General features: G+C 34.9%; 6 protein-coding genes and 1 long non-coding RNA gene across 10 annotated transcripts in view; 3 read left to right on the forward strand and 4 right to left on the reverse strand.

Moving 5' to 3' along the window:
- Positions 1-5,369: 5,369 nt before the first annotated feature.
- Positions 5,370-17,087, forward strand: LOC121251702 (NAC domain-containing protein 82-like). Of its 3 annotated transcripts, XM_041151027.1 has the most exons (6): positions 5,385-5,530; positions 5,953-6,194; positions 6,308-6,582; positions 7,787-8,086; positions 8,165-8,431; positions 8,586-8,941. In XM_041151027.1, the coding sequence occupies exons 2-6, from the start codon at positions 6,035-6,037 to the stop codon at positions 8,736-8,738; spliced, it is 1,155 nt and encodes a 384-aa protein (XP_041006961.1). In that variant the 5' UTR covers positions 5,385-5,530; positions 5,953-6,034; the 3' UTR covers positions 8,739-8,941. The 3 variants fall into 3 exon arrangements, with proteins under 3 accessions (XP_041006959.1, XP_041006961.1, XP_041006960.1); XM_041151025.1 differs by lacking the exons at positions 7,787-8,086; positions 8,165-8,431; positions 8,586-8,941 and adding exons at positions 15,694-16,479; positions 16,682-17,087 and having other exon boundaries at positions 5,370-5,530; XM_041151026.1 differs by lacking the exons at positions 5,385-5,530; positions 5,953-6,194; positions 6,308-6,582; ... (1 more) ...; positions 8,165-8,431; positions 8,586-8,941 and adding exons at positions 12,223-12,614; positions 12,721-12,995; positions 15,694-16,479; positions 16,682-17,087.
- A 1,367-nt stretch (positions 17,088-18,454) lies between these two features.
- Positions 18,455-24,284, reverse strand: LOC121253132 (2-oxoisovalerate dehydrogenase subunit alpha 2, mitochondrial-like). 2 transcript variants are annotated; one of them, XM_041153064.1, is made up of 9 exons: positions 23,689-24,284; positions 21,411-21,551; positions 21,129-21,311; positions 20,836-20,993; positions 20,536-20,635; positions 20,089-20,200; positions 19,846-19,985; positions 19,556-19,741; positions 18,455-18,809 (listed from the first exon to the last, which is right to left on the reverse strand). In XM_041153064.1, exons 1-9 carry the CDS (start codon positions 23,950-23,952, stop codon positions 18,642-18,644), a joined length of 1,452 nt encoding a protein of 483 aa, XP_041008998.1. In that variant the 5' UTR covers positions 23,953-24,284; the 3' UTR covers positions 18,455-18,641. The 2 variants fall into 2 exon arrangements, with proteins under 2 accessions (XP_041008998.1, XP_041008999.1); XM_041153065.1 differs by having other exon boundaries at positions 21,411-21,548; positions 23,689-24,282.
- Positions 24,285-25,536: 1,252 nt separating this feature from the next.
- On the reverse strand, positions 25,537-28,655 carry LOC121252893 (cation/H(+) antiporter 15-like). The gene is made up of 3 exons (XM_041152723.1): positions 28,106-28,655; positions 26,959-27,954; positions 25,537-26,875 (listed from the first exon to the last, which is right to left on the reverse strand). The coding sequence occupies exons 1-3, from the start codon at positions 28,322-28,324 to the stop codon at positions 25,598-25,600; spliced, it is 2,493 nt and encodes an 830-aa protein (XP_041008657.1). The 5' UTR covers positions 28,325-28,655; the 3' UTR covers positions 25,537-25,597.
- A 3,341-nt stretch (positions 28,656-31,996) lies between these two features.
- LOC121251666 (actin-7) lies at positions 31,997-35,116 on the reverse strand. Its single transcript, XM_041150981.1, has 5 exons — positions 34,918-35,116; positions 33,802-33,872; positions 33,327-33,720; positions 32,623-33,236; positions 31,997-32,538 (listed from the first exon to the last, which is right to left on the reverse strand). Exons 2-5 carry the CDS (start codon positions 33,859-33,861, stop codon positions 32,473-32,475), a joined length of 1,134 nt encoding a protein of 377 aa, XP_041006915.1. The 5' UTR covers positions 33,862-33,872; positions 34,918-35,116; the 3' UTR covers positions 31,997-32,472.
- Positions 35,117-44,354: 9,238 nt separating this feature from the next.
- LOC121251854 (RING-H2 finger protein ATL78-like) lies at positions 44,355-45,361 on the reverse strand. The gene has a single exon (XM_041151246.1). It carries the CDS (start codon positions 45,207-45,209, stop codon positions 44,511-44,513), a length of 699 nt encoding a protein of 232 aa, XP_041007180.1. The 5' UTR covers positions 45,210-45,361; the 3' UTR covers positions 44,355-44,510.
- A 16,571-nt stretch (positions 45,362-61,932) lies between these two features.
- On the forward strand, positions 61,933-63,041 carry LOC121251856. Its single transcript, XR_005938130.1, has 2 exons — positions 61,933-62,638; positions 62,742-63,041. It is a non-coding gene; the product is annotated as an uncharacterized LOC121251856 (long non-coding RNA).
- Positions 63,042-68,300: 5,259 nt separating this feature from the next.
- LOC121251855 (UPF0235 protein C15orf40 homolog) overlaps positions 68,301-71,152 on the forward strand; it is a 3,205-nt gene continuing 353 nt past the window's right edge. The window contains 5 exon segments of the mRNA XM_041151247.1: positions 68,301-68,356; positions 68,555-68,704; positions 68,707-68,818; positions 68,947-69,035; positions 71,014-71,152. The exon segment at positions 71,014-71,152 is cut by the window's right edge and continues 353 nt beyond it. Of these exon segments, the coding sequence (XP_041007181.1) occupies positions 68,639-68,704; positions 68,707-68,818; positions 68,947-69,035; positions 71,014-71,152 (406 nt within the window). The 5' untranslated portion in view covers positions 68,301-68,356; positions 68,555-68,638.

Genomic DNA, 71,152 nt, shown 5'->3' on the forward strand with positions numbered 1-71,152 from the left:
TTGTAACTTTTTGATCAATTGGGGTTTGTAATCATATATCAGCTTGCTTAAGTGAAGGAGAACAAGATATATAGGTATATCACACGGGCAAGTTGCAAGCAGTTCTTTTGTTAACTCCACAAGTATGAGATGAGTAATATTGCCCTTATTGGGTACATTGGTAGGTCCTCACAAGGTGACAATGTTTTCTCTACTCTGATGAACGATACATATCAACTTCTTGGTGTGGAAGCAAAAGATATATAGTTACCCTATAGAAGTATTTGCAAGATTATTTCACAAACATGTTGAAAAAGTTGAAGATATCAAGGCACAGTCCAAGAAAACTCACATATACTTATGAATGAAGCAATGTTTTAAATTCCGTTATGGTGATCATTCCGGTCTAAGTATTGGAACAGAACATTTCGGTATCGGTGCGTTCCTGTGTACCGTTTCGGGATTAACTATATATATTATATACATATTTATATGTACATATAAACTAACAACTAATAGAATAAATACATGTATATTTAAGTGTATATCATGTATGTGTGTATATATATGGAAGAATTGACTATTTATAAAATGAATATACATTGAAAAAATCACAAACTTGAGTTGAGATACAAAAAATAAAGGAAAAAAATAGAGAAATTATTAAAAATAATTATATTTAAAAAAAAAGAGAATGATAAGACATATTTAAAGTTACAAAAAAACAAAATTATATAAATATCTTTTATATTAAGAATTAATTAAAATCATCTAGATTTAAAATTTACAAAAATTCTATCCAATCATAAGAAAATTACAAAACTACTATTAAAACAGTCCGAAACGAAATAGGGCCTGAAATATCAATTTTGGGCAGAATGGTTGGAATTTGATCGGAATGGCCAAAATGAGCTAGAATTTGGAGTAAAACGGAACGAAGAAGTATAGTATACTGGACATTACATTGAAACAAAAAATTCCAATAAGAGCGGAACAGAATTTAAAACTATGGAATGAAGACCATTTTGTAATTGTAAATGACGGCATGTATTTATTTTACAAGGTTGATACGTGATAACTTTCCTTTTCCTCAGTGCCATTCATTCCCCTTCCCCCCCCCCCCCTCCAAAAAAAACTAAAACTCAAGGCAAGAATCGAGTGAGGTCTATTGTTAAAAAATTAATTTTTTTTTAATTAAGTGCCATACAATTTTTTGAAAAAGAGTGTGGTCTACTATTAAAATATTAATTTCTTTATGTTTACTCATTTTTTTAAAAAATATTACATAGTATTTACGCATTCCACGACTGTAAATATCGTTTCACAACTCGATGCAGTTCTTTTTAACTCATTCGTGTATAAGTTAAATAGTTGAAATTGCAATACAACTCATGCAAAAAAAAAAAAAATGATTAGGATATATATGTATATATATATATATATATATATATATATATACACACTCCCATTTTATATTTAAGAACAATTAAATTTAAAAATTTTGAAATAAGGTCGGGTTGAAAAAACCATTTTTCCCGTCATAAAGTTCAGGTTGGAAACTCAGCCACGTATGCTAAAATGCATATTCGGGATTGTGGCATTTTCGGATCGGGACGGGAAAATGAATTTCGGGTCGGGTGACCATTCTTATTTTGTTTATTTTTAAGAATTTAGATTAATGGCCTCAAATTTATTGTTTAAAATCTACGATTAATCTATAGTCATCATTGTTTCTAATATTCTTTTTTTTTTTTTTAAAAAAAAAAAACTATGATCATAATTTACATTTATTTTTATGGTAGCAAACACACGAGCCGAAATTTATAAATTTGTTAGTTCATTTAAAGAATGTAAATGGAAAGGAAAAAAAAAAAAAAAAAAATCTTATGGTACTTTTCACTATCAGATGAATTAATTCTCACAACCCGATTTGATTTGATTGCTAAATCATCAATTATCCTATAAGAATTGGAATTAGATTGATATAATTGTAATAGTTAAAAGATTTGTATCCCAAGAATATGCTAAGATCTGTCTGGATTAAGAAACCATAATCTCAAAATAATAATTATATTAAAAAATAATATTTTAATAATATTTTTTTTAATTTTTAACTTTTATCTAAAATTATCTTATCTCATTATTTAAACTGGCTAAATTATTGGCCTTTGCTAAGTCAAGGAAGAAGAAAACCAAATGTCAAAAACAGGTGAAAACGAAAATGATTAGCCAATTGATAGCCACGGGAATGTTCGAGGCATTCCCAACCTCCACAAGAGAATTCACATTCCAGACAATCGACGATTCCCTCTCACTCCTTTCTTACATATATCCCTCTTGGCTATGCTAACAGAATAACAAACTAGTCCCTACGTGGTCTAATGAAAGTAAAGAAAGAAAATACAATTAACTCAAATAAAAGCAACAAATAAAGGCTCAAGCTCCAGACACTTAGATTGTATTTATACGTTGAGTTGAATTTAGTTCTTTATAAATAGTAATGAGTTGAGTAGTAGATAAAATTATGTGAGACCTATTTAAACTGAGTTTAATGTGTGTTTAGATGTTAAAATAAATTTAATACTTTTTATGAAAAATTGAAAAAGGTTGTGGGTCCCACGTATAAAGATGTTTTAAGTTAAAAAAAGTTATAGATCCCATGTGTAAAAAGGTTTTGAGTTGGGATAAGTTTAGTAATTTGAGAGTTGAGTATTTAAATATTAGACTCAACTTAAAATTAGATTGAACTCAACTGAGCTCAACTGAGTTTGAAAACTTATTTGCCTTCAATTCTTCCAAACGTGTGTTTCCTTTTAATTCCTCATGACATCGTAATTTGAATTGGGGATAATTCCTGTAGTTTCTTCCTTGACCCTTGGTTGATACACGTGTTCTCACAGGGACTCATAACAGAATATCTTACAATTTATAAACCCTAAATTTAAGTATTATTATATGTATTTATAGTATTCCAACAGTAGTGTGCACGAGGCCTTGACATGCTTCTACCTAGGGTTGAGTATCGACTTTTCGGAGTCGATAGTCAATAAATCCGATTCTAATTCTGACTTAATCGAAGTTCGAATTTGAACTTCAACTTTAATTTACCCAGAATCTGACTCCGACTCTGACTCTATTAAAACAAAGTCAGATTTTAGTTTTTTTTTTCATGAATTTTTAGCTCACATTTTTAAACTTGCGTTGGGTTTTTGCCAAGTTTTAAACAAAACTTTACATATTACTGGATCATTTTTTTTTTGTGAGCTTCAAGTTTCAAGTTAATAAAAACATTACAAAAAGAAACAAATTTTAGATATGTCAAAAACAAAAAAAATATAACTAAAAATATTTCATATTGTATGCAAACTTGGAAAATCAAAAAATAAATAAATATAAAGTAGACCCTTTTGACTATCTTTTATATATTATCCCTCAGATTAGAGTTTTACTTCCAAATCAACTAAAAACAATAAAAGGATTGCTCAACCGTCTAATTACATGTTATTATACTACAATATTACATGTTATTAATTTATTATACTAGACTATTACATGTTATTATAATATACTATTACCAATTTTTCTAGTTACATGTTATAATAATATACTATTACCCAATTTTTCTAGTTACATGTTAGACTATTGCATATTACTCACGGTTAGCTAGTCAGGTGTATTATTTATATTAGTTTTGCTATACAACCTCCACCACACTCCATACTCCATATCTTTTTAAATTTTTTAATATATTTTTAAAATTTTTTTTTGAGTTTATTCTTTTTAAATTATTTCAAATTTTCTATTCATTACTCATATAATAAATATTTTATAAAAGAAAAAAATAATAAAAATTTAAAAAAATATAAAGTGTGAAAAGGTTGTGAAGATTTATTCTATTTATATATTTGAATGTGTATGATAATAATACTATGATGTTTATATATACTTGACTATTAGGCTACTTATATTATAGTATAAGTATATTATTATATAATAATTAATACATACTAGTATAGTATTGAATTTAACTATATAAGTTATAGACTTTATATATGAGTATATATAATTAAATTTTTTTTTGTCAATAAATAAGAATTATTAAAATAGACAAAATCAAGTACACGAGACATATACAAGAACAACACCTATGCATGGAGTCAGAGGTATAAAGTCAGATTCAGATGTCGGTGTGGAGTCAAAGGCTAAAATAGGAGTCGAAGGTTAGAGTCGGTAAGAAAACAACTCCAACTTTTGGATACAAAAAGTCTCATCAACTCATTTAATCTAATCATTAGTATTTTTCCAAATGGGTAGGGTGTTCCTAATGCAAATTGCATTTTTTTTTTTTTTTTTTTGCTTTTTGTTTCAAACATTTTTTAAACACGCTTAAACATTAAAAAAAAAACACCAATCCAATAGTAACTTCCTTAACCATGAAGGTCCGGTTTGTATTCAAAACTCAACCCAATTTATCTCATTTCATTATTATAATTTTCGTAAATTCTCACACAAAATATAATAAACAATTCAACTTTTTCAAATATATAAATAATAAAAATATTAAAAAATAATATTCTAACAATATTTTATTAACTCATTTAAAACCATATCAACTCATCTTTGAATACAAACGGAGCCGACGAAAAAATATTAAAAAATAAAATAAAATACATGAGCGGTTAAATTGAAAGGTCAAACTCAAGGAATATAGTATAATTTTTCTTCTTAAATTTTTACACTAAATATAATAAATAATTTAATTTTTTTAAATTTTAAAATAATAATAATATTAAAAAATAATATTTTATTTAATTTTTAACTTTTATCTTAATTCATTATCTTAAATCACCGTTTAAAGTTCAAAGCCCTCGGAAGTCCAACTCCATGAAGAAAAGTAGAAAAGTAGAAAAGAAAAAAACAAAGAGAATTCCGACTCCAACAGTGCACAATAAATCAGATTGTCAAATTTTGGAGACGCGCTTTAATTTGGATATGGAGTTTAACGTTGGGTTTGGACTTTAAATTGAATTGAATTGAGTTGAGTTGAGTTGAGTTGAGATAATAAAATATTATTAAAATATTATTTTTTAATATTATTATTATTTTAAAATTTAAAAAAATTAAATTATTTATTATATTTTATATTAAAATTTAAAAAAATTATAATAATAAATTAAAATAAGTCAAGGTGAGTTGAGTAATTAAACAAGCCATGAGATAGATTAGAATGTGAATTAAAATTTGAATAAAATATTATTTAAATATTATATTTTAATAATATTAATATTTAAAAATTTTAAAAAATTAAATTATTTATTATATTTTATATAAAAAATTTTAAAAAAAATTAATAATGAGATAAATAAAATTAAACACTTCACTGTTCAAACAACCTCCTCAATCTTTCCGAGCAAGATTCCCTCAGCATTTATTTATAAACCCTCTCAATCCCTCAGATTGCGCCATTGCGGTTCTCACTCTCTCTCTCTCTTGCTATCGACTCTCTCTCTCCACTCTCCTCTTTCGGCTCCTCGCCTCTCCCTCGCTTCAGGTGTGGTCTCTAGGGTTTCTCACTCTCTTTGAGCTGCTCAAATTTTTGTTGTTGCCATCGGGGTTTTGGTTTCCCTGTTTGCCATTAGCTCATGATTTCATCTTATTTCCTATGCTAGGGTTTTTATGCGTTTCTAACTTTTCCTCTTTTTTCCCGGGCTTATTATATTTGTTAATTGGTTTACAATCTGGGAAAAAACTGCTTTACTTTTTTGGGGGTGAATTATCGGTAATTTGGCCACTGTTTTACTTGTCAAATTTATATGCCTATGTGTGTCAAGCTTGATGCTTTCATTGTGATTTTCTCATAGATGCACGGCCTCGTTAACTACTTGCCCAATCCGATTAGTTGGCTGCTTTATGTTCTTATTTGGTCTGTGGTGTTTTTTTGTCGAGTTCCGTGCCTAATGATGTTGATAGCAGGGTATCACTCGCACCAAATGTCTATTGATCTCAACGAGAAACATTTGACAAATTTTCGGTGTGATTTTGGTTTCAAGAATCGATGGGGAAAACATCGCGGCTGCCTCCTGGCTTTCGATTTCATCCAACTGATGTTGAGCTAGTTATGTACTATCTAAAGAAGAAAGTAATGCGGAAAAGATTCTGCTCTGAACCCATTGCAGAGATTGATATATACAAGTTTGCCCCGTGGGATCTTCCTGGTACGTGGAAAGTGTTATATACATGCTTTTTTTTTTTCACGATTAGCGTATTGTGCTTTCTGTGTGTTTCTACTAAAGGGTTTTTTTTTTTTTTTTTCCTTTCCATCCATCAGAAAGGTCAAGTTCGAGAAGTGGTGATCTGAAATGGTACTTCTTTTGTCCGGTGGAGAGAAAATACTTAAATGGGGCCAGAATGAATCGTGCTACTGAATTTGGGTACTGGAAAACCACTGGAAAGGACCGGCCTGTTCATTACAGTGAAGAGTTGGTGGGTTTGATAAGAACTTTGATTTTTCATCAAGGAAAGGCACCGGGAGGGCAACGAACGAATTGGGTTTTGCATGAGTACAGACTGGAAGGGAAATATCTGATTAATAATGGAGTTCAGGTAATGTCTGGTTATTTATCAATCTTTGTATCATACTCGTTCGTAGGATCGAAAGTTTTGCTTTGCTGTAATATATGTGCGCGTGTGTATGTATGCATAAGCTGATTGGAATTATTAGTTCTTTTCTCTTGCTACTGGAGATTCAGCGATCTTAGCTCATGTGCCCGTGTAATGCACGTGCATTTCAGAGGCCTTCTTAAGCTGGCCGTCATTTATATGTTTAGGCTTGGTGCAGAGCCATATAGGTTTCCAAAAATGAAGTTATTTACGTCCCATCCTAACGGCCAATTATCTAGCTGCACTTCTGGGACTTTTCCCAGTTCAGCATGTTCTGAAGAAACTCAAATGGTTTTTCTATATTTATGGAAGATTCTGTCCTACTTGGCTGTTTTAGGCATGTTTCCGTTTTCTGAAACTTCATTTTTTGTTTGGTCAGTGTGGTAGTAATAGCATTACAAATGATAAACGTGTTGTCATTATTGGTTTAGGATGCTGCAGATATGATCAGCACAGTTCCCCCCCCCCCCCCAAAAAAAAAAAAAAAAAAAAAAAGAAAAAGATATATTTGTGGTAACGTAGTGTTTTTTCTATGCATCCAGGCCGTATATTGTGAATGCTTGTCTCTCAAAGCACAGCCACTTGACAACCATAATCTCTTCTTAAAGGTTTACTGTTGATTGAATTTTATGTTATGCTGACACAGCATAATGTTGATATGCATTTACTGCCTCCATCTTTTATTATCTGTCAATCGTTCTATTTTGCAGATGTTCCATTTTTCCATCTGCTAAAATGAATCCATACAAGTATGTGACCTTACCTAATTGTGCCTAAAAAGTTGCGTCCTTCAAAATTTGGGAACAATATAAATTTATTTATTTTTTTTACTTATCCAAAGAATTATACTATTCAAGACAAAAATCAATAATTTCTTACCTTTTTCCCATCTGAAAAATGGAAAAAAAAAAAAAAAAGAGAAGAAAATGACAGAGAAATAATCCCCGTCTGTTTAAATGTTTACCAAGGTGGACAAATAGAATGAGGCAGAGGAGAGTAATTTATAGTAGTTATGTTTTGATTATATTTTTGCTCAAATTCTATATGTCATTTCTAGTTCTTTTCCTGCGTATATTATAACTAATACACTTGATCCTTATATGGTGGCTATATTTGAATTCATTCTCGTGGTGATTTTGTCTTGCAGAACACACACGTGCTTTGTATGATTTTTCAGAAAGATGGCCCAGGCCCAAGAAACGGTGCCCAATATGGAGCACCATTTAAGGAGCAAGATTGGAATGATGATGAGGAAAACTGTGTAGAAGCTGGCCCTTCTGTTTGTTTGTCTACCTTAACATCTGTACTGCCTGGGAACTGTAGCAGTTCAGTTATGGCTATCAACTCTGCTTTGGGTGGCACAGTTGCTGAGTCATGTTTATCTGAAACCATGCGATCTGACTCTGAGAGGCTTCCAGCCACCTGCACTAATAACATTGTTTCAAAGGAATTACCGCAAGCTTTGGATGATTGGGATATTCTTTCAGCTGTGCTTGCTAGTGATGATGATAACATTCTTTCAAAGGAGTTACCGCAAGCTTTGGGTGATGGGGATATTCTGCCAGCCGTGCTCGCTAATGATGGTGATAATATTCTTTCAAAGGAGTTACCGCAAGCTTTGGATGATGGGGATATTCTTCCAGCTGTGCTTGCTAATGATGGTGATAATATTCTTTCAAAGGAGTTACCGCAAGCTTTGGGTGATGCGGATATTCTTCCCACTGTGCTTGCTAATGATGATGATAATGTTCTTTCAGTATTTGCTTCCTTTATGGAAGATGACAAAAATAAGGTGTGTAGCAGCCTTTGCCAATTTTTTATTGTGTTAGTGATGGTGGGACTTATAGGTGTTACTTATTCTTTAATGGTCATTATTCATTTCTGACTTACCTGGAAGTTTGTATCTGTACTTCAATTTTCTGAATGTTTTTCTTGCTCTTTTGCAGAATCTCAGTCATGGACTGAATCAAGCTGCTCATTATTTGGATATGGATATTTACAAAGACTTGGAAGATCTGGAAACTAGTTTTCCTGGGCACCTTGGTATAGATATGAATGATCTCGAGCTGCCGCTGGATGCTTTTCCCAGACTCCCATAATAGCATTCTGTCGGTAAAATTACTGTACAGAAGCGAGTGGTTGTATTGTTCCAATTTTCTTCTACTGTGAAATTTATTAAGATGCAACTTATTATGTACCGTGATTGTATGATGTTTCCTTTCATTTGGGTTGCTGTAAGCTAAGCAAGCTCTGCCAGCTTGTATGGCCTTAGATTGTGCTTTATTAAATGAAATTTTGGTCATCTTTTCTAATCTTGCTTGCGAATTCCTGGCGTGCGTTTGTGTATATTACCTGGAATCAATTCTATGAAGTTATGAAGAGAATATGTTGAAGTAGAAGCAGCCGTGCATAAAATTTGAAAGACACCATCCTGATTTGGATGGTTCGGACCCGAAAGGTCCGCATATAGCTATAGATGGTATCCTTGTTGAGAATTATATACGTTTGGAATGGCTCGATTGTTTTCTGAGATGATATAAGTTGAGTTGAGATTAAAATTAAAAAGTTGAATAAAATATTGTTAGAATATATTTTTTAATATTATTTTTATTTTAGAATTTGAAAAAGTTGAATTGTTTATTTTATTTTGTGTGAAGATTTGAGAAAGTTATAATGATGAGGTGAGATGAGATAAGATGAGATGTTTCCTGAAAACAAACGTAAATCCTTTTATCATCATCAAACCAGCTCTTCGCTATTATTTCCATATTTTTTGTTGGATTGTTTTTCAAAATTATAATTTCCAACCTTTTAGGTTGAACATCGTAGCTTATTCCAGAATGCAAGTGAATATGCATTCTCTTGCCTTGTCGTTTTCTTTTTATTAGATAGTAATTCTTACACTTGGTTTTATAAATCCAAACAGAAAATTTTTATTTTTGATTTTCATAATACTCATCCGTAACTTCTCATGTGAAACAAGTGTTTCTTTTTTCCAGTAGACATCATTTGAACAACGAAGTTGGTAGAAGTAACTTATTTTGAAAAAATACAAGAAAATAAAAGCGATAGTGAAAGTGTAAATAAATTTATAACCCTTGAAATTTTTTCTTGAAGTATAATAATTTATACCTGTGTTTTCACACTGTTTTTTAGCTCTGACTCAGCTAATTCACTGCGCCACCAATCTAAAAGAAAATATGATTAGAAAACAGAGTATGTTTGCACACTATGATGACACTCCCGTTAGGATATTTGTTCCAGAAGTTGGTTGGTAGATAGGAAAATTGCAAGCATCTGAATTGTGCACATATAATCTCTATTTATAGATTGGCAAAGTACAATACCATTGACAAGGGATACAATCAAACGATTCTCTTGACACTTCCTCGACCAACACTCCACGGGAAATCATTACCTTGGAGAGGATGAAAACCCAATAGGTACACCGGTTGGTGAGTGATTACACCCCTCAAATCTACCCGACCATTTTGGTCAATCAGTCATTCATCCTAAGTGTTTATACAACCATGTCTTGACATATTACGTATTGTGTAACAATTTTAATACGACTTTGTCTCATATGTAGCACTCAAATTATATAGTTTCTTCTTTATTTTAAGAATTTTAGATTAACGGAGTTAAATTTATTGTTTAAGATCTCCAGTCTCCTCTTTCGGCTCCTTGCCTCTCCCTCGCTTCAAGTGTGATCTCTAGAGTTTCCCACTCTCTCAGAACGTTTTCTATTATTTTCTTTTGGTTTCATTGGGGTTTTAGAGCTTCTGTTTTATTGTTTTCTCTTGGGGTTTTTGGTTTCCCTGTTCGACATTAGCTCGTGATTCCATCTTATTGTTTTCTCCGGATTTCCATATTCTCATTTTTTTCGAGCTTATTGGATTTGTTAATTGGTTTAGAATCAGGTTTTTTTAACCAACATAGGAAAAAACTGCTTTCTTTTATTTTATTTTATTTTTTTGTTGAGAGTTGTATTATCTGAAATTTGGCCATTGTTTTACTTCTCAAGTTTATATGGTTGTGTGTCAAGCTTGATGGATTCATTGTCATTTTCTCAAAGATACAAGGCCTCGTTAACTCTGCTCTTAGAGAATTAGTATTGGCTTCATCAAAATTATCTTTAAAATTTGATAAAAAGTACATACTTTTCATAAATTCAAAACCTCTCTGACTATAACCCTACATTTGATTAGTCAAGATAATAATATAATATTATTTTTTTAATCATAATATTTTTATTTTTTTTCATATTTTGTAATTACACTAACTATATGTTAATTAATAATAATATTTTTTCTTTAACATATTTCAAAACTAAACACAAAAATGAAAGTAAAGTGAAAGGGTGTTCGGAGGAAGTGAAAATCGTGAGAAATGAAAATTGAAAAACAAAGTAATTGAGGTAATTTTTACAATAAAATATTACTTTTGAAGATGAATAATACATATTCAAATTTGAAGATATACTTAAAATTGTTGTAACTCAAAGTTCAAGTTTTTACTTTTTGAAGAAGTCAATGTAGATCATTTTATCTATATTTCTTCAAATATTGAAAGTGCATTGGCTTTTGAAGAAGCTAAACTCAATGCCAATGCCAATGTTACGTGCAAAGATTTGAAAATCCAACTTTGACTTTAATTCCGCATCGTCGAAATCAAAGCTCCAATAAAATAGAATTAGAATTTGTTTTTTTTTTTTTCTTTTTTCTAAGTCGGAGTTGGACTCGAAGTTGGACTCGATGTTGCTTTCTAACTGACCCTGCCCTGCTTCGACTTTGACTTTGCCTTTAACCTTCAACTATGATTGTGTACATAAGTTAAAAAAATGTATATTATTTATATATTGATCTTATATATACTCATATAAAAAGTCTATAGTTTATATAGTTAAATTTAATACTATACTAATATATGTTATTTATTATAAATAGACTAAAAGCTTATTACATGTAAATATCATAGTATTACTACCATCATAATGAAATAAGTTAGACACTGGTATTTTTAAGTTTAGTATAATATGTTACTAACGTGTAATTACTATAATATAATAACATGTAATTAGGCACTAAAAATAAGTCTAATATAGAAATAAGTTAGATACTATTATAATAAAATGTAATACAATAATATAATAATATGTATTAGATATTATACGCCTAGTATAGAATAAAATAGGAACTAGCATACAAATAAGTCTAGTATATAAGTTAATAATACATAATTACTATAATATAGTAAGATATAATTAAACACTAATGAATTAGTAAGTTTTAATAATCAATACTAACAATTAAATTTAGTGTTAAAAAAATTATAAAAACCATAAAAAATGAGATTAAAATTAATTTTAGGGTTTAAAAAAATAGGATTTGGTTTAGGATTTAGGAAAAAAAAGGGTTTAGAAGCCCAAAACAGCAGTAGCCCAGTCCAAAACAGGGTTCAGGGCAAAATACGGCGTCGTCTGATCAATATAACGCCCAACCCAACCAAAATTAAGTAAAATGGTTTTTTAGAGGAGGAAACGGCACCGTTTAGTATTTAGGGTTAACCCCCTCCTAGGTCGACTTCACAGTCTCACTCTCCGACCCGTGCCTTCTCTCCTCTCTCTCTCTCTTCTCCCGGCGCCGTTTTGTAGTTAGGGTTTGTAATACCCTCCCACCGTGACCTCACTAAGTCTCACACTCAGACCCGTTCCGCCCGCCGTGCAGCGGTCCCTCTACTCGTTCTAAGCACCTAGAATTTCCCCTGCCCCTCGCCGTCGATTCTTTCTCCCCTCTCGGTATTTTTTCAAGAATCGATGCGGAAAACATCGCGGCTGCCTCCTGGCTTTCGATTTCATCCAACTGATGTTGAGCTAGTTATGTACTATCTTAAGAAGAAAGTAATGAGGAAAAGATTCTGTTCTGAACCCATTACAGAGATTGATATATACAAGTTTGCCCCGTGGGATCTTCCGGGTACGTGGAAAGTGTTATATACAGGCGTTTGTTTTCACGATTAGCGTCTTGTGAATTCTGTGTGTTTCTACTAAAGTTTTTTTTTTTTTTTTTTCCCATCCACCAGAAAGGTCAAGTTCGAGAAGTGGTGATCTGAAATGGTACTTCTTTTGTCCGGTGGAGAGAAAATACTTAAATGGGGCCAGAATGAATCGTGCTACTGAATTTGGGTACTGGAAAACCACTGGAAAGGACCGGCCTGTTCATTACAGTGAAGAGTTGGTGGGTTTGATAAAAACTTTGATTTTTCATCTAGGAAAGGCACCGAGAGGGCAACGAACGAATTGGGTTATGCACGAGTACAGACTGGAAGAGAAATATCTGGCTAATAATGGGGTTCAGGTAATGGCTGGTTATTTATCAATCATGGTATCATACTCGTTCGTAGGATCGAAAGCTTTGCTTTGTTGTAATATATGTGTGCGCGCGCGCGTGCGCGTGTATGCATGCATAACCTAATTGGAATTATTAGTTCTTTTCTCTAGGTACTGGAGATTCAGCAGTCTCAGCTCATGTGCATGCGTAATGCACGTGCATTTCAAAGGCCTTCTTAACCTGGCCCTGTCATTGATATGTTTAGGCTTGGCGCAGAGCCACGTAGCTTTGCAAAATAAAGTTGTTTACGTCCCATCCCAACGGCCAATTATCTAGCTGCATTTATTGGACTTCTCCTTGTTTAGCATGTTCTGAAGAAACTCAATTTTTTTTTCTGTATTTATGGAAGATTCTGCTCTACTTGGCTGTTTTAGGCATGTTTCTGAAATTGGTGATCACCATTTTTTTTGTTAGGGCTAATACTTGTCAGTTTAATGTAAAGTTGTGAGGTTCATTTTTAATTAAAATCTACCTTTCAACATCACTCGGGTTCCGAGTGAAAGGTCAGGGGACTCTCGTATTAGTCCGGCCATGACTGATTTTTCTGATCTAATTTTTGACTTGGATTTGGTCGATTTACCTTTGGCAGGGGGAAATTTTACTTGGTCGAATGGGAGGCATGGGCTAGGTTGGAAAGATTTATTGTCTCTTCCTCTTGGGAGGTACACTTTCTTGACCTAGGTCAGAAACGCCTTCCAAGGTTAAGTTCTGATTATCTTCCCATCTTATTGGATTGTGGGGGTCTTCATGTGGGGTGGAGATGCTTTAAATTTGAGAATATGTGGTTAAAAGTTTAGGGATTTGTGGACAAGATGAGATCCTGGTGGTCCTCATATCAGTTGACGGGTACTCCTAGCTTTGTTTTAGCTGGGAAAATTAAAGCTTTGAAAAAAGATCTGAAAATATGGAATGGGGAAGTCCTTGGGAACATTGTTGATAAGAGGAAATCCCTCTTTGAGGAACTTCATTGTTTTGAGGAAAAAGAGGATGCGGGCCCTCTCGGTTGATGAAATGGAAAGAAAAAATGTTGTTGCGATTGAGCTGGAAAAAATTATACTTATGGAAGAGATTTCTTGGCGACTCAGGCCCTTTGGTTGAAGGAAGGGGATAGGTGCACCAAATTCTTTCATAGAGGTGCTTCACTGGGATGGTATCACTGTTCTGACATTAAGGATCACATTGTTCATTTTTTATGAAAAGCTTCTTACAGAACAATATCTTTGAAGAACCAAAGGTTGATGGGTTGGTTTTTGATTTGATCAATCAGTTTACTGCGGCTAGGTTGGAGAGAATGTTTGAAGAGGAGGAGGTGTTTAATGTGATGAGAGGGATGGACAAAGACAAAGCCCGGGACCAGATGGCTTTCCCTTGGCTTTTTTTCAGGCTTGTTAGGACATTGGCTGATAATTTGGGTTTTAAGGTATCTTCTTTGCCAATGAAGTATCTTAGTCTTCCCTTGGGGGCACCTTATAAATCCAAGGCATCGTGGGATGGGGTTATCAGAGGGATGGACAAAGACAAAGCCCGGGACCAGATGGCTTTCCCTTGGCTTTTTTTCAGGCTTGTTAGGACATTCGCTGATAATTTGGGTTTTAAGGTATCTTCTTTGCCAATGAAGTATCTTATAAATCCAAGGCATTGTGGGATGGGGTTATCGAAAAGATCAAATGTGGATTGACTGGTTGGAAAAGGATTTATTTGTCTAAAGGGGAAGAAACACCTTAATCTAGGGCACTTTATCTAACCTCCCAACTTATCTTCTTTCTTTATTTCCATTGCTTGCAGGAGTGGCTAATAGAATGGAAAAGATCTTTCTCGCTTTCTTGTGGGATGATTTGGAGGATGAGAAAAAAATTACATTTGCTTAAATGGGACAGGATTTGTATTTCCTTATCTTTATGGAGGTTTGGGGGTTAGAAAGCTGAGAACTTTTAATAAAGCACTTTTAGGGAGGTTATGGCGGTACCATCAAGAAAGGGATGCCCTTTGGAGGACAGTTATTGATGTCAAATTTGTGAGCATTTGTAGCAACAGTGTTTGTTCTCTGCATCCAGTCTATATATTGTGAATGCTTTTCTCTCAAGCACAACCACTTGACAACCATAATCTCTTAAAGGTTTGTTGTTGATTGAATTTTATGTTATGCTGACACAGCATAATGTTGATATGCATTTACTGCCTCCATCTTTTATTCTCTGTCAATCATTCTATTTTGTAGATGTTCCATTTTTCCATGTGCTAAAATGAATCCATACAAGTATGTGACCTTACCTAATTGTGCCTAAAAAGTTGCATCCTTCAACATTTGGGAACAATAGAAGTGTTATTTTTATCATTTTTATCATTTATCCAAAGAATTATACTGTTCAAGAGAAAAATCAATAATTTCTTACCCTTGTCCCATCTGAAAATGGAAGAAAAAGAGAAGAAAATGGCAGAGAAATAATTCCTGTCTGTTTGAAAGTTTACCAAGGTAGACAAATAGAGTCAGGCAGGGGAGAGTAATATATAGTAGTTATGTTTTGATTATATTATTGCACTTGTGCTTTTGGTCACATTCTATGTCATTTCTAGTTCTTTTCCTACATATATGTATAACTAATACACTTAGTCCTTATATGGTGGCTATATTTGAATTCATTCTCGTGGTGACTTTGTCTTGCAGAACACACACGTGCTTTGTATGATTTTTCAGAAGGATGGCCCAGGCCCAAGAAACGGTGCCCAATATGGAGCACCATTTAAGGAGCAAGATTGGAATGATGACGAGGAAAACTGTGTAGAAGCTGGCCCTTCTGTTTGTTTGTCTACCCAAACACGTGTGCTGCCTGGGAACTGTAGCAGTTCAGTTCTGGCTGTCAATTCTGCTTTGTGTGGCACGGTTTCTGAGTCATGTTTATCTGAAACCATGCAATCTGACTGTGAGAGGCTTCCAGCCACCTGCACTAATGACATTGTTTCAAAGGAGTTACCGCAAGCTTTGGGTGATGGGGATATGCTCCCAGCTGTGCTTGCTAATGATGATGATAATATTCTTTCAGTATTTGCTTCCTTTATGGAAGATGCCACTTTGATCTCAAATGAAGATAACAAAAATGAAGATGATTGGTATGATGATGAGGAAAACTGTGTAGAAGCTGGCCCTTCCGTTCGTTTGTCTACCCCAACATGTGTGCTGCCCGGTAACTGTAGCAGTTCAGTTATGGCTGTCAACTCTGCTTTGGCTGGCACGGTTTCTGAGTCATGTTTATCTGAAACTATGCGATCTGACTGTGAGAGGCTTCCAGCCGCCTGCACTAATGACATTGTTTCAAAGGAGTTACTGCAAGCATTTGGTGATGGGGATATTCTTCCAGCTGTGCTTGTTAATGATGATGATAATGTTCTTTCAGTATTTGCTTCCTTTATGGAAGATGGCACTGTGATCTCAAATGAAAATGACAAAGATAAGGTGTGTAGCCGTGCCAATTTCGTATTTTGTTAGTGATGGTGGGACTTATAGGTGTAACTTATTCTTTAATGGTACTTATCAAAAAAAAAAAAAAAAAACTTATTCTTTAATGGTCATTATTCAATTCAGACTTACCTGGAAGTTTGTTTCTGTACTTAAATTTTCTGAATGTTTTTCTTGATCCCTCTACTCTCTTTTGCAGAATCTCAGTCATGGAGTGAACCATGAAGCTGCACATTATTTTGATATTTACAAAGACTTGGAAGATCTGGGAAACACAGCTAGCCTGAGTAAAAATGAATACAATTTCTATAATGGTCAGCAAGCTATTTTCTCTCCGGACCTTCGAATAGGTATAATCGATCTCGATCCGCCGCTGGATGCGTTTCCGGACTCCCACAATAGCATTCTTTCGCTAAAATTACTGTACAGAAGCGGGCGGTTGTATTGATCCAATTTTCTTATACTGTGAAATTTGTTAAGGTGCAACTTGTTATGTACCGTGATTGTATCAATTCATTTGGGTTGCTGCAACCTAAGCAAGCGCTGCCAGCTTGTATGGCCTTAGATTATGCTTTGTAAAATGAAGTTTTGCTCATCTTTTCTAATCTGACTTGCGAATTCCTGGCGTGCGTTTGTGTATATTACCCTGGAATCAATTCTATGAAGTTGTGAGAGAAATATGCCTTATACCGGGAGTTGAAGTAGAAGCAGCCGTGCATAAAATTGAAAGAAGGTATAGACGCGATCTTGAGTTGGATGGTTCGGACTCTTCCTTTTTGGTTCAAGGAGCAAAGATTTAAGGTTTCATTTACTACACACCAGTTCAAAATAATTTTAGATACAGTCATGTCTTGTGCGACACTTGCATTCTGATTATAAATATAATTTTTCCAAAGGTTAATAAATGTAGTCGGCTTGTAAAGAATGGAGTTACTTCTTTAGCTCTCCCCTTCAATCACAGGAGAGTGAAATTTAATGCCACCTTGAATCCACTCGACCGTGTAAGCTGTAATTCTTCTTTGATTATTATTCCCAGAACGATTAAAAAGAAGAAAAAAAAAAACCCTCCCAAGTAGGGGTGAAAATGGTCCGGTCCAGTCCGGCGAGGACCAAATTCATTTTTCCGGACCGGACCGGACCAGCTATCGGTCCAGCCTAATTTTTTTTTTTTATTTTTTTAATAAAAAAATTATTTAAAATACTAAATTAAATTAAATGACTTATTAATGTGGATTATGTAACAAACTCAATAAAAAATATTTTATATGGTCAATGATAATAAATTAAATGAAAATTATATTACTAATTTATATAATTACTATATAATTAACTAATTGATATTATATATTAGTTAATTCATAGAATATTAACAAGTGTTAATAACATATTTAAAATTTTATATTGTTAACAGTGATAGGTTAGATGAAGATATATAAAAAATAATGTTAATTTATAGAATATTAACAAGTATTAATAATACATTTAAAATTTTATGTTGTTAATTGTACAATTATTATATATATATTTTTTTCATTCGATCCGAGTCCGGAAAAACCCTGGATCGTGAACCGGACCGAAACTTTTCGGTCCTCTAAAATGTAGATTGGACCGAACTGGTCTAAGTCTCGGTCCGGTCCGGTTCGGACCAAAACAGTCAATCCGGTCGGTCCGACCAAGCCGTTTATCACTCCTACTCCCAAGTCCATATTGAAGAGCTGCTCTGAAAGTGGAAAGGTCCTCATACAGCTATAGATGTCATCCTTGTTGACAATTGTATACATTTGGAATCTAAACCCTTTTATCATCATCGCACCAGCTCTTCGCTATTATTTCTCTATTGGGGTTTCAAGGTGGTGAACTTTCTAGTTTAACTAGAATAAATCACGTATCATTATTTCATCAATGTCAACAGTAACGTTTGTGTTAGCTGGAATTTGAGAATAGAAATAGACGCACAACGAAACATATACACTAAGGCAAGGACCAGTGCGGGTTTTGCTTCATTAGATGAAGGGCCAAATGCATATTTAAAGTTAAATGGCAGCAAACCATCCCATATACTTTCACTACCTTTCCTGTAATAGAATAGAAGATGCAAGAAACAAGTCCAAGCTTTCATGAATGAATTTAGCAGCATATCTGTGCATATTTCGATTAATCTAAATAGGAACATCTTGTGGGTAATCCTGTGGGTGTCGTCTGATGGTCTCTCTCAACAGTTTCTCCTGCTCACTAAGATTTGAAGGGGGGACATCATACACGTCTGTGAAAAGCTCGGCGAGTGGAGATTTCTCTACTTTTTCTGCCTCTTGAATTGCCTGCAATAGCTGTTGGAGAAGTGTCATGGGTTAGACATTTGCAACAAATGTATTATTGAATTTAACACTGGGCGTGAATCTAAAAGAAAAATCACAGGAGTGGTTTCCAAAGAGCTGCTAACTGTAGTGGCATCTTTGTTGCAGATTGTGACTCTAATGGCCTATGAACTACGCATTTTGCAGCTTTTAAAGATTGGATTGTGGTATGTCATACAATGTGTGCATTATTTAGTCTATTTCCTAAAATACATAAATGTTAATTGTGCCCTGAACTTACCGACATATAGCTATTAGCCTATAAATCATCAAGTTTTTTCAATCTAGTGACAAAGGAATACATATCATAAAGTTTTTTTTTTTTTTTTTATTATTTGTTGGTTTGTTTTTCAAAGTTAGAGTGCAGAGACTACAGGAAAGACTTTTCTTCCAACCTTTTATGTTCAACATCTTAGTTTCTTTCAGGATGGAAGTGAATGTGCCTTCTCTTTGCCTTGTCGTTTTCTTTTTATTAGGTGGTAATTCTTACACTTGGTTTTATAAATCCAAATAGAAAACTTTTGTTTTGATCTTCAGAATGCTCATACATAACTTCTCATATGAAACTAGTGTTTTCTTTCTTCCAGTAGGCACCATTTGAACAATGAAGTTGGTAGAAGTAACTTGTTTGAAAAAGCACAAGAAAATAAAAGCCATAATGAAAGTGTAAATAAATTTATGACCCTTGAAATTTTTCTTTTAAGTACAGTAATTTATACCTGTGTTTTCACACTGTTTCTTAGCTCTGACTCGGCTTCACTGCACCACCAACCATTGCTCTCAATCCATTTTCTAAATCTAGCTACAGGATCTCGAGCCGATCTCCACCATTCAATCTCATCAACTGGGCGGTACTTGGTGGAATCATCAGAAGTGGAGTGATGCCCCACACGATATGTAAGAGCCTGTCAACAAAAAGATGGTGTTGAACATCAGAATGTGAGATATGTAGGTTTAACGCTAAACCTTTTAGTGGCCCAATGAACTGACAAGTACAGGCTTAATTGACCTCAATCAAGATTGGTCTTTGTTCACTGATTGCCATTTCACGCGCAGCGTGAACTGAACTATAAATTGCTAGAGCATCATTACCATCCACTCGAATACTTCGAATCCCATAACCACGGCCTTTAACAACAACACCATCACCTGCCAGTTAAAAAATAGCATGAACAGATTAGAATGTGGACTTAAAAAAGATGCAGTAACAGGAATTTTAAGTGCAAGAAAGAACAATGATAGGGAAGAGTACTTCGAAACTGATCTGTAGTAGGGGTACTAATAGCCCAGCCATTGTTCCGACAAAAAAATATAACCGGGACCTCCCTAACCGCCGCAAGATTCAGAGCAGCATGGAAATCTCCCTAAAATTATTAGGTGTAGAGAAAACAAACAACCAAAAGCCGCAGTCAGTGAACTCAGTGTCTCCCGGACTGCTAGACAGGTAATGAAAATGTAATCATTAAGTTTTTCATTGTCTTGGGTAAGGGTGTCTGTTCTATTAATTATGTATAATGAAGATGAGGAAAAAATATTGAAATCATACTACCTAGTTTAAGGTGTCAATAACTGTCTTGGCGTCCTAAGAGTGGTGCAATAAAGGAAATGGGTTACAGTATAGACAACTACAGTGAAAAGAACTACCAGACACATTCAATAACTTCATTTTTTTATGCTGCAAGAAATAGCCTCTGTTCACCTCACTGGTGCCGCCGTCACCAAAGTAAGTAATTACGCATGCATTTCTTCTGTCCATCTTCAATGAATATGCAGCACCCACTGCATGGGGAAGTTGTGTACTGCAAAACAGGTAGGAATTATGTGGCTCTCATTTTCAACAGATGATCAGAAGCAGAGATACATGGTTTGATGGGCCATGGCAAACAAAACTTTCTTAAATTTATGGTTTGAACCTTTAGATCTGAGCTTAATTGTACACAGGGTATATTGTTGCTCTCCCTACATGAGAAAACAACAATATAAACAGTTTATAACTTACGCAATTGTTGCTGCCACAGTGAAGTAATTATGCTTGTTAGACCCATAATGGATAGGCATCTGCCTCCCTTTTCCATTATCAGCTTTGTTTCCAAAACACTGGTTTGCAAATTCCTTCAGAGTGAAACCACGCCACAATAGGACCCCAGGTTCCCTATACTGCAGAGCACAAGAAATTTTATTCTTGCAACATTCTCAGTATCACTCATGTCCAGGGGAATCTAAATCCTACGAATATGTACTGCTTAGAGGAATAGTAAAGCAAGTACACATGTCTATGTGTGTGCCTGTAACCTGAGGGAAGACAAGGTCATCAATGGTAAGAGCTGCTGCTGATGCAATGTTAATGGCCTCTTCTCCAATTGTAGTGGCGTAAAATGAAATTCTTCCTTGCCGTTGTGCCTCATAGAAAAAAGCATCCATGGTTTGCAGAGTAACCATGTCACTGTACATTTTTATAGCCATTTCCTCACTGACCTATTCGCCATAAGAGAGGTTTGTGTTGGATTTATTTTGAGAAGATTAGTACAAAGAGAATGACTTCATTTGAGAGGGGAAAGAATAAAGGAGGAATACTTTCTTAAATTTGCTGCAGAGAATCAGCTGCCCATCATCGTCAAGGACCCGGTAACAGTGTGCCCGCTCAACAGGGGATTCAGATATGAACCTCATCTCAGAAGTGAATGCAACCTTTCCTCCCGGGAAATCTAAGATCTGCTGAGAAAGGGATATTCAATAAATGCAGATACAAGAAGACGCAAATTCATGAAACGCAGACAAAACAAAGTGTGTAGATTAGACTAAGACGATGAAAGAAAAACTGAAGACAATTAAGATAAAAAAAAAATGCATGATTTGATATGCTGTATCAGACATCCAATGGTACTTTGGAAGCAACTTCAAGAAAACTTCTGCTGGCCTGCTGAGGGTCTTGTTAAGTCTGTTCTAAGGTTAACCTTCTTTGATAGAATATCGTGACCCATATTCAGCATTACTAATTTCCACAGATTGACTTCAAACGAAAAGGAAGTGGAAAAGCTTGCTTACTAATCATTCCACCAATGGTCACGAGAAAATTATATGGCAAATCTTTGCATGACCTCCCTTCAAATGTTATAGAAATCAGAGAGGTTAGTAGAAGTCATTCTTTTTCCATGTAGCTTCCAAAAAGACTGATAGGTTTGAATAATAAAACCATCTCAACCCATCTCATCTCAACATTACAATTTTCACAAATTCTCACATAAAATACAATAAATAATTCAACTATTTCAAATCCCAAAACAATAATAATATTAAAAAAAAATTCTAACAATATTTTATACAACTTTCAACTTTCATCTAAAACCATCTCATCTCATCTCACTATCCAAACCCCAGCTTAATGTTATATGCTCACGAAACATTATTAATGCATTTTTATCATGACAATGGCACAAGTTAGTAAATATGAAAGTTTTCATTTTCATAAATCACTCCTAATTTTAACGAATGATTTAATAGTGACCATAATAATGGTATGTTATTTCAATATAAATGAACATTCAGCTTGTACTCATCATAAAACTGCTTTCTTGAACACTGAGATGTGATTTGAAATTGACCAAGTAGAAATGAAGTTGGGTGAATGAACATTATTTGCAATATGGTATTCCTCCGCCAGAAGTGAGAGCATCTAATAAAATTGGAGAATCCTCTTCCTAAAAAACCATGAATAAACATTATCTTTCTGTAATATTTACATCTCCTGCATACTTAGCGATACAAGGGGCAAACCACAAACAAAACACCAAACAATAACAAATAACTGTCATTTCGGGGAAGATGCAGAAAGCAAACATCTCTCAACTCTCCTAGGAAAATCTAAGGCCATCCACACAAGTTTTTCCTAACATGATATTTAATTACATTGCACCAAGTTGATCAAGGAGGGCTATTTTTTCCATTTTGATCGAATGGGAGGAAACTAAAACTAAGAACTGAACATGCGTTATTTACCTTTTTTCTTATTTATCAGATTAAATACAGAAATCCCTTTCAAGGGAACAGAGCTTATAGTGATAGGATGCACCCCAAGGATGTGCACCTCAAAGGACTCATCGTTGTTGATATTCTAAACTTCAAGTTTTTACTCCAATAAGCTCTTTTCTCTTATCTCTACATTCTGTATTTCGGGCACATGATCGACTTATTAGTAATCTGCAATTAAGCCACACTTAGTACACAGCAGAGAAAATTTTATTTGTGAATAAATTAATATATATATATATATATATATATAAAAGATTCTCAAAATGTTGCACTAATTTAGTTTCAAATTATTTAACATAACCCGTTAATGTTGTGTCCCTACAACTCATGAGATATACCCAAGGCAACTTTCCTATCCAAAGAATAAAAGGACAAGATATCCTTCTGGGCAACAAACTACTGCTGAGCTTTTGAATATGTTATTCGTACCAAAACACAATTAAACTTCCTTTTCAATTCCTTACTTCGGAGATAAAGTTTAAAAAAGGAAACTTTAGATGAAACTTATGAAATAATAAGCAGAAGCATGGAAGAGAATCAAAATGTAAACCTCAATATCTGCTCGCCAATTTGCACTTGCTACTAGTTCCACATGAAGCACATTAAAATTAATCAAACTATGAGAAAAGCATCGAAAACTTTTTTTACAAGTAAAAAAAGCATAAAAAACTCAATCATTTGAGCACGATCGAACAGACAATGCAAAATACAATCAAATATTACATAAATAAAGGACTGGTTCTGAGCATATCAGAGTTCAGACCAAAAAACGTAATATATCTAAATTTAAAAAATGGAATTAAAGTTCACATTCAGCGCGTACCTGATAATGATCAACGTCATCAGGAGAATTGAACTGTTTTTCGGTTTTGACTGATTCGAAACGGCGAGAGGAGTAAAGCGTTGCTTTATCACAGAAATTTGCATCTGGGTCTCTGACATTTTGAGTTCTCAGAGAAGAAAATGGAGGTTCACGATGATGGGTTAAAGAACTCCAGCAAGAACATTGGCTGATCATGCTCAACAAACCTACTTTAGATTGGAGACAATTGATAATGGCTCTCGATGTTCTCAGACAGACGGCCATTACGGAAAGGCTGAGGGCTCAAGGAGATTGAAAGTTTCAAGATGAAAAAAAAAAAATTGAAGTGAAAATGGAGAGCGAAAGAAACTGAGAGCCTTTTGTCTGTTATGATGTTTGTGGGTGGTAAAGGAATCCTACATAGATTCGAAGGCCGAACCGAAGTGTAAATGGAGAGAGAGAAACATAAAGAGTTGGTGCGGATTATTGAAAAGTACTGTACTATCTGCGAGCATCAATTTTCTAACGCCGAAGCAAGAGACAGGAGAGGCCAGATCCATGCTGCACCAAATATTTTAGAATATTTAAGCATAATTATCGTTCCATAAAGAATTACTGAACCAAGGAATCACAGATCTCGAAAGCAGATAGAAGCACAGTAGGCATGGGAAATTGTATACGATAAGTCCGTTTGAATACCCAAATCATAAATCTTTTGGGATCCCAATTTGGGTTCCGAATTTGTGTTTCGAGAAGGTTTTTTTCTTTTTAATAATTAAGAAAACATTTTTAATGATATTGTAAATTTTTTATTTTTAAAAAATATCTAGATGATTAAAAAAATATATAAAAAAAGAAAAGAAAAATAAAAAAACTAGTTTTGCCTTTTCGGTAGGTTCTCGGGCAACCTCTCTCGAGGATGTAGCAGTACTCTTGTATTTGATATCTACACTCATAATCAGTATAATTTTTTTAAATTTTTTATATAAAATATCATAAATAATTTAATTTTTTAAAATTTTAAAATAATAATAATATTTTAATAACATTTTATTTAATTTTTAATTTTAATATAAAATTATATCATTTTATCTTACTATTCACTATTCAAACGGAAGCTAATACTACTTAAGAGTCAAAGTTGGTGCATTCATTTTTTTAAAAATGATATTTTAATGTGTGAAATTTATACCTTTTAAAACTGTAAATATCATTTCTCAAATTATAATATTAAAATTTAAATCTAAAAAGAATACATATCATATTAGGATTTGATTTCTCGAATTTAAATTTATAAATTTTTATTTTATGAATTAGATATTGTCACGTCAATATATACTCACAGACCTATAATTAGAATTTTTGTTTTATTTATGCAATATTTACGATTAACTTTTTTTGGGTAAGTACGTTTACAATTAAATCTTCTAACTTTATTCTAAGATTAAATTAATGTGTCTCTCTAGTTTGCTTTTTAGATAAATTTTGGCTTTTTTTCTTTTTTTTTTTTTTTTTTATAAACTTAAGGAGACTAAATAGATAAATGACCAAATCACTCAACCAAAGTTTTAAGGATAAAAATGCTAACATTACACATTTTAAAAGATGCCCATTAAAAAAAAGAAGAACATTTTTAAATGTTTATCTCTATTGTACATATAATGTTTCAATATGTGCTAACTTGGTTACATATAGTATTTTTATCTACTAAACTTAACTACACTTTGCATAGATTTATGACTAATTAAACGGAAGCATGAACCCAAAATCTAATGTTGATTCATGCTTGAAAAAAAAAAAAAAAAAAAAAAAAAAAAACCAAAAAGTTGTACTCCAAGTTGTGATTCTCCTCCCCTTTTTTCTCCTGGATTTTTTTTCTAGCTAGGAGTTATTGATCAGGCACCAAATGCAGCTTCTGACCGGCAAGTGTCTATGGGCTAATATCATAACCACGTTGCTGCCGATTCATGTGCAGGATGTTGTTGAATTGCTGATTCTGCTGACCTCCGCTATCAGGCGTCCCAAGCGCCTCCCCTTGCGGCCCCATCCCAATATACTGTTGCACTACCAATACTGATACAGTGGCTGCGAAGTCTGCTGAAGCAAGCAAATCCCCTATTGCACCCAGTTCCGGGCATTCACTCCAGTCGGTTAACCCCGCCGTGAGGGGCGATACCATTCCTTGTCCTCTCCCAACTATGAACAGATCATGCGCGTTGTCCATCGACCTTATCAGCGCCACAGTCTCCTCCCCATTGTTCACCACTTTCTCTATGTAGACAATGGATTCATCATTCATGTTTTTCATCCTGAAATCGTTTATAAGCTCTTCGTCTTGTTTCTTCTCTCTTTCATCCTCGGTTTCCACTGTTAACATCCCAGGGTCATTGAAACCAATCCCAATTAGTTCATTTGCATCCTCGCTAGGAATGAACCGCATTACTGTCAGGTTAATTCCCGGATGCTCGGACATCCTCCATGCATAGGACAGTGCTTCTCTGTCATCTGGTCCGCCAAAGAACAGCACAGCTATTTGGTGAGAGACCTGGTTTGCAGACAAGCGTGCGGAGCCGTTCAGGCCTCTGTCAACGAGAACCCCAACGGAGCAAGGCGCATTTGCTAGCACATTCTGGTTCACCATTCGAAAGGCGGGATTTGTTGTTTCCATTCCGCCGTCAACGGTTTGTTGTTTATGGAAAGGGATGATTATGAAGGCGACTCGTTTATCTTCTGCCAAATGACAAATGTCCTCGTGCATGGTGGAGTAAGGGGAAATGGCTGTGAGGGGTTGAACAGAGACACAACCAGCATGCTGCTCATAGTTCTCGAATGCATGAATGATGTGGTCGGACTGAGCTTGGGTCCTGTTGAGTGCTGGTCGTCCAGATTTCCGGGAGTTATGTACTATTAGCATGGCAGATGCGCGGCCAGTGAGCTCGACCAAGTGGAGAACGTAGATGCATATGGGGGATCTCTTGGTGGGGTGAGAGGCTTCGAGGAGATTGATGATTGTTGGGACATTTCGTGGGGTGTGGATGCACGTTAGCACTCGTAATTCTGCATCTGTCTTCGACTTCTGGATTGTACGCCGCTTGTATGGTATGAACCTCCTTGCCGGCTTATAAATTATTGTTACAATGGGAGTGATGACTCCTGTCATGATCACTGCCACGATCACCATGATTGCAAATGCCTGATCATCTAACACCTGCATGTATTTGTGTTTTCAGCAATCATGCGCTTAAATATTAGAGAATAATAAAGCTATTTAATTACAAGCCTCTTCATTACCTCCTGATCTTTGCCAACATTGAGGACAATCATTTCGACAAGGCCTTTTGTGTTCATGAGCAAACCAAGAGTAATGCCTTCACGCATGGGCATCTGGTAGAACGCCGAAACAACGAGAGTTCCAGCAATTTTTCCAAGACAGGCAAGAGCAATGACGAGTACTAGCAACCCCCAGGTGGATACTGTCTTTATGGACGATATATCAGTCTTCAGCCCGCTAATGGCAAAGAAGAGAGGGAGCAAAAGTCCCGAAACAAAGTCCTCAAGCTTTTCTATGAGAGCAGTTCCTAGCGGTCCGTTTGGAATAACCAAGCCAAACACGAAAGCTCCGAAAACAGAATGTGTTCCGATGGCATCTGTAATGAAGCCGGAGATCATTACCCCCGTCAAAATCAAACATATGTAAAAGTCACTGAAGTTTTCTCCATCTGGGGTTCTCCGAATTATCCACGAGACTGCAGGACGGACAAGAAAAACGCAGAACGCAACGAACGCCCCGCTTGAAAGTATAACCCAGAGCGAAGCCATAGTAGTAGATCGGTTCTCGGCCAAGGCAATTGCTAAAGCTAAGAGAATCCAAGCACACATGTCATTAACAAGAGCAGAAGACAAGGCAATCCGGCCAATCTCGGTGTTTATGAGTTTGAGCTCTGCAAGAACTCGAGCCAGCACCGGGAATGCGGTGACAGAGAGGGTAACCCCAAGGAAGAGGATGAAAGTGCCTTGCGACATACCTTCATCTTTTTGGTTCAGAATGAAGGAGAAGGCAATGCCAAGAAAGAAAGGCAAAATCATACCAGCAACAGCAATAGCCAAGGCCTTTCTTCCTGTGCGCCGGAGTACTGTCATATCCATCTCTACTCCTACCAGGAAAAGAAAATAAAGGAGACCCACATTCGCCATTGTCTCCAGCACCATCACGCTTCTGAGGGGAAATATTGTGCTGGCAAATTGGGAGCTCCTACCAAGCACAGACGGGCCCAATATCACTCCTCCCTGTATACACATATAGAACATATATATCAGATTAACCATTCTTTTTATTTCTTGAACTGAAAACTAGGAACTGTATGCACCTTAGCCAACATTATCAATAGATTAGAGAGATGTGGAATAAGATGATGGTGTAGTAAACGTACGTACGTACCAGAATTTCAGAAACTACACGAGGTTGGCGAATGGGTTTGAGGAGAAAAACTAGAACACGAGTGGTAACAACGACCAGTGTGAGCTGCAATACGAAAAGGGGGAGTGAGAAATCCAATGGGTTATCTCCCTGCCATATACCGTTCGTTGTTATCATGGCCGGTGCATAACAGACTATTGCATCGTCTGTTTTGTTGAGTGTTGGCATTAATTGCGACATTCTTCTTCCCTGCCGTGCTCGTCTTTGATCTTCAAATTAAGCTGCAATCACCAACAGTACTGCCACTTTCACGCAAGCGCCTCCTCTTTTTGCCAAACATATATAAATTAACACTTTCTGATTTTATACAGTAGTACTAGTACTCAACAATTTGTCTTCGATAATATTGCAGTAATCATGATAGCCATCATCATCATCATTAACTTCTCATGCACGTAAATCTTTTACCTTTTCTCATCTGCAAAAGCTGATCAGAGAATAGAACTAATCTGGCTCTTGATCTTTAGTGAGACAACGAGAGGAATTAGATTGAGATTAGTTTTAGTGGTTGCCCGCCCCATTTGGGGGGAGCTCTCACTTTTGTGGTCAGTGGTTAACAGATAGGCTTCTATTTTCAGATTAGAAGGCAGCATGCATGACTATCTTTAGCTCCACTGAAAGTGGAAAGACCAGTTGAATATGTCTCAAACGTCAACAATTTCAAAGCCCCTTACGTGCCATCCAAACACTAGCCTAAGATCTATTAAAATGATGACAGCCAAGAAAATAAGAAAGTTTCCAAAAAAATTAGACATGTCAAATGAAAGTACGAGGAAGAGAGAGACGGAGCTAGTCAATTACGACGTTGTCGGCTTTCCTTAATTTTTTTTTTTTTTTTATATAGAAAATATATTTACGTGAATTGCGTAATTCTCCGTAATTATTTTGAAAAAAATTAATAAAATATAAGATCTATATGAAAAAATTAATTTTTTAATAATAAAATCTACTCTTTTTTAAAGTAATTACGTGACGTTTACGCACTTCACAATTGTATGTAAAATTATTTTTTTTTTTAAATATTTAAAAACAAAATTAAGAGATATACGCAGATCATATTTACGCTTACTGGTTGAAGTGTCTACTTTCAAAGGGAGAGAGCGAGAGAATTAGTCTCTTTCACTTTTACAAAACATTTTATATTTCATATCGTCTCATTTTATTTAATCATTACAATTATTTTAAATTTTTACATAAAATATAATAAAAATTTAACTTTTTCAAATTACAAAACAAAAATAATATTAAAAAAATATATTCTAACAATATTTTATTTAATTTTTAATTTTTATCTCAATCCATCTTATCTCATCTATAAAAATAAAGTAGGCAAGGTCTCAACAAAGTCGGTAAATAACTTTGAAAGTGAGAAAGCTAGTATGCCTTTTATGGCTTTCAGCAAATGAAGGGGCAGAAAATATAACTGAGATACTGAAAGAACAATATTAATTTTCTTCAGAAAACTTTGGAGCCCCTAATTCTTTTACTAACATATTAATAAAGTCTCAATTCTAGCTCAAGAAAGACCTCAAAAGTCTAAAGTTTTGGATCCCAAATCCATCTTAATTTATCTTATCTAATTATTACAAAATTTTTAAATTTCAACAATTCAATTTTTTTAAATTCTAAAATAATAATAATATTAAAAAAATAATATTCTAACAATATTTTATTCAATTTTCAATTTCAACTCAACTTAATTTAACATCCAAATGTAGTCTAAAATCTTTCAAAAGTATCTCCCCTAGCTACTTATAAATGCATGGTTTCCAAGAAAATGGAGTAAAACTTAAAATTTTGTAAATTGTCTTTGTATTAAAACGAACTAAATTGACATTATAGAAATTCTTTAAATTTTTTTTTTATAGTTTTTATTTCAACTTTATAATACTCTTTATTATTAATATATATATTCAGCCCCGAGTAAATAAAAATCTTGGCTTTTAACGAGACAGAGAAGAAATTGAGAATGTTTCTTCGTTTCCCACCCTTAAGTTTGGACCTTAATTTGTGTTCAATTTTGTGAATTACAGAATATTTTCCTATTATAAATTTTTTTTGTTCATACATTAATCTATATATTTGTTGTTATTGGAAAGGAGAAAAACTAGTGAGTGCGCGCATTAGAATAAGTCAAACAAATACAAAATATATAATTGAATCGTGAAATAAAATTTATATTTATAAATCGATATAAATGTCATGTCTTAACTTTTAGCCTTTAATTTTCAATCTACAACTTTCATTTTAATCAACTCACTGCCTCTTTTTAATTAGATCAGTGATGCATTACCCACATCGATTTTCTTTCCAACTTATTTTATTTGTCTCCTATTTGAGTGTTGAGTGCCTCTTGGTAACCGAATGCATTATGAAAATAATTGAGATAATTGACCCTAACAAATTAGTATACATTATTCCGCATCATAAAAAGTACGTCATGACTAAGATCCCTTTATAATTCATTATTTTGAAGCTTATTTTTACAAATACTTTTATAAGATTAATAATATTGTTTCTATTATTAATCATATATAAAAAAAATATTTTTAATTATAAACTGAGGCATTTGAATTAAAAATCTTGGACAATCTGAAAGTAACGTTATGAATTATTTGTTAGACAATGATAGCTCCCCATTCTCCAGTCGGATAGATAACTACAGCTGATAGGATCCACAATCATCTCTTTTTAGTTTTTACCTCGATACTAAGAATATACTCACAAAAAGTGAAAGCAATTTGCAATTATTTGGAATTTACCGCCCCTGCCTTTTCCAATTGTAAAAAGCGAATTTAAGGCCATCCTCACTTTTATTTAATACGTTTGTTTTGAGGAAACATATCATATTATCTCATCTAATTATTATAATTTTTTCAACTTTTAATATAAAATAAAATAAATAATTTAATTTTTTTAAATTTTAAAACAAAAATAATATTAAAATATATATTCTAATAATATTTTATTTAATTTTTTAACTTTAATCTCAACTCAACTTAAAAAACCAACCGAGTCCGAATTCAGAGCTTTCATATCTATGATCTTAGGATTCTCCAGATCCTAACCGACGCACACCCAAGAATGCTCAGCCATTCGGCTTAACTATCTATTAACTTTAATCATCACTCCAGACACCTTTTATTCCGACCTTTAAGTTACTGTTACAATAATTATTAACACTTCTAAACAATTTTTTATTTTTTTTTATTTTTTAATAAAAAGTAATGCCCTTTCATTCCATAATTTGTCATATTCAATTATACTCGAGTAATATACACGTGGGAATACTATATTTTGGCTTTTGTTTCGTTTCTTTTCTTGATAAGTTGAGCTGTCGTTTCCCCCGCACCCGGATAAGCTACACTTTTGTTCCTCTCTGAGTCTCCCACAGCTTTCAATAAAGGAAAAAGCTTCTTTATCCACTTAATTTGCTTACTTATTTTGACCGCCGGTCATTTTTTATTTTTTTATTATTATTATTTTTTTCTTAGTGATTAAAGAAATAATTTTAAATATACTGATATATTTTTTTTATTAAAAAAAAAAATAAAAATGTATTAAAAAAATGTGAAAAAAAAAAAAACAGACTGGACCCAGCGGTAAAAGCTGGACGGCAGAGTAACATTGCCCTTCAATCAATTACATTCAATTTAACAAGTACCGTTTATACCTCCGAGGATTCTAATGTGTTTGTGTGTGTGTGAACATACGTATATAGGGAAATTAAGCAGAGGCCCGCATAAGGTTTCACTTCCCAGCCTTTTTGAGGCGGAAATGCATAGACAGACAATGAAAACATACAGAACAAAAAATCCTTTGAAAACCCAATGCGCAGAGAGCAAAAGATTCTTGACAAGCTTTCAAGCCAGTAATTAAATATAATTCTCAATGGAAAGTTTATGACCGCAAACTGACACTAGCATAAAATTTTCTCATACAATAGCTATTAACATTAATGTTCCACGGAATAAAAAAAAAAACCGTCAAATAATGGAAGGAGAAAAGAAAATAGAAGGGGGGAAAAACAACACAATCACTCTCCAGCTACAAACATCCTACTGTAGGGACATGGTTGAACCACAGATAGTGCAAGGCGAGGAGGGACTTTGAGGACCTGACCACCACATCCAGAGGACAACTACAAAAGGAAGCCTCTCACGCGCAGATGAAAAGCTAAGGTACATCAAGATCAAAATATCATGCCCTCCTTTGGTGATTCTACCTCCACATGTCTCCACATCAACCGGATCGAGTTCACATGACACATGACACGAAAAGCCAACTAAATGGAAATAAAACTCACCCTCAAAGCATTGTTGTAGAACTTAGAAGCACTTCCTGTGGACGATGGATGGACCAGACTCGTCATACTCACCCTTGGAAATCCACATCTAACACAAAGCAAAGCAAGAATGTCAGTCAGGGCCAAAACAATATGCATAAAAGAACTTCTCAAAGGTCAAACAGGCAATCACCTGCTGGAAGGTGCTGAGGGATGCAAGGATTGATCCTCCAATCCAGACACTGTACTTCCTCTCTGGTGGTGCCACAACCTTAATCTTCATGCTGCTTGGGGCAAGAGCAGTGATCTCTTTACTCATCCGGTCAGCAATACCAGGGAACATGGTTGAACCACCACTGAGAACGATATTTCCATAGAGATCCTTTCTAATATCCACATCACACTTCATGATAGAGTTGTATGTGGTCTCGTGGATTCCAGCAGCTTCCATACCAATCAATGATGGCTGGAAGAGAACTTCTGGGCAACGGAATCTCTCAGCTCCAATTGTGATGACTTGTCCATCAGGCAGCTCATAGTTCTTCTCAACAGAGGAGCTGCTCTTGGCAGTCTCAAGTTCTTGCTCGTAGTCAAGGGCAACATATGCAAGCTTCTCCTTCATGTCACGGACAATTTCCCGTTCAGCAGTGGTGGTGAACATGTACCCTCTCTCAGTGAGAATCTTCATCAACGCATCAGTTAGATCACGACCAGCAAGGTCCAGACGAAGGATGGCATGCGGTAGGGCATACCCTTCGTAGATTGGCACAGTGTGACTCACACCATCACCAGAATCCAGTACAATACCTATGACATTGAGAAACCAATTAAGGGTTAGAGACCAAAATGATACTGAGACATCTTAAGCTCTTACTATTGATAGTGATGGATACCAACCAGTTGTACGACCACTGGCATACAGAGAGAGAACGGCCTGGATGGCAACATACATAGCAGGTACATTGAAGGTCTCAAACATGATTTGAGTCATCTTTTCTCTGTTGGCCTTAGGGTTAAGAGGAGCCTCAGTGAGAAGAACTGGATGCTCTTCAGGGGCAACGCGAAGCTCATTATAGAATGTGTGATGCCAGATCTTTTCCATGTCATCCCAATTACTGACAATACCATGCTCAATAGGATATTTCAAGGTCAGAATACCCCTCTTTGATTGGGCTTCATCACCAACATAGGCATCTTTCTGGCCCATCCCAACCATAACACCAGTGTGTCGAGGTCTGCCCACAATACTTGGGAAGACTGCCCTGGGAGCATCATCACCAGCAAAACCAGCCTGTATACCAAGCATAAGTTAAAAATCTAGCAAAATTATTATCAGCAACAGAGGAATGGAACTTGGTCCAGATTGACTAACCTTCACCATTCCAGTTCCATTGTCGCACACGAGGGGCTGAATATCCTCAGCATCGGCCATTTCTTACAAGCCTACAAGAAACATATACACTAACGTTTATCACATGAAGTAACATAACAGGACAATCTATAGTTACTCTTAACTACCACCATGCTGTACTCATCGGTAATATAAAATCTGCCACTGCAAACCAAAATTCATTTCCAACCAGATATGACACATATATCAGCAATCTAACTGTATCCGCTGAATAAAATCTTGGATCGGTCAAAATACAAGAAACTCAACACAAAGCCAGAAATCTTTCATCTACTATTATAATCGCCATCATTAGTTGCTGAAAAAGAAAAAAAGAAAGAAAATAATAACAACAGTCCGTGTTTTTTTATAAGCATTTCTCTTTCACTTCACTTAAAAAGGAAAGTAAGCCACTTGCATTGGTTAAGAATGCAATCTTCCTATCATTCTTTCTACAAACCTCCTGGATTTAGCGTGTAAGATTTACATAATTAACAACCGGTTGATCTAACCATCTTAGTTAAACCATATTGAACAAAAATGGTCGAAACTCTGGTCCAGTATGAAAGCGAAGTTAAAAGGAATAAACAATAACTAATAGCAAAGAAGATGAAAATTCAGAATGAAGCTGATCTCGTTGAGCAAGAAGCTCACAGATCTAAACGAAGAAACCAGATCAGATAATCCAACCGAGCAATACTACAGAAACCGGCAACAAACTCAAGGCAATGCATCGATCGAAGGAAATAGATGGTCAAATAAAGACGATGTATGTCGACTTAAATCGGAAAATGGAGTGGAATGCGTTCACTACTTGTAGATCTCAGCTATATAACCAAGAAAATATGAAACAACTGCCACTGTAACCCTAGATCAGCCACACATCCACCACAATCTGACTCAATTTAAATAATCAAACCGATCTATCGGCAAAATATAACAAACGCCGAAAATTTTCATGCAAAACCAAACAGGATGCGAAGAAATCGCGGTCAAAATCAGATCGAGAGCTTGTAACTGAAAAGGCAAAAGCTAAACAACAAATCTGACAATAAAAAATGGAGGAGGAAACAGAAAATGTTTCGGATCGGAGCTCACCTAAGATTACAGAGACAAGGAAATCCGAAGAAGGCGATCGTTAGAGGACGAAGAAGACCAAGCCAACCTCAAAAGACGAAGGCTGGGCTCACTCTCTCTTTCTCACTCGCTGGCTTTCGTGGAGAAACGGTGGAGAATATAAGAGTGGGGGGGCAGAAAAGGGGGGGTATAAATATTAGTGGGGAGAAAGGGGGAGTGGCATTTGAAATGCAAATGAAATTTAGACCAAATTTAAATTGGTTAGAAAGAATATTATTTATTTATTTATTTATTATTATTTTTTAATCAATCAAAGCCTCTTTTTTTTTTATATATATATCGATTTTAAGACATAAATTTTGTAAAGGAAGTGGTCCTATTGCGTTTACAGTTTTCTAAATTTGTTGTAAATCTAATTTTTCAAATTCAAGGTTTTATAGAATTGGAGTTGATTAAAAAGCGAGGGAAATAAATAAGCACTAAAATATAGAGAAAGAGAATAATAAATACATAAATAAATCTTTCAGACAGTATAAAATCTAATTTAACTGTCTATTTTTCTTTTTCTTTTTTTTTTAAATTCGGATTGAAATTTTGTAAAAATTGAAAAAACAAAACGAAAAATAAGAGGAGGAGGAGAAGAGGTGGTGGAATCATTTCCACCACGAGAAAAGATAGGATGACCTGGATGACAGCCTTTTCTGCTTTCACCTCCTCCCATGTTCGCCTCGGGATTTTGATTGGTTTTTTTTTTATTTTTATTCTTTTTCTCTTTCACCCTTTTTTATTTTTTGGTCTATTTTCATTTGATTCTCGCCGTTGGATCTTTCCCTTTGGTCATTGCCACATCGATCAAGATTGGGACGTGCGGTACGGTCTGCTGGGGTTGGCTGGGGGACTCTTGAATTTTGAACCCCAGAAAAAGAAAAAAAAAAAAAAAAAAAGGAAAATACTATTTTCAAATTTCAAAATAACACTACAACTTATCCATTTATTTATTTATTTTCACACCTGCCCACGTTCCAAAACAATACGCAGAAGCCAGAAGGGTAGTACTAGTAATAAATTTGATTAATTATACCCACGATCATAAAGTGCGTAAATAATATATAATTATTTTTAAATAAATAAAATTTGTTATTAAAATATTTTTATATAAATCTTATATTTTATTATTATTTTTAAAACGATTATATGATAATTATACAATTCACGATTACAAGTATTTATTTACAATAAATTTTTACAACCGGTGGGAGGGAGGCGTTCAGAAGCTCATGGTATTTCTTTGTACATTTTCTTCCACGTTCATTATTTAAATTGATATTACCTGTTCACTTAAATATTGTATCCACCTAGTATGTCGTTTGGTCGATACCCAATAAAATGTCCTCAAGCATGCCAAATGTCTCATGCAAGCCAACCTCCATTCATGATACTAAGTTGGATTTTAATTAATCTCAAAGCAAACACCACCTAAGATTATTGTCTCATCTCGGGATGAAACTCCCATCTCATTAGAATTAAGGTAAACGTTACTTTCCTAAAATTCTAGAAGTTTAATATAATATATGAATTTTTCAGTATTAAATCCCATATATCTTTTAAGTAATGTGGACTCTAATATTAAACATTGGGGAATTAGCATGCTGTATCTATTTCTATTTAAATATATAGTAGAAAACCTATAAAATAGTTATGACAACAGAATTTGGTGGATTCTTAATTAATAAAACTGATCAAAGTATAATAATCCTGTTTGGTAAAAGAGAAAATGGTACCAACATGAATAGAAATGTGCCAGATACAAAATTCTTTACGTTTTTAAAGCTCACGATTGATTGAGTTTGTGCCATTGTATCACAAAGTTGATGGACAATAGAGCACATTACATATAGCTCTCTTCTGCCTTTTAAGCTTTTGCATGTGCTTACACGTGGTGAGGTACAACCATGTCTTCCTAGATATATCAATGAAGTTGGAGGGCAGTTGGTTGGGTAGGGCTTTTGGCAACCAATATCTGCTGGGTATTTAAGAGAGATCATGGAGGAAGAAAAAAAAAAAGAAAAAGAAGAAGAAGAAGAAGAAGATGATGATCTAAATAAACGTAATTTGAATAAATTCCAGATCATTTGATCACGTTTGTGCAAATTGGTTTGAAATGTCATCTTTTTGTGGGCACATTGTCACCAAGGAAGGGGCACTTGTGTAATAATAATGACTTAATAATTTATATAGTTTTGGTGATCTAAAAGATTGGATTCTCCGGCCATAGATTGCACCGTTAGTGGCAAACCATAACTGGGTATATAGCTAGCAGATCATGATAAAACCTTTTTTTTTTTTTTTTTTTTTTCTTTTTTTAAGGGAAACGGTCAACATTCATTCATCAAGAAACTTACATTCATCAGTAAATACATTGTGGGATGTCCTCATCAAATATGACATCATAAATCAAAATAATGTATTTAGAGTTTCACTAGTATACTATTTCCTTTTGTGACTGGTTTGATCTTTACTATTGTTGATATTTTTTTATAGATAAACGTCCAAGAGACAGTCCAACTTCACTCTTCATAGAAGGAGAAGACTTAATTTCTACAAACAAAAATCTAAGGGACGAATTATTATTTTTTATTTTAATTAACAATAAGAAAATAAAAAAGAAAAGCAGTAAGATAGATAACAAAACTTTAAAAATAAGATTTTTGACGAATGATATTTGCAATTTCAAAGTCTCCAAATTCTATACACTTTTTTTTAGAAAAAAAAAATGAAAAAATCTAAGATTCACTTAAAAGAAAATTTTAATAGTAAATCTCATTTTTCCTTTTGAAATAAATATACAAAACTTACAAACTTTATAACTATATCTAATATTAATATTAAACTTTTTTTCAAAGTTTTCAATTGTTTTCTTGCTCATTGATGCTTAACTGCCCGTTGCTTTAATAGTGGCAGTTGGTATACAGAAGGAAAAAAAAAAAAAAAAGTATATGATTAAACAATGATGGGTTTAAGAATATAATGAACTTAGAAACACAGTAGAGACGTAAATTTTAAGGTACGATTGAATTATGACTTCATGCGTAAAAGTATAAGCAGTGTGGGTAGATGAGCATGTGGCTTGAGTATTCTCAACCAACTTGAACAAAAAAGTTAAATACAGTAAAATTAGCTATTTTTTTATTCATTTTTTTACATTCTCTTCCTTTTTTTTTTCTTTTTTTTTGGTGAATTATTCTCTGCTTACTTGCTACTGAATGTTATTCCATGATCTTCTTCTTCGTCAAATTAGTAATGTCTGCAATTTAATAGATATAAAGATTGGCTTTATATGGATGTTAAGAATATCTTAAATCATATATAAAAAATAATAAAATAGTTTATAAATAATAATAAATAATTTATAAATAATAATAAACTGTTTGTAAATAAAAAGGAATTGTTTGAAAATAATAAAGAAGTAATATTTGAAAAGACAACCTAAATCATATAAGCAAGCATACACTTTTAGGAGTAGATTTGTGACCATCACTAATTACTGAGTGAGTTTCCTTTGTCTCATACACTAATCTCGAATTCTCTTTATGGCACTGCTACTCAACTTTCCTGCATTTTTTTATGCTTTTCTTGTTAGTACTATTTTTTTTTTTTCCCAATTTACTTATAGAAAATTCAAAATAGAACAGAAATGTTAAACTCATCGAATTTGAGTCCTGAAAATGTCCCAAAAGTTTTTTTTTTTCTTAATAATTAAGAAAGTATTTTTTAATAATATTATGAAATTTTTATTTTTTTAAAAATGCTTATAATGATTAAAAAAATATATAAAAATAAATAAAATATAAAATATACTTTTAAGAACAGATTCGTGACAAATTTTCGGTGGTACAGTGTTACTCAAAGTAGAATAGGCAACAGTCCAACACAAAGGGAATAACTAGGAAATCGTGCCTTCTAGGAGGGAGTGACCTGGAAAAACATGCTTGCATTTTGACCTTTGAGATTTTTATCTCAAGTACGATTGTAACCCACAACTATAATGCTTAATATATTTCTGTGAATTTCCGATGTAAAGTACACAACAGACTCGAAAATTAAAAACAGCAGAATTCGAGACAATAAAAAAACAACCATTGTTTACTTTCATGGGTTAATTGGCTACACTTTTTCTCCATCTCTATATTAAATTAAATAACTCATATTTATTTATTATAAAATATGATTTTTTTTTGTTTATTTTACTTATCAATATAATATGAAGTGATAAAAAATCCTTATATTTTTTATTAAATAGTTTTATTTATTTATTTTATTTAAAATAGATAGTAACATGTTATTAGACTGTCTCGTTTGTTTTCACAACTCTTCACAACTAATTTAATTTAATCATTACAACTTTTTCAGATTCTCACACAAAATAAAATAAATAATTCAAAATTTTTAAATTTTAAAAAAATAATAATATTGAAAAAATATATTTTAAAAATATATTATTTAATTTTTAATTTTAATTTCAACTCGTTTCAAAACAAAATAGAACTAAAGCGATCTGACATAAAGATATATGAAAAATCTCTTTCAATTTTATGATGTGAAGGGTTATTGGGCATATACGCTAGTAGCCCATGCTTTTGGTCTGTTCCTTTCATTTACTAGGGCTTCGTTCTCTCAAGTATTGATCCACTAAGGGGTTTTAACTTAGCCTGCCTAAATCAAAACGCATGTGTGATTTTTCTTTTCAATTTTTTTGGGAATCAAAATGTATGATTTGTAACAAAAACTAGGCGCTATAACTGTTGATTTATTCCTTTAAGATCGTATGATAATAATAATAATAATAATAATAATAATAATAATAATAGTTATTCTCATGCTCTCTTCATGCTTGATTTTGTCATCCTCCATTACATTTGTTAAGGTGACATCTTAAGTGGCGTTGATATATAAAACTACTTACAATATGTACGTACCTATATATAATATGCATGCATGGTTGCATGCGTAGGCTATATATATACTCGCGATTGCTTGAAATGGCATTGTTCCAAAGATTTCGTACCGGACGACTTGAATTCTAGGAGATTAGATTAATTACATATATAGTGCCTTCATGATCAAGATGATAATAATATTCTTGTTTAGATTCAAAACTCACTTTATCTCATCATTATAAGTTTTTTAAATTTTGTACAAAATATAATAAATAATTCAACTTTTTTAAATCTTAAAACAATATTAAAAATAATATTTTAACAATATTTTATTCAACTCATCTAAAACCATCTCAATTCATCTCTGAATCCAAACAAGATAGATTAATGTTGTATAATCGCACGTGCATAATCATGGCCTTACACACTAAGGAGAGGTTTGTATTCGCAACTGATCTCAACTCATTTCAACTCATCTCACTACTATTCATTACTATTCATCAACTTTAACTCACAAATCCCACTACTATTCACAACTCATCTCACTACTATTCACAATCCATCTCAACTCATCTCAACTCATCTTCGAATCTAAACGACACCTAAATGTTGTGCATAAAGTACTAATTTTAAAATTATTCCCAATATACATATATATATATATATATATATATATATATATAAAGAAAGGACGATACTAAATTGGTTTGTGACTCAGCTGATTGGCCGCCCACTTGCAGACTGCAGGGAGGTACTGCGCGCGCATGCACGCAAGTGATTTACCCTCTCTACAAAATCCTATGTATAGTTGCCCACTTGGATTTGTGCTTATAATAATTTATGGGCTACCTATGTACGTACGCACTGAATTATTGGCACGTCACACATTAACCCATTCAAGTTTTGGTTCATTTAAGAAGCTGTTCAGAAGCCAGATGGGCCTTGGAGGAGGATTGTGTGGTGGCTTTAAAGAAGGTATGGGACAAGAAGATGGTGGAAGATGGTATCTCAAATAATCTCCAAGATATTCTTTTAGATAGCCAAAAAGCTTTGCTTAGATGGTGTAGGAAGAATGGGGGAGGATACGGGGAGAGAGTTGAAAGAGAAAATTAACTCAGCTACTAAAATGGCTTCAAGAAAATGAAAATAGGCATAATTTTTGAAGAGATAAAAAGATCTCAGAAGGAGATTGAGATGTTATTAGAGAAGGAAGATTTAAAATGGAGGCAAATAGCTAAATTGAATTGGTATCAACTAGGGGATAAAAACACCAAATATTTCCATGGTTGTGCCAATCAAAGGAGGAGGAAAAACAGAATAAGAGAAGTAAGGGATGATCAAAACAGATGCCACTCGAAGCATGAAGATATGGAAGGGGCTTTCAACAAGTTCTTTGGGAGATTATTCACCTCTTCAACACCTAGCCAATAGGAGATAGATGAATGTTTGAAGAGTATGGAGGCTCGTGTGTCTAGGGAAATGAATGAAGCCCTTACAAAGCCTTTCACCAGATTGGAGGTAGAGGAAGCTATACAGTAGATGGCCCCTCTGAAATCACCTGGCCTAGATGGTTTTGGAGCCTGCTTCTACCAAAGTCACTGACACATTATTGGAGAAGAAGCCAGCAATGCAGTACTATCTTGGTTAAATGGTAACTATTTCGACCCCTTTGCTAATTTCACTTACATTTTTTTTTCCAAAAGTTTCAAATTCTAGTCTAGTCAGTGAGTATAGATCTATTAGTCTATGTAATGTGGCCTATAAGATCATGTCAAAAGTACTGGCTAACAGACTAAAAACAATGTTGGTTGTTATCATTTCCCCTAATCAAAGTGCATTCATTTATGAGAGATTAAGCACTGACAATATTATGGTGGCTTATGAGCTTTTACACTCGATGAAGGCTAGGAAGAGAGGTAGACAGGGGAATATGGCTATTAAACTCGATATGTCTAAAGCATATGAGAGGATGGAGTGACCTTATCTAGAAGCAGTCATGAAAAAGTTAGGTTTTTGTAGCAGATGGTCTAAGTTAATCATGATGTGTGTGTCCTCAGTTACTTACTTAGTTTTAATCAATGGAATACCTGGCTCCCAGTTTTGTCCTTCAAGAGGTTTGAGATAGAGAGACCCTTTGTTTCCTTACCTCTTTATACTGTGTGCAGAAAGATTATCTTCACTCCTTAATGCTTCTGATATGAAATGGGAAACAAATGGGGTCACTGTGGCCAGGGGAAACTAGAGTGAATCATCTACTATTTGTTGATGATTGTATATTGCTTGGTAGAGCAAAAGTAGTGGAATGGAAAAAATTGCAAGCTATGCTATTAATATATGAGAAAGCTTCTGGTCAGGTTCTGAACATAGATAAATCTACTACAGTCTATAGTTCAAATACTAGCTTGGGGACAAAGAAAAGATAATGGAAGAAGGTGGGGCAGTGATGGTAGGTTATGAAAAATATCTGGATCTACCCTCAGTAGTGGGAAGTTCGAAGTCCTTAACCTTTAGGGGTATCAAAGAGAGAGTGTGGAAGAAGATAAACAATTGGAAAAACTCATTTTTGTCTACTACTGGGAAGGAGGTACTCATTAAGGCAGTCCTTCAAACTGTGCCCGCATACACTAGAGTGTGTTTCAGCTTCCAAAAAAGTTGTGCAATAAGTTGAAGGTTATGCTTGCAAAATTCTAGTGGAGCAACTAACAAAAGAATAAGGGTATACATTGGATTGGAGCAACTAACAAAAGAATAAGGGTATACATTGGATTTGCTGGGAGAGTTTGGGAAAGCAAAAAGGAAAGGGGGGTTGGGTTTCAGAGATGTGGAGTGTTTCAACAAAGCCTTGTTGGCCAAGCAGGGTTGGAGGTTTTTACATAACCCCAGCAGTTTAACTGCTCACATTTACAAACAAAAATATTTTCGGGGGTCTTCTCTATTGGAGGCTAAGTTGGGCTCTAGTCCCTCATTAATATGGAGGAGTATGTAGAAGGCAACATATCTGTTAAAAGAGGGGCTGAGATGGAGGGTGGAGAATAGAAAAAATATAAAAATATGGGGGCACAAATGACTTTCTTCACCTTTTTCTTTTTGTGTATAGTCACCTATGTCGATTGTATATGAGGGAGCTAAGGTTGGGGGATCTAATACAACATAATAGAGGGGAGTGGAAAGAGGATTTTATTACAAACATCTTTAATAGAGAAGAGACTGAGCAGATTTTGACTATGCCTCTCAGTAAAATGAATGCAGAAGATAAAATGGTGTAGGGGCCTTCCAATAAGGGTTTGTTTTCTGTAAAAAGTACCTACTACTTGGAGGTAGAGACGAAAAGAGCCATCAATGGGGAAACCTCAAAAGAAAAAGAAGTAGATAAAAAGATGGATTGGTATATGAGAGCTGAACATTCCAAAAAAAGTTAAATTATTCTTATGGAAGGCAGGGAATAATTATCTAGCCACAAGGAAAAAATTACACTCAAAAAAGCTAGTGGATAGTGATCTATGTCCAATCTGTAAAAAGGAGGGAGAGGATGTCATGCATGTTTTATGAAAGTCCACCGCAACAAACGATGTATGGCTTGAGTCACTGAATAGAATCCAAAAATGGGGTACTGATGAAGATGATATATTGGATCTTTGGGGAAAACTTATGATGAAGTTTTCAAAAGAAGAACTGGAAGAAATAACAACTGTGATGAGGGGACTGTGGATAAGAAGAAACCAATTTATCTTTGAAGACTAGTTTAAGAAATTTGGACAAATCTTAAGCATTGCAAGGAAAGAGATGAGAGAGTTTCAAATGGCTCAAAGCTTGATAAGTAGAAACCAACCTACTGAAGTTGTTTCAAGGCAATTGAAATGGAAGAAGTTGATGGAGAATTGTGTGAAAGCCAATTGGGATGCTGCCATTGATCACAAGGAAAAGAACATGGGTATTGGGATAGTTATAAGGGATGCAAATGGGGAAGTTTTGGCAGCTATTTGTGGTCAAAGAAGGCAAGTACAACAAACAGCAATAGCAGAAAACTTGGCCCTTTGGAGAGCTATGGAAGTTTGCAGAGACCTCAATTTCTGTAGAGTAGTTTTTGAAGGTGATGCTCAGACCATTGTCAATGCTGTTAACGAAGAAAATGAAGAATATTCAGACTTTGGGAATGTTATAGAAGGTGCAAAGAAGATGTTAAAGAGTAGGATAGATTGGAAAGTGCAATTTGTGCATAGGAATTCTATCGAGGTAGCTCACATACTTGCTAAGAATGCTTTACACTTAGGTTCAGAACAAATTTGGATAGAAGAATTTCCTTATTGTATTATTCAAGTTTTAGAGAAGGATATGAGATGTATTGATAACAATCATTATTTATGAATACAGAAGATACGTTTTTGCATTAAAAAAAAAAAAAAAGTTTTGGTTTCATTTATTGAAGTGACCCTTAAACAAATTATTCATTACTATTTTCAATTTAGTGTAGTAATTTGTACTTATTTAGAGAGAATTAATTAGTACTACTGCAGATCATGATCACAAGTTGCAATTGTATTCTGTACAAATTTACATGAAGCTGGCTGTAACCAGAGATATGGATACCTTTCTACTTTCTAGTGCTAACTTTTACGCAAATTAATTAAGGCTAAACTACTACAGCTTCCATATCATATATACGGATGAAGAATATGCCTAAGTACTGCATCCCCTATAAGTATTAATCAAACCTTCAGGTTCCAGTGCTGCGATGCTTACAGCGACTTCTTCAACTGTTGGGGGCTGTTCCGATGAGCTTGCCTGGCTGCGGCCGGCGAACTTTTCGCATGTGATCTCGATAAGGCAGTGTCTGCATTTTGGGCACGAGAAGTGCGAACTTAGCCATTTATCGATGCACCGGACATGAAAACCGTGGCTGCACTTGGGCAGAAGGCGCACACGCGCGCCTGCTGCGAACTCGGTTAGGCATATTGCACAGTCGGAGTCCAAGCCCGGTAGGTTCAGCTCAGGCGAAAAGATCACCGTTGGGAAAGACTTGACGGCCTTTCTCTTCACCCCAGTAATGGCCTTCCGATCCGAGGCATTTCCAGTACCGGACTCGAAGCTGGCTACCAGATTTGAGCACTTTAAGGCACACCTGATTATAGAATTCAACCCCAAAGAGCAAATCAGGGCGCACAAGAGGACTGAGAGGACCATGACAACATTCGCATCAAAACTGTTGTCACCCGCGTTGGTTTGCAGCGACTCGTGGCCATTTCCAGTGGCAGGAGGAGTTGCCATAGTCGGTGGCTGGTAAAACTTGTAGGGTAGGAGCAATCTCCTCGAGTAAAAGTCTCCTGCAAAATCAGCTTGGAGCAGCTCACGATTAGGTGAGGAAGTAGAAGCAGACATGTTTGTAGCTCGATCGTGTTTGGTTTGATCTCAAGTCTAGGTTTTTTTTTAATAGCTAGGTATGACTTTATGCGGGAGATAGATACACATATATGTAGGAAAAGATACAAGGATTGAATTTGCTTTTTGCTGGGTTTTAACGTTGCGTTGATATTACCACTTCACTTAGGATTGGCAATTTTGTGTGTGTGTGTATAATTATTAGGAGGATTTTATCCTTTAATAATTCATTATATTAATATAGTAATTGAACAGGGTTTCATTGCATTTAATTCCTCTATAGGTGGTTATTGGGGTTTTCTTGTTTCAATATTAGGCCCATCCCACTTTGTGCGCGGCAGGAAGTGCCACGTACCTGGAATTTTCCTTGTCATGAATCATTTGATCTCCAAATTATAAAGGCATGCTGAAGATCAGTGGAGATCAGAATCGAACCCCCTTAGCTGCAGAGATTTTCAAGAGAAATATATTCTTTTGCATGTTAATTTGTTGTAATATGAATCAAATGTGTCGTCAATATTAATGTACATGATTCAAAAAGATGCGCATGCAAGTTCTCCTGCATGCACAGAGTTTAGATCAATGCGCGTATAAACATTTTTTGTATAACCAATATGTTAATAGTCGGATAATTAGGAAAACATTTTTTCCTATTATAACTTCAAAGGAAGTTTTGCTGCTCTGTTGTTGGGCAATCAAAAGTTGCATTCTTTTTTGCGCATGCAATTAATTGCAAGCAACTCATAAACAATTGACTTTTCCTTGTGGGTACTTAATGCATGGCATTGTCCACCACACGTTTAGGGAATCCCTGATAATATAATATGTAAATTAGAGAGGTGATATACACCAAATTTTAAATGATCTGTGTATACAGTAGTAAAAAGTGCAAAGCCTTCTGTCTAACACATTCAAATGATGCTGCCATTTAGTTCTCATGGAAAGGAAATGGCATGTAGATTTAAAAAATGAAAAAGATCATGAGCTGCATGCATGCCCTTGACATGAACAAGTGGGAATACTTGGTCCTCCTTTATTCACATTCGCTAATTATATATATATATATATATATATATATATATATATAAATTAGTAAGAGATTAAAGATATGCTAAGCTTAAAGAGTAGATTTTGCTTTTTGATTGTACGAACCATATCTTTTGTCTGGATTCCCTTGTGTAATTGTTGTCACGGACCCGAAGTTATATATTTATAATTAAGATATATAGCAAATAATTCTTTGCATATATGGTGAAAGATAAACAAATTGCTTGATTAATATATAATATCGTTTTAGAAAGAGTAATTAATGGTGCTAATTATAAGACAAATATGATATCCACATACTACAAGAAAAATGAATATTTATGATGAATTATTTACAATGAGAATGATTATTTACGATGAAAACATATATACTCATTTTAGTAAGAAATAAGTCATTTTTACAAAAAATAATTAGTTACAAATAAATAATTTTCTTGTAATGACGTGCTGTATTCTGTTTATGAAAAGGACCAAGTACTGTTGTCCATCGTGATGATCATTAAGTTAGTCTTGATATTCGTAATTAACATTATTTTAAGTGTAATATATATTATCTACATAGATCATGTTTGTCATATATATTGACTATAAATATATTATTAATTCGACTGTTCGATACAATATCAGTGATGTTATATGAGTGTCATACTTAAACTGTTAATAGGTAATTAAAATTTTGATTAATTTCACCACTTAAAAATGGCGTGACATGATATTTATGAAGTAGAGACGGGAAGCATGCACTACTACGAAACATTAATAAGCTATAAATACCATCAAACATGTTATAAAAGTTCGATATGCTCAATACACATGATTTTTTGTAAGTTGCTCGTCGATCGTTTCACTTTGGTATATACGTATATATATAAGATGATTGGATATACGTATATATATATATATATATATATATATATATATATATAGCTCCAATATCTGTGGGTTGGAAACAGCTTGGACGTGAAATATATATCTGCGAACTAGCCCAGCTATAGTACTGCATGCATGAGACGCTTTAACTTCCGGAAAAGTTTGATAATATTTTTTTTCGATCCCAAGATTCCGGACAACTCAAACGTAGTAAATTTCAATAGGGTTCTTGTTCAGATTAAATCCAAAAACAGATTAACTAATGACATGAATTGCATGCCAATAATTCTCAAATTATTATAAGCAACGGCAATTGAAGAATCTCACCTGCTTTCAGGATCAATCCTATATATCTTTCTATTATATAAGTGGCTATGAGACGGCTGAGATGGAAATTCTTGTTTCCGTTAATTTACAGTTAAATCGACGTTAAATTGCTGCGGTAGCTTTGAAAATAGTGATCTTTTGTTCACATTTTTACAATTTTATCCTTCTATTTTATTTGTTTACCGTTTTTATCCTTCATCTTATTTTGTTTTATTCGAATTTTTACGTTTTTGTCCCTCACGAACAGTAAATTTTCGATCACGCAACATAGAAAAAGAATGACAGAGAAAAGACAAAAAAAAGCTGAGAGAAGAGGTAAAGCAGAGGGAAAAGACGACGCAACACTGAAAAAGAATGACAGAGAAAAGACAAAAAAAAAAAGCTGAGAGAAGAGATAAAGCAGAGGGAAAAGACTAATCTTTGTTTCTGCAGGTTGGGTTTATTATTTTTGTTTGATAGCCACTCTCTCCATTAAATCGTAGCCTCTCTCTCGATAGAAACCAGACCATCTCTCTCTAGAAACCAGATCCTCTCTCTCTAGAAACTCGCTCGTCCGATTAAAGGGTAGCCGTTTCGAGCTCTTCCGGTGACCATCGTCCGACACGTGCACCACCGGGAGAAGCCTCACCCGCTGATCTTGCAGTCGATCGGATTGGGAGCTAATCAGAGCGGCGCGTTGCACCAACGCGCGGTTTAAAGGAAACGTGTGGAGTTCTCAAACGACTATGATTCATCTTCCATCGATGCCATGCGCGGCAGTTCAGGGCCCAGCGACTCCGGCAATGTCTTGACCGGCCGAATGGCTCCTTTCCAGTGTGGCGCGTGTCATGCACGCACCTTGCAAAATGGATTCAGAGGGGCAGTCCTCTCTGTGCCCTCCTCATCATTTTTGTGGATGAGGCTGGTGATGCCGTCGGGTTTGGCTGGCTGCGACGGCGCTAGGTTCCACGGGGGTGAACCCGAGAGAGAGAGAGAGAGAGAGAGAGACCTGCGGGGATCAAGACAGTAGTATTCTCTATGCACAATACTTCATTTGATAAACCACTAATCGTAAGAATAAGGTCACAAGATCTATGCATTGGTATGGTCTATGCTTCTTACTTAACTATGTTGCTAAATTGGACAGAGTATGGTGCTTTGATTCCTGTTATTCATTGTTTTGGATCCACTACTAACATATCTTTTTTATCTTTCATTTGGGTTTTTGTTTGTTGCTGCAGTCTGATGCAACAATTTCCTTCGGAGTTGGAATGTGATGAACGTGGCCCTTGCTTGCAACAAAATAGCCCTCCTATTGACTCGAACACTGGCTTCTCTGGTATGGTAACTGGCAATAAATTTTTTCTCTTTAAGCAAAAAAATTAATATTATGATTTACATGACTCACTAATCACAAAATTCTTTTCAACTTTCGGGGAGATCAGTAAGATAAAAAAAATAGCCACATTCACGTCTCTATATAAATTCAAAATTCCATTTTAATATTGTTTCTATTCACATGACTCACAGTTGATGCCAGTTATTAATTTCTGTTTCTATTTTTTCTTAGAAAGAATATTAAAACAGAAATTAATATTAAGATTTTCCTTAGCTAAAATGTTTTAATATTATGATTTACCTTAGCTAAACGTACATCCGAGATCTTAAGCTGATCCAAGATAGTAGGGTTTTAATATTATGATTTACCTTAGCTAAAATGTTTATATGCGTGCTGTGCTGCTATTGGTTTGTCTGGCTGTGAATATCGTATCTCAATTGCTGACAGGAATCACTACGGTGCAGCTTTTTTTTTCTGTTCTTTTGTTGGAGAGAATTTTGAATTAAATACTTGTCAAAAAAAGAATTTTGAATTTAAATAGAGACGTGAATGTGGCTTTCTGAGCGCTTTCTTTTTTCCCCTTTAGATCTGGTGCATTGTTTTCCTTCTTATTCATCCCTTTCCCAACTCAGATTTGTTCCTTTTTCATTTCAAGTATAAAGACTCTCTTGGTGTATCTCTTCACTTTTTTAGTTTGGTTACCGAGTGGGTTAAGATTTTAGTTTGGGTAAGGTTAGAGGCGTGGAAGTGGAGCTTACTCTAAGTTTGGAGAATCAGGAATGAACACAGAAGCTTTCCCTCATGGAGTGTGGTTGCTATGTGAAATACATATCAGCAATGTTGGATGGAGGAACTGTACCAGTTGTTTTAAATTTTTGTTTTAAAGTTGGCGATTTTAGTCATTGTATGCTAGAAACTGGAGGTCAGTTAGTTGTTATATATATCCATACCTATGTACATATTTATATTTTAGAAGAGTGGCCCAGAAGATTTATGTCTTGGGTGTATGAAGGTCGAGGTTGCATTTTTTTTGGTTTCTTATACTGGTTTTCATTTTTACTTGGCTTACTCATGCATTTTGAACTGAATTGTTATTGCAATTAAATAATTCTGTGGGATTTCGAATTTTGTGCTGTTTGCATTTCATCTAAAGTTAGTAATATATATTATGGTCTTTATTCCTGTGGATGTGCAAAGACCAATACATTGTTTTTTTCATGTAATTTATTTTTTTGTTCTGCCTATATGAAGTCATTGTTTTTCAAAGCAATGCTTCTTGTAGAAAAAAGAGTGTTATTTCCACAATTTTTTTTGCAATTAGGGAAACGTGCCTTGCATTTAAACTGTATTAGAAAATTGATCGAATGTAGTAAATTGTATTAGTTTGGTGGTGTGAGGGTTTTCAACATGGTATTTAATTTTTATTTAAGTTGCCTCAAAGAATTGCTCTTTCCAATGTGGCGAACGTCAGTAATAAACTTCCCTCTGAATGCCCTTCATCTTTCATGAAAGCTATTCCCATTTTCAAAAAACTAGGCCAACGTGCTTTGCACGTTGCTCCGCTTAGTGTGTGTATATATATATATATATATTATGAGTAATGTTATATACTACACCACTATTTCATTTTTATCTCACTATATAAGATGTGTCATATTTATTAATCTTAGATGATAAAAAATATCCAACAAATAATTATCTAATAGTAATATATAAATCATGTGCCACATCTTGTATAATGGGATGAAAATGAGATGGTAGTATGGTGTATAGAATTTTCATATATATATATATATATATTCCTACCCTCAAATTAGAACCCCCAACCAAAAAAAAAAATAAAAAATAAAAAATAAAAACAGAAAAAAAAATCAGTCAAGATATATATTATAAGTAGAAGATGAGGTTCCTTCTCACATTCTCTCTGCGTCTGTGTCCATTCGCTCCCACAGACAGATAAGCAAGGGATGGTTAGACTTTAAAAAAGCATAAAAGGCCAATGAAAGTTCCACTAAAAGAGAAAAAAAAAAAAAAAAAAAACCAATGAAGTTTCCAGCTTTTTAATCGTGAGATGGAATATAAATTGAATCCAACGCATCAACGTAGGCTAACCAATAATTAATAAACTTTAAAATTCATATATGTTCATCAAAGGAAATGATCATATCTTCGACCAAAAAACTTATTAAAAATATTATAATTAAAAAAATATTATATTTGAAAGCTAATGTGTAAAGCATCTTCCATGTTCATGTTGATATGACAATATTTGATTTGTAAAAAAAAAAAATTAAAATTAAAATTTCTAATAAATCAAGTCTTGCAGTATCAGCGAGATAGAATATGCGATTTACAGATCTAGTTACAAGCAGAAGAACTCATAATTAAATTGCAGATAATTCAAGCAGGAGACTGTAAAAAAAGGGAGAGATGTAGTACGTGACCTGCGCCATGGGCATGGGCATGGTCATGACCCAGGGTCCCAGTTTGCGGCAAAGTAAGCCTAGTGCGTACGCGTAGGTGTCCATGGTCACCTACTTGAGAGGTTGGGCCTCTACTCTCTCTCTCTCTCTCTCTCTCTCTCTCACTCACTCTCCTACCCGAATTGTGTAGTACTACTCTCACGCAAGAAATTTTAAGATAATCCAACTACTTAATTTAGTTGTAATAATTTTCTGTGCTTTTTTTTTCTCCCTTGTAGCTCCTAATTAATTAAAGCAACATCATATATATCCACAGATCTTTAGAGAATCCTTGCTAATATATATCTCGTCCCTGCTTAATTAGAAAGTTGCTTTTGTTCTCAATTAATTAGTTAAAAGTGGACGCCACTACTGGATCGGATCCATATCTGATATCTTCGCGGGTCCAACATTAAAAAAAGATTATAGATATATAGAAGAGAGAGAATATTTTCGTGTACGGTGATAACATAATAATAATAAATATGACAATGAAATTGTCATTTTTAGAAGCTATTCTGTGGAAGATGGAGTTCAATGAAAGATGGATCAAGCTACTAATGATATGTATCTCTTTTGTATCATATTCTGTTTCACTTAATGGTAAAATTAGTGAACAGTTTGGTCCATTTAGAGGATTGAGACAAGGAGATCCTCTATCCCCTTATCTTTTTATCTTTTGAAGTAGTAAGCATGACGGTAAGGGGTTTCATTGGAAGAGATGAGACCAGTTGGAGGAATCAAAACTTCTGGGTGGTTTGGGTTTCCGAGATATAGAGCAATTAAATAAGACTATGTTAGCAAAGCAAAGATGGAAGTTAATGCAAGTCCCTCAATCATTGGCTGCTCAAGTTTGCAAGGAGAAATATTATAGGAACTGTTAATTCATGGATGCAAAATTGGTATATAATCCATCATATATTTGGAGGAGTGTGTGGTCTTCAAAGGCTTTATTGAGTGCCGGGGTTGTTTGGAGGGTAGGGAATGTGAAAAATATTTCCATTTGGGGCCAAAAATGGATCCCACAATCTCCTTCATTTACATTGAAGTGAAGTCCCCAGTTAAGATATTGCAAGCAGACGCTAAGGTTAGGGAGCTGGTCTTGGAGGAACTTGATTGCTAGAATGAAGAGCTCATTTGTGATATATTTGACAAAAATGAAGAAATACAGATATGCAGTATCCCCTTGAGTAGAAGAGGGGTAGAGGACAAAGCAATTTGGAGATTTACTAAGGATGACAATTTTTCTGTAAGAAGTGCATATCATTTGAGAATGAGTGTATTGAAGGAAAGGATTAGGAAATCCTCAAACTACTATGCACAAAGGTCAGTATGGGAGAAGGTGTGGAAGCTAAACATCCCTGGGTCAACCAAACAGTTCCTATGGAGAGTATTAACAGCTATTCTTCCAATAAGGCAGAAGTTATTCCATAGGAACGTGAATGATGATTTATGTCCAATTTGTTGTAGAGAAGTTGGACTATTCAACATGCTTTGTGGAGTTGACCTGCTGCCAGTGATGTATGAGCTGAAAAGCAAAGCTTGGTCCAAAAATGGTGTTGCAGTGATGGAGATTTTTGTCTTTTATGGGAGAGGATGCAACAACAGTTCCAACTAGCTAATCTGGAAGAAATTGCAGTCATTCTTAAAGGGGTGTGGACTAGAAGAAATACATTTATCTTTGAGGATAGATTTCATAGTCCAAATCAAGTTATTAGTTCAGCCTTAGCAAGTTTGGGTGAATTTCGAGATGCTCAGAGATTGAAGAATGAAGCAGCTGTGGCAATAGTGAATAGTAGAATGCAAACAAGATGGATCAAACCAGCAGAAGGTTAATTTTGATGCAACTTTGGATATGAAGAATCACAAATTGGGGATTGGTCTGATAGCAAGAAATTGTAAGGGGGAAGGTTCTCTTCTCTCCTTGTTCAAACAGATCTTTCAATGGGGTCCCTTTCCTTGCAGAATGTACTGCACTATGGAGGAGGGCAGTAGAACTTTGTCTTGAATTTAATATAAGAGATGTAATATAATAATAATAATAATAATAAATAATAATAATTCAATCCGAGTATGAAGTCATGGGTTCCTGATGACGTGTCAGTGTATTTGGGCCTTCGGGTATAAATTGGTGTGGATCTCAAGGTGTAAAGGTTCACGTGCAACTACCTTCTTTCTTGGCCCAATTATTTAAATTCCCACTTTTGGGCCTCTCCAGACTTGTTAAAAGGTCGAATAATGCTTTGTAAAAGTTTCACGTATACAAACTTTGCAGTCTTTTTATAAAAATATGGATCTTATTGTAAAAGTGTAAAAAAAATTATTATTCTTAGAAGGGATCTACATGAGACCTGTACACTTAACTTGTACCTACCATTTTTTTAAAGTTATATATACATATACATGTACACTTCCCTGAAGCTAGCCTTTGAAAAGGACCAACGCCCTAATCACAACATGCAGATTTGTTTTATTAGGCTGTTGATGAATAACACGTATACTTGATGCGACCTGTGACCCACTTGTGGAATTTAAAATGTTCTCTTTACTAGCTTCATAAGATTGTATTAAATTAAATGTGGCTTTAATTGATTTCTTTATGTATAATTTAGGTGGATTATTTCTTATATATATATATATATAATTGATGCGTCATTAGGTCCTAAGTACAAAGGATGAGACAAACTTATTCTCCAACAGATGTAGCAATCAATCCCCTTTCCAACTTGGGAACTTGATTCACGACTTAATTTAAGTCAATTGGTAGTCCATTTGCAGGAATAATGGCGGAGAGAGAGAGAGAGCGCGGATGATCATGTCCGTTTAGGATCAAGCTGGTCTCTTGAGTTGTTGTCAAAACTTGGAAGTCTCAAATGGGAATTAAGAGATAGACCATAGAGTGAGCTCTATTATAACATTCACTGCTCATTTAAGAAAGCAAACTTGGCGTAATTATGAGATGTTCTCAGCTAGCTTGGAAGGTAGATATCTTGTAACACAAGTACGACTACATGCAGGCTGCATGGTCTGTTTGATTCAGGTTTAGAACAAATCGGATTTAAATGATCAAGACATATAGCAGTAGTATAGGTTTTGTCTTGTTAGAGGTCGCTAATATTACAAGAATCCAGAATCATGCATGTCAAGTAATGACCAGATCTAAACAAGTACTGCAGTACGTGGTCGATCGTTCGCTGCAATGCAATGCATATTAGATTAATTAGTGAATAAGAATGAATGACATGTGATAACAGCCGAAGAAGATGTGGTGTCAAGATTAATACTTCTAAAATAAACTTGATCATGAGAAGGAGATCATGAAAGTACTACTGCTAAATGAAAAATTAGTGAAAGCAGGTTGAGATGCTTCTGCTACATGCCTGCCTAGTGATATCATAGCCTTAGCCATAGATCAAGTGATGCATGATTCTAGTCTTGATAAAAGAACGTTGAAGAATTGATTCTCTTCGATTATATATATTTGGAAATGAAATAACATTAGCCATAGAATGAAGCCACTAAATTTCATGGAGCCCCGATCTCTGGTCTTGATAGAAGGATGTAAAAAGAAGACATGTTCGATTATTTGTTTCTGTGGCGCCTGGCGGTGTGTGGCATGGTTCCTTGTAATTCTCGTTACTTTTTCCCTGATATCAAGTGCTGATGCTTGCGGTTTGGAGCATTTCGACTAGTCTTCATTAATCTATTTGAGGAATAAAATTTATTCTTCTGATGTTTCATAGGTGGGCATCTTAGTTCATACTTTAATGATGTGTTTACATGGTTGTCTTTCTCATTGTCTTTTGCTTCAGAACTCATATGCACTCTAGACAAAATGATCATACTTATCAACCAGTTCGAGAATATTGGGGCCAAAGGATATTCTGAAGATCTTCCTCTTTTTGGTACCAGATCAAGTACAGTTTGGGTGCTTACAAGTTATGTACTGCTGCCTTTCTTTTGCTAGTTTCACCATATGTTGTTGTCTTTCAACCATATCACTAAAAATATGAGCCAAAATAACAGATTTAACTGGACTCTTAGACCGACCAGCATCATCATCATCATCCACGTCTCATGCATTAGTTTTATATTTGCAGAGTCCAATCCCCATTTAATGTAAAATATGAAAGATTTCAATGATTTCGTTTCTACAAATTAATGATTAGATTGACAAATGAGACGATGAAAATATGATATTATCCATGACATGCTGGTTTGGCATTAACTCTGTACTCATTAGTTTTATCTTTTGATATCTTTGGAAGGTTGAGTTTTCTAAATACTCACGAAAACTTTTAGCTCTTATGTTCTGTTCCTTTTCTCTGCTCATCCTATTCCTATATATTCAAAGTATAAACCATAGGTAGGAGTAACCTTCTAGTTCCTCTCTCTCCATTAATGCAATGGAAAATGAGCAATTTTGTTTCCCCTTCAGCTCCAGCTACTACGACGGACTCCATGATATTGGTAGCTTGGAAACCTCCTACTCTCTCCAAACCGGAGATCCGTTCTCCCCAAACACCATGCAAGGCGGAATCTTTGCCTGTAGTGACATGGGAAGATTGTTCCAAACAGAGAGAGAGCTCGTGAACATCGATTCCATTTATCAAGACATGAGCGAAACACGACTTGAAGGTGTTGTAGAAACTGAATTGGGTTGTGAATTAAATCAGGCTGAAGAAGAACAAGTGAGTGTTTTGACCGATGGAAATTCCCCTTTGAAGGTAATTCAAGAAGATCAGTTGATGGAAGATAGCAGCTTAACTGATCTATTATTGATGGGAGCTGAAGCAGTAGAGGACCAAAACTGGCTTCTTGCTTCAACCATAATTGCAAAGCTCAACAATCTCCTACTTGATCGAGAAAACGGAGACAACTCATTTCACAAGTTGGCCATGTTCTTCACTCAAGGTCTCCATCACAGGACTGCGAATACGACTGAAATGCACCATAAGCTTCTTTCTAGACAGACAAACACTACGGCTGCCTTTCAAATGCTCCAAGAACTGTCCCCTTGCGTGAAATTTGCACATTTCACAGCCAACCAAGCAATCCTTGAAGCCTCGCAAGGGGAAGGGGAGGTTCATGTCATTGACTTTGACATCATGGAGGGGATGCAATGGCCACCATTGATGGTTGATCTTGCAATGAGAAATGATGCTTCCTTCAAAGTAACAGCAATCGTAGTGGACCAGGAAAATGCAGCTATTGTTCATCAGACAGGAAGAAGACTAAAAGAGTTTGCAGATTCGATCGATTTACCATTCACGTTGGATCAGATGGTGATGGAGAAAGAAGAAGATTTTGCTAGAATTAAAGTGGGTCGCACTCTGATAGCCAACTGTATGATGCATCGGCTTCAAATGCAGACCAGAAGTTTCTCAACAGTCAACACTTTCTTGGCCGGGGTAAGCAGATTATCACCGAAGATTGTTGTCTTAGTAGAAGAAGAGTTGTATAATTTTGCTAGAATCTCATCCATGTCATTTGTTGAGTTCTTCTGCGAGGCGCTTCACCATTATGCTGCCTTTTCAGACTCATTGGCAATTAGTAGTTCTTGTGGTGGATACAAGTCTGAATTGAGATTAATAGAAAAAGAGTTCTTGGGGATTAGAATTTTAGATAGTTTAAGGCAGTTCCCTTATGAGGAGGAGAGAATGTTGTGGGGAAAGGGCTTTGGCTACCTGAAGGGTTTTAAGCCAATCCCTATTAGTTTTTGTAATATTTCTCAGGCCAAGTACCTGGTCAGTCTCTTTAGCGGAGGGTACTGGGTAAAACATGAGAATTGCAGGCTGGCACTGTGCTGGAAGTCCAGGCCTTTAACAACAGCTTCCATTTGGGTGCCAAAATAAAAACCAAGGTGACAAGTTCAAGGCCACACTGCGTTTGTTTATCTGCAGAAGTATTCAGGGTTCTTGATGGGTTGGTTACCTTATATATTATATATATGCTGCATAGTGCATGGCTGATCTACGTTGGAGTGGACATGAGACTGTCTATTTTGCTTATCATTCAGACATTGTTGATGTGAAAATTGTAAACTTGCCATGTAGTTATCAGTTGTAACATGAAATATTTATATCCACTTCACAGATTTCTTACTTGGGTGAAGGTTGCACATGATGCATATAGGAGGTTTTATTTTTGAGCAAGTTCAACCTTGTCAGCAGTCACCCAAATCCACAATCTTAGGGTCAGAAGGAAGGAAGGTGTTTTTTTTTTTTTTTTTTTTTTTTGTGAGAAAAAGTCATACTAGGCTTTTATAAATTTGCATAGAACATTACAAGATGTTTAATACAATCTGGAACCTTGTCCAGAAATACATATTCATTAAGTAAATAAATTGCAGCTTTAGCTAAGAGATGAGCCACATGGTTAACATATCTTGGAACATAACAGAAGTCCCAACCTGAGAAGACGGACAACAAAGCAAGAACATCTTGTATAAGATGACCACAAGAGGAATTAATATATATATATATATATATATATATAAACCAGAAGCAGCTTTTATAAAGTTCACAACATTTTTGGCATCTCCCTTGAGAGGGTTTGATGAAACCACCACACTTTGTAAAGTGGTGAGTATATTCTATTTATAACCATTTACAGTATACAAATCAAATAGCATAAAGACTGATTACAAAATATATGGTAAGTAGGAGTAAATGGTTCCAAATGGACTGTGAAAGAAGGCAATATAGCCTTTTGGTATGACAATTAGGACGAGGAAGGTCTGCTCTATGGTCAATTTCCTGTGTCTGAGCACCCCTTGCTTAAGATAAATGAGTGTCGCATTGAGAATGGGTGGGATATTTCTCTTCTGAACAGATTAGTGGGCCATCAGAAAGCCAATACTCTGTATGATTTTTTGGCTAGACGGAAGGAGGGTCAAGATGCGCTTGTTTGGCTGAAGGATAAGGAGGGCAATTTTACTACTGAGAGCGCCTGGGATTGTATAAAGGTTCGGGTGCCTCCTTTACCCTGGGCTCAGTGGATATGGCATACCAATCTCTCCAAGAAGATTTCCATCATGATGTGGAAGGCTACTAATAATTGCCTCAGTGTTGATGAGAATATTAGAATGGTGGGTGTCTCAATGGCCTCTAAATGTAATTGTTGTCAAAAGGGTCATATTGAGGACTTGAACCATGTGCTCTGCACGGGAGATTTTGCTAGACACATTTGGCGGCTAGCGGCCACTCATCTAGGGGTTCATATGTCCACTTTCTATACTTGGAAGGATCAAATTAATTTTTGGTTTCGTCGTGAGGGTAAGTCTTCACAGGTTAGAATCATTTTTGGCTTTCTGCCCTCTATTATTACCTGGAAACTTTGGGAGAGGCGTTGTAAAGCCCGCTATGAAGATAAGGCTCATTCAAAAGAGTCGGTATGGCACGCTATTAAACTTTGGCTCCGGCGCATCATGGATCAGATCATGAAAGTGCTTTCTCTTTCCACCCAGGACATAGATATTTTGAATAGACTGGATATCCCAGTCTTGTTCCCTAAGCCCAAGAGGGTCTGGGTGGTAAAATGGCACCGGTCTCTTCAGGGCTGGGTTAAACTCAATACCGATGGTAGTAGTTTCGGGAACCCTGGCGCTTCTGGCGCTGGGGGTGTTATTCGGGATGAGAATGGTAGATTACTTCTGGCTTACTCTGTTCCCTTGGGTCTGGGTACCAATAATTTTGCCAAAATCAGCAGCTTATTGGAAGGCATTCGTAGATGTCACGCGCTTGGGTTTTATCGTGTTCAAATAGAGACTGACTCTCAACTGATGGTTAATTGGATTGTTAAGAATAAGTGCCCCATTTGGTATTTAGAAGACTTCTGGGATGATTTACAAGAACATCTTAATAGCCTGGAATATACAATGAATCACATTTTTCGTGAAAGTAATGTTGTGGCTGACTTTCTAGCTAAGTGTGGGGCTGAGGGTTTGAACTCGAATTGGTTTGATATTCACATGCTGCCTAGCCTGTTGAGGGGTCTTCTCCGCATGGACAAATTGGGTATGCCCTACCTGAGGATCTCATAAGCATCGTGCCTGGTAAGTTTTACGTTATTTGCTTGCCTTTCATTGCTTTCGCGTTATATGCGTGTCCCTTTTTCTTGTGTGCTTGGCTTTTTGCAGGTTCCTCTCTTTGGCTTGTTCGGATATAGGTTATGTATCTTTCTTAAGGCCGTGTACTCTATATGATTATAATGGTTTTGATGCCTGGGTTTTCTTTTTCTAGTTTTAGCTTATATGTACCTCTCAGGTGTCGTATTTTAAAACCACAGTTTTCCTCCGCCACAAGTGAGGGCAATCAATAAAATTGAGGTTCCGTCCTCTTCTTAAAAAAAAAAAAAAAAAAAAGAGTAAATTGATACAATGAAATATTCCTAGAATTAAGTCTAGAATTACGGGTCAAATATGTCAAATATGGTAAGCATATGCTAAGCCGTAGAGTAAGGCTAAGTATCCTCAACATCCCTCAAAAATCACTCTGTCAAAGACTCAAAGCCCAGCTCCATACAAAAAGCAACAGTTCAGAAAGCTCCAAAAGTCTCTGCAACTTGAGGCGTTGGATTTCCAAACTTACAAAGCTGCTTTGTAGCAATAACACTCCCATTTTCATCCCTTAGAATAATACCAATGCCCATCTTCTTACTTTGATAATTCATAGCAATATCCCAATTTGCTTTTATAAAATTTGACAATGGGGGCTGCCAAACCTGAACAGGAACTCGCTCTTGTATTGTATTATGAAATGAAGATTGAATGGTTAGCTAAAACTCTTCCAACGAAACATTAGCCATCTAAAATAGTTGAGAGGGATGTTGGAAAAAACCATCATACAGAAATTTATTACGTCTCAGCCAAAAAGTCTAGCAATAATCAAGGATAATTCAAAGTCTGCAGTGTCTAAGTATTGCCATTTTGAGAACCAAGCCCATAAAACTAAGAGCAGATGTTAAAATATAAAATAAATAATAAAAATTTACTTCTTCTTATCAGCTTTAAATTTTTGAAACAAATGGTAATTTTACATGATATTAGAGGATATGTCTGAGTTCGAACCTTGATTCTATACTTTATCATATTTAATTAAATATTTTATGTGTTGAGCTCATTCATTGAGGGAGAGTTTGGCCCACACTAAGGGAGAGTACTCATGTTAAGATATAAAATTAATAATAAAAATTTACGTCTTTCTATCAATTTAAATTTTTAAGATAAATGATGATTTCAAAATAAAAATACTATACTTTTAAGCTTTTTGCAATAAAAAGTCTACATGTCCTTAGCAGAAGGGCATCCCAATTAATAATACGTGGAACATTCAGTTGATATTCTGGAAAGTAATTTATGAAGCACACATACCTGATAGGCCTGCAGGCACATTTATTTAATTTTGACAGCCGGCTGTAACAACAAATAAATACGCTCATAAAATGCATCGAAATTGATTTTGATTGAAAACGAATTAAGATGGAATTGAGAGAAGGAAAAAGTAGTGTTTGTTTGCATGGAAAAAACGGATGCATGGTGGTCCCCTGGAGAACCTGATCAAACCCAATTAGCAAAGAGTTTATAACTTAACTTAGAAGAAATATTAATTGTTCATTACAAACAGCAATTTTACCGCGTTATGCATAGAAACATTATCGATCGATCGATACGATGGGGTTTTTCTTTAATTTCTCTTTTCGTTTGATCATCGTGTGAATATGTGCTCTGGGGGTGCAGGCCAGTGAGCTTTTAAGGGAATAACTTTGAATTTCAAAGTCGTAGTCTTGGTTTAGAATGAATTTTGAGGATTTATTTTCTAACATATAATCTTGATCTAGATCTGCAAGCTGGCCGTATTAATTATTAAATTATTTATAATTTGGTTTTTAATCATGATCTCATGTTAGATCTAAAGCTGAATGAAGGCATCATTGCTAATATAAATTAGGTTGTCTTCCATATGCAAAGAAATCAATTAATAGCCTCTTATTAATTAGACGATATATATATATATATATATATATATTTATATATATATAGAAGAAAAACAAGAACGTTAGGATTAATGCACTATAAGAAAATTGTTTATTTATAATTAATTATTTCTTGTGAAAATGACTATTTCCTATTAAAAGTAGTATATTTTCGTCGTAAATAGCCATTATCGTCACAAATAATCCGTCATAAATACTTATTTTTCTTGTAATGATGGTTTATAATATTCTTCATATTATAACAAACATTAAGGGCCCGTTTGGAATTAGTTAAATTAAAGTAAACGCTAGTCAAGACGCCTTCATGTGGAATATTGCCATTCATGTGTAAGCAAAAACTGAGTCTGGTCTATTTAGGCTGCAATATTGATACTTTCTTGTAATTTTCTTTGAAGTTTCTCGAGAACTTTAGTAATTTATAGGCTACCATTCTTCTCTTTTGGTCATGAGGGGCCGAAAATAATCGAAAACAATCATGTAGATTTTAGAATGTACATGTCATGTGTTGAAAGTTATCGTTTCGATTGTCAAAACACCATTCAACACTTTAAATTTTCTTCATATATAAAAAAATTATCAATCAAATTAAAAGTTTCGTCCTCTTATTAAAAAATAAAATAAAATCTGTTAAAAGTTATAAGGTATTCGATCGTAAAAACTAAGAAGTCCTCCCAGGACACAGTGTTCCTATTAGCTAGGGACATGCATCAAACCACGTGTCACACGCATCCCTATCCCCAAGCATTTTTAATTCCCAGAACAAAAGTCTACCTTGGAGTCTATCCCCCTTGACCCATTGATCAACTATCGATATTCGTCTACATTCTGGGTCTTCAAATACCAAGTGGCTACTTAATTAATTCGATGTGTCCAACACGTTCAAGGAAAAAACACAAAAGAAAAAGCAATTGATCAATAGCATGGTCTCTCTCTCCTTATTGCCCAACTTCCTCGTAATAGCTACCGAGGTTTGCTGCAAACTATGCAGTTTATAAATAGGGTCGAGTCAGTAGTACTTATGCATGGTAGCAGAAGCAATAAAAGAAATTAACAGTAACCCTTTTCATGGCTTCCTTAACCACAGCTTGCCTATTGGCACTACTACTCACTGCTTCTCTATCTCTGCCCATGGAGATCACAGCAGTCCGTTTCCCATCTCCACAACTTGGGATTCCTAAGAAACTCTCAATTCCATCCCCATCACCATTACCCACCATCTTTCCTCCACCTCAACCCCACCACAAATCTCAACCACCTCCAAAATGTGATGATGAAACTCCTCCTCCTCCTCCTCCTCCTCCTCCTCCTCCGCCGCCGCATCGCTCTGGCTCAAAGAGGGCACTGCCACCGGGAACGGTGTACTATTTGCCTCCTTTTCCAGGAATCTGATAAGATCCTGGATGAAAGCAGTAAGTCATATATATATATGTAGTTATGAAATGGGACGCATGAATAATTTATGCATGCATGAGAATATATGATCTCAACTGATGAGACGTTTCCTTTGTGCAGCAGGGATGCAAATATATGTGCATGTCAATTATATAATAAGCGTTCTTATACAAGCTAGAATAATGAAGGGGAAGGCGGTGGTTCTATCTGCAAGCTGTATACTTGCAGCTGCTGGCATGCTGCTGTGAAAAAGTTACAAAAACACAAGTTGCGCGCAAGGGAAGATCAGAGAAATGAAGTACTCTATATGCTAATTATAGGCTTATAGCTGTTGTGAAATAAGTTACAAAAACACATGATACGATTGTTGTGTAAGCAGTGAAGAAGAGAAATAATTTAATAAAGACATTGTTTTATATATATGCCACAGTGATGTTCTTAATCTTCATGAGTCATTTGCTATAACAGTTGGTTAAAACGGACTTTTCTCATGCTCCAGTTATCTAGAAGAAACAATTTGGTACATTGAGGATATACAAGGGTTGAGTCACCACATTTAATTAATTTGCAATTTTTTTTTTTTTTTTCCTTTTGAGAAATGTTGCAAAAAGCCTTACACCTAACCAACATTTGTTTTGTTATTTTTGCATGCACTTCTATTTAAACATACATATTTAAGCATTAAGATATAATAATAAAAATGACAAATCACATATTGATTAAGTAGACGTGTGTGGTGTAAGACTTTTATATAGAATTTATCTTTTCTTTACCTTTCTATCCAACCTATTAATTAATTATAGAGAACAAAATAGGATTTGGTTAAATAATTAAGACATTAAGTTAAAATTTGAAAAGGTAGAACTTAACGTACAGGCGACCAATTAGGGTATTATATATATATATATATATATATATAAAATATACATTTTTTTAATAAAGAAAAAACAACACCACGACGCTAATGGCGTAATTAGAGTAATCATCCGGTATCTAATTACTGGATAATGTAGGAGTAATAGAGAAATGTAAGAGATCAGTAATTGTAGTCATAGTGGGTAAGCACCACGCATTTATTTTTAAATAAATAAATAAATATGAGATCTACATGAAAAATATTAATTTTTTAATCGTAAATCTCATTCTTTTTTAAAAAGAATGTGCGATGTATGCACAACTCATAACTGTATCTATAGCATTACTCAGAGTTTTAAGATTACACGATATCATCAAATTAAAAATGGATGGTTACGTAAGTAACTTAAATAATTTGACATCTTATGTTGGGGTGAGAGGATCACCACATATATACTCCAAAACTATCCTGTGATTAATAAAAATTTATCTTCAATCAGGACATAGTGTAAATAATTTTTTTTTATGACAAGCTGCAATAAGAGGACAAAACGTTAACCAAATCCTTTTGAATAATAAAAAAGCATGGTGACCGCCACCCTTCAGACTCCAAGGCAGTCCGATTGTAACAACCCGACCCGAAACCCTTAGAGCTGAAAAATGAATAAATCATATTGGTCTTAGATTACTTTTAATGGGCCAATGTCTCAAAAAAACCTCAAGTGAGATTTTCAGGATAATTTTAGATACGTCCACGGGCTAAATTTTTACGGTGGATTTGGAATTTTCTTTGGACTCAAAAGAAAAAAAAAAAAAAATCTAATTAAAATCTATTTAATATTTATGAACTAAGTGGGCCATTTTAAATTTTGTATTATGCCCAAGAGTTCTTTTTCTGAAACCCCAAGATATTCAGCGGGCGAGTTGTTTTGGACTGTAGATGGGGCCCATGGAAACTTTTTAATTTTTGGCCCATGAAATGAACCCAAAAACCGTTAGGCCCAATGCCCATTTCTATATAACCCTAAGCCATACGCGGCTCCACTTTCCACTAAAATTACAATTCTAAAATCCCTCTTCCAATTAAAATTCCTAACCCCTAACCCCTACCGACTGCTGTACCCACGTAGCATGCACGCCATGTTTCTTTCTCTGCCCCAGGGTACCGTATGTATATATATATATATATACATACATATGTGTAGTTGCACAAGCAGTACCACCATGGAGCTCCCTTATGTGAAGTCCGGTAGCCTCCATGAAGACACCCGTTGCTGCACAGTGAAACCATCACCTAGCCTCCACATCTCAGCCATCAACCACCACAGAATAAGCCCCACGTCGCCCTCTCTCTCTCTCCCTCTAATCCCACGCATTGGTTCCTCTCTCTCACAATACCCGGTTCCCTGTCACGACAACACCTAACCCTATATGGGTCCTTTCTCGCCTCTTAGCCTCTTCCACACCGCAGTAGCCACGTCACCCACTGCAAAACAGTGCCACGAGAAGACTGAGAGTCACGCTGCCGTAGGACCGTTACAAGCCTTCGCCGAAAGCAATCGAGTCGACCAACTTCAAGCCACTCCCATGGAAACACGCACATGGACGAAGGGAACACTAGTCGACGTCCTCTGTTTTCCACAACAAAAACAGAGCAATCTTAAGGCTAGCTGCCTCCCCGTCTCAGCCGAGAGCCACCGTGTAAGGCCACATCCCACCTCGGCCAGCCCCTAGCCATGCACAGACGTCCACTATAGCTTCACCACCATACCACGCTGCAGCCACCACGAGCCTCTACAAACCCAAGTCGGGAGCTACTCAGCCAGCTCTAGCCCATGTATGTAGCCACCGTTGAAGCGCCCATGATTGCACCGTCGTGAACAACCTTCACCTAGCTTTGGCCTTCCTCTCTCTCACGTTAGTTTCTCCCTCCCCCTCTCTCTCTCCACGTTCCCTCTCCCTTCCCCTCCGATATAACATAGACCAAATGGCTAATCTGAAACTTTCTCGCATGAAACCCAAGTGAGTTATTTCTAAATTGCAAAACTACCCGTGTCTAATTAGTGTTGATAGTAGGATTGATAGTTTTATGATATTTTGAAGTTGAAAACAGTCTTCTGGTCTAATCTTATAAATATTTGGAGAGGAATAATATTATAGAATTTCAAGGACTTTAGTCTTATGGAAATATAGGTTAATTAATGTATTTAGGGTTTTAATTATGAAGTACGTGTTCAATGAAAAATTTAGACAAGTTAAGTGATTTTTTTATAGGTGAAGATTTATATTCCCTTCGCACTATTGTGAGAAAATCCAGAGGAGTTAAAAAGTCGAGATAAGTGAGATTCTTATACTAAACTTTACATAAAACGAATGGACTAAGGTTAATTTTATGAAAAATATGCATGTTTTGTTATGGAAAGAAAACTTGAAAACAATATCGGTCATTTTATCTGCATTACTCATGAAATTTGTATAAGAAGAGAAAAATATTTTTCTGACCGGTGTAGACATAAACTATTTTTGGCATTCTATTTCTGAACTGTGCAAAAAGAGCAAATATGAAAATTTGTTCATGACTATATGAAGATGATTTGAATATTTTCTATTCTGAATATGTTCTGTACTCTGTTATGATATGATGTGACCTTTGAAAACCTCTGGCATAACATTATGTTTCTATTCTGTTTTGATCTTACCACATGTGTAAAATTGTGATCTCCGTTTGGGTTGGTACCAACTTTTTTATTTCTGATGCACCCACTTTGAAAGTAAAGTGATTTTCTGCGTGGTCTTTCCTGTGTATACACTCTAGGCTCTAAGAATAATAAGGAGAAGATTTCACATTCTGTTTCTACTCGGTTGGCCGTCGAAGTTTGCATAATCTTATCATGGGGGTTAAACATAGAATTATGTTATGGTGTAATGTTTCAGTTATGCTATGCCAAATAACTTTTGAATATGAATATTTTGAATTGTCACTTTGATATTTTGATTTATACCATGATTTGGTTCTGCATTCTAAAAATAAAAATATTTTATTCTGCATTTTGAACTTTTTTAAATGCTCATGTTTACACACTGGTATCTGTTCTCTCTTTACTGAGTTATTGATAACTCACCCCTTATCTTCACAATATTTTTCAGATAATTTTAGATAATCGTCAAGGAATAAGTGCCAATGGGCACAAATAATTATTAGAGAGTCTTATTCAGTAGATTTATTATTTTTTGATGATTTGGGTAATTTGAGACGCGGACATTTTTTAGGCCTTACAGAGGTTTTATTTTATTTTGTTGAGGTCTATATTTGATGTCCATGTGGAGGAACATATATATTTAGTTTTAACAAGTAAATTTATATTTGATGGATTTTTTTAGTATAGATATAAGAGATGAGTTTAGGAAATAGGAGCTAACTCTCTGGACCTCTAGGACCGCGGCGTTATACCGATCATCCCAGAAAAGTGGTTGTTCCACTCTAGCCACCTATGGGTGGTTAATTGATTTTTATTTTATTTTTTAATTGTTAGCGACAATTCATTATATCTCAACTTTTTTTAGAAAGAATAATGCTATAATCATGAAGACATCTTGCAAAAGTAAAATGGTTTAATGTGGTATGTTAAATTGTAAATTAATTATTTTTATTATAAAGTAGATATAATATATCATATAACATTATGTCAATTTATGAGTTTACTTTTATTAAAAAAAATTTGTGACTGTTTCATTTCTCTTTTAAAAAAATAATAAGATTGAAAGGTGTACACCATATCCCGGTAACAATTCTCTAAATAAATTGTTTTACAATTACATGAAATGGCTTCGATGCGCAACATGTAATCAAGTTTACAAGGAAGAGTGATAACAAAAGAAATAAAATGGGTAATAACAAAATATAAATAGTCCCCCCTCCGCGTTGACGGGTTTTGGTGGGATTTGGTATACCCTACCCTGCTTAGTCGGGGTATGGGGCTTTGTAACCTCTGTTGTGGATAGATGTGGTAGTTTCTCTAAAATCTAGGTCTTTAGAGATTTATCGTCTGGACTAGACCATATCAGTCACGAAAGTGTACTGGGAAGTTACTAACGATTGTAATTGGTTTATTTTTCAAGTCAACTTTGTAAGTTCTCTCTTAATGAAGGGTAATATCCATTTTATAACAAAAAAAAAAAAAGATAAATGATATTTGCAGTCATGAAGTGCATAAGCGTCGTACAATTTTTTTAAAAAAAATTGAGTAAATTCGGAATCCACATGAATAAAAACAAAATTTTTAATAGTGGATCACACTTTTTTTCAAAAAAATTGTGCGACGCTTGCACACTTCAGGATTGTGCAATGCTACGATTGCGTTAGATACAATCGTAGAAGGCGCAAGCGTTGTGCAATCTTTTCGAAAAAGAGTGAGATCTACTATTAAAAAATTAAAAAAATTATATTCTAAGAATATTTTATTTAATTTTTAATTTTCATCTCATCTCATTTCATCTGTGTAAAATAACAAATGAGATCGTTTATTTTCGCATATAAAATGAGTTGAGATTAAAGTTAAAAATTGAATAAAAAATTGTTAGAATATATTTTTTTAATATTATTTTTGTTTTGAAATTTGAAAAAGTTGAATTGTTTATTTTATTTTATGTGAAAATTTAAAAAAATTATAATAATCAGATGAGATGAGATGAGTTAAAAAAAATTATAAAAACAAACTTGAAAGAAATTTGAATGGTAAAATATCCAAAAAAGTGTTATATGCAAAAGAATTATAAAACCGACTACTATAAATCTACTTTTTTTATGTAATCTAGACGTGTGTGTAACACTTCTCAAGAATACTGTTCAGAATAATTGACAAGCGATTAACTTTTTGTGGGTGTGTGCGTGGATATTGAAGTGAATTGAGATGAGTTGAGTTGTGATGATAAAATATTATTAGAATATTATTTTTTAATATTATTATTATTATGAAATTTGAAAAAATTGAATTATTTATTATATTTTGTATTAGGATTTGAAAAAGTTGTAATGATGAGTTGAAATGAGTTGAGGTGAGTTTGGTAACCAAACGAAGCCTAAAATATTTGTCTTTCGTAAGACGAATTCTCGTGCAGGCCTGATTGAGCCAAGCTTGGAGAGGAAGAAGAGAAGCGTAAATATGCCGCAGGCCAAGAAGGGCAAAGCAAAAGCAAAATCAAAACCCACCACCGCCGACTCCGCTCAGTCCTCGGCCCCGTAAAACCCAACAATTTTCCTTCTTGTATTCGCTCAATACCTCCTTCCTCTGTTGCCATCTCCATCCACGCTAAGCCCGGCTCCAGATCCTCCTCCATCACAGGTCCGTATCTACCCACGTTTATGTTGGTGAGTGTCTGTGATCGTATTCGTATTTTGATTTTGCTATTATTTTCTCCTCTTTTGTGTGTGTGTGTGTGTGTTTGTTTTGTTTGTGACTCGGAAATACAGATTTCAGTGACGAGGCAGTTGGGGTACAAATAGACGCACCGGCCAAGGACGGAGAAGCTAACGCTGCACTTCTTGATTTCATTAGTTCGGTCAGTCTGATTATTTCTGGTTTCATTTTCTTTGTTACATTTTATTTACACCAATTTTCTTTTCCAGTAAAATGTAGCTTCTGATTTCATCTCTTGCATAAAACCTAAGCTGTTTAATTTGACATATGAATTGGATTAATTTACTTGCTTTTGTATTAGAGATGTATGTGGATCTTTCGTGCTAAATTAACGTGCCAGAAAAACAAGTGATCGGACCGACACCATTAGATGGGGGTAAGACTTTGTTGGATTCAATGGATTGACTGGAGTTGACCTGCCGTCTAAGCCTCTACTCTCCGGTTTCCGGCAGGTAGGGTGCTGCTGTAGTCACGCCCACGTAGGAAAGCCACATCCGGTTGCTTATGCCCAGACCTTGCAACATCGATTTTTTTTTTTAATAAAACTGAACTTCATACATTAATCAACCCACAAAAATACAATATTTAGTCCATCCCAAATCAGAGTAAACATCAAAGCATTTACAACAAATCAGAGTCTAGCAACACCCTAGAAGATATAAAATCTGGATAAGATTGCCGCCATTGATTGGTATCCACAATCCATTTGGCATGTTGAGCAAGAAGGTGTGCGGTTTCATTTCCTTGTCTTCCTACATGAAGGACTTCAACCATTTGAAAGCAGTGCAACATGCGCTGAATCTCCATGATCAAAGGCCCCTAAGAAGTAAATTTTCCATCCTTTGATTTTATGGCATCGACAATAGTCATAGAATCCCTTTCCAATTGGTGTTCTTAATTGTTGGTACCTGGAAATTGTGATTTTTAAATAGGCCTGAAGTTTCTCTAGAGGGGCTATACAATCTTATAATGGTCTAGCCAAGAACTCCGTTTTTGCAGTTATTAATATATGACAATTGCACTGAAGGTAATTGGAGAGGAACACTTGTCACATGTTCTATAAGGAAGGCACTTTTAAACTCTAGGTCATTTGTTAAATCATACGCATTTGGTTATAGGTGACAAGATAAAATAGTTTGAGAAAATAAAAATTTGGACCATGGGTTCCAAGAGTAGGTTAAAATGCAAAAGTGATACAATCAATTGAATGAAAGAAGCATGAAACGACATCCAGGATAAAGGAGATGATACTTGTTATAGTGAAATAGTCTAATAAGAATTTGTGGCCCAAGTAGCTTGGACAAAGCTTCCATGTTGGTGACAAGATCATTGTGACAGATCTTCATTTGTGAGGGAAAAAAGAAAATGGATGTGCTCAAAGGTAGATTGGAATATCCATTGTGACTCAAATGGATGGGTGGTGACTGATATGCTAGAACAACATTATCACCACTCCACTGCCAGCATTTCTCTAGAACTCTATCTCTCTCTACTCTAGATATTTGCACAGCCATCTTCACATGATGAAAACTTCACCCTGGATTCCAGAAAATTTCAGATATTTCGGTTTTGTAACTAACAACATGCAGATATGTACGGAGGCTTAGTGTGAATGTCCAAGTGTTGTTGTAATGCTAGTGTGCAAGTATCCTAGTGCTGGTGTGAGAGTATGAGAGAAACTTGATGTTGGGTATGGTGGTGTTTGGAAACGTGGATGGTGCATAGGTCATAGGTGTAGCAGGTGTCCTTTCAAGAGCAACTTGACCAAATAAAGTATGCTGCGCATGTGACTGTGATATTAGGCGTGTGATCTTGAGTAGTCTTGTGTGTGTTTGCTACCAATGTAATGTGTCCTTAAGTAGGAGTTTTCTTTTTTTTCTTTTTTTTTTTTTTTCTGTTTTGTTTTTGCATGTGTGAATCAACTTGATATCCAAAGTTATAAGTGGCTGAATATATTAATGTCACTAATGTGGTCAAAACGTTACTTAATATTTTCTGCGCAATTCTTTTTGTTTGTTCTTCCAGCAAATGACATTAATTCTCTGTTTTGCTTACATGGTTGGAGTTCATTGATGTTATATACATAGAAACTTTGTGTCTTCATTCTCTCCAAACAACAGGTTTTGGGGGTGAAGAGAAGGCAAGTGTCTATAGGTTCTGGTTCTAAATCAAGAAACAAGGTTGTGATTGTGGAGGAGGTTACTATACAAAATGTTTTCGATACTCTGGACAACGTTTCGAAAAAGTTAGTGCTGGAGA

The sequence above is a fragment of the Juglans microcarpa x Juglans regia genome, chromosome 2S (genome assembly GCF_004785595.1).
Source record: "Juglans microcarpa x Juglans regia isolate MS1-56 chromosome 2S, Jm3101_v1.0, whole genome shotgun sequence".
NCBI lineage: Eukaryota > Viridiplantae > Streptophyta > Magnoliopsida > Fagales > Juglandaceae > Juglans > Juglans microcarpa x Juglans regia.

Excerpts from the sequence above, each read along its gene's own strand:
- LOC121251702 (XM_041151025.1), top strand. The coding sequence starts at position 6,035 with ATGGGGAAAACATCGCGGCTGCCTCCTGGCTTTCGATTTCATCCAACT. Across the intron at positions 6,583-15,693 it reads TGATTAATAATGGAGTTCAG|AACACACACGTGCTTTGTAT; the intron begins GTAATGTCTGGT and ends TTTGTCTTGCAG. Across the intron at positions 16,480-16,681 it reads ATGAAAATGACAAAGATAAG|AATCTCAGTCATGGAGTGAA; the intron begins GTGTGTAGCCGT and ends TCTCTTTTGCAG.
- LOC121253132 (XM_041153064.1), bottom strand. The coding sequence starts at position 23,952 with ATGGCCGTCTGTCTGAGAACATCGAGAGCCATTATCAATTGTCTCCAA. Across the intron at positions 20,636-20,835 it reads ACTGTGGCAGCAACAATTGC|TACACAACTTCCCCATGCAG; the intron begins GTAAGTTATAAA and ends CCTGTTTTGCAG. Across the intron at positions 19,986-20,088 it reads TACTACAGATCAGTTTCGAA|GTGATGGTGTTGTTGTTAAA; the intron begins GTACTCTTCCCT and ends TTTAACTGGCAG.
- LOC121252893 (XM_041152723.1), bottom strand. The coding sequence starts at position 28,324 with ATGTCGCAATTAATGCCAACACTCAACAAAACAGACGATGCAATAGTC. Across the intron at positions 27,955-28,105 it reads GTGTAGTTTCTGAAATTCTG|GGAGGAGTGATATTGGGCCC; the intron begins GTACGTACGTAC and ends ATGTGTATACAG. Across the intron at positions 26,876-26,958 it reads ATGTTGGCAAAGATCAGGAG|GTGTTAGATGATCAGGCATT; the intron begins GTAATGAAGAGG and ends AAATACATGCAG.
- LOC121251666 (XM_041150981.1), bottom strand. The coding sequence starts at position 33,861 with ATGGCCGATGCTGAGGATATTCAGCCCCTCGTGTGCGACAATGGAACT. Across the intron at positions 33,721-33,801 it reads ATGGAACTGGAATGGTGAAG|GCTGGTTTTGCTGGTGATGA; the intron begins GTTAGTCAATCT and ends CTTGGTATACAG. Across the intron at positions 32,539-32,622 it reads CCCTCAGCACCTTCCAGCAG|ATGTGGATTTCCAAGGGTGA; the intron begins GTGATTGCCTGT and ends GCTTTGTGTTAG.
- LOC121251854 (XM_041151246.1), bottom strand. The coding sequence starts at position 45,209 with ATGTCTGCTTCTACTTCCTCACCTAATCGTGAGCTGCTCCAAGCTGAT.